Source organism: Geotrypetes seraphini, chromosome 11, assembly GCF_902459505.1.
Source record: "Geotrypetes seraphini chromosome 11, aGeoSer1.1, whole genome shotgun sequence".
In the NCBI taxonomy this organism is placed as follows: Eukaryota; Metazoa; Chordata; class Amphibia; order Gymnophiona; family Dermophiidae; genus Geotrypetes; species Geotrypetes seraphini.
The window spans coordinates 62,669,604-62,741,692 of NC_047094.1; positions in this window are offsets into that span (position 1 = coordinate 62,669,604).

Below are 72,089 nucleotides of genomic sequence, written 5' to 3' on the forward strand. Positions count from 1 at the left end.
AAGGATTTCCAAGTTTATGATTAAGCCCTGTAGGAGCTTTAGGAAACTAAGAGCTCCAGAAGATTTAAAGGACTTATTTGAATGTGTTTTTTTGTGTGTGTTTCTCTTTTGGAGAGAAAAGGACTGTAGCCAGCCCAGGTAGTGGGGGTTCGCCTCACGTAATTTAGTGGTGGAAATGTGGGCCTTTTTGGCAGTTTGTCACCACGTGAAGTGCACTGCCTGACCAGTATTCAAGCTGCTGGAATAGTCACAGCCGTAGCTCTGACTAGTGCTGCAACAGTCAAATTCAAAGACTGTTTGTGTTTTGAATGTTTTTTTTTTATGGAAATAAGTATGGGCTGAAACCAATAGCCTAAGTTTTGGAGAAAGACTTGAACTTTGGGACATTTTCACTTTGGAGCAGTTTGCTGTTTTGGTTTTTTTTCTTTTTACTGTTGTTTTGAAACTATTGGCAAACGCAGAAATCATCCTGACAAAACTTTAATGTTTATTGCAAGTGCAAGAATAAATCCTGAGTTTTTGTTTAAAACCTGTACTTACCTGGTGTGACAGTATTTCTCTTCCGCCCTTTTCCCTTGTGCAGCTCATCGCGGCTCAGAAGAGCACAATTTTCTTGTCCCAGCCGTTCAGGGCCCATTGTCCTGAGCCGGTTGATGACAATATTTAGAGAAAGAAATAATTAAATGAAATGATCATTAATATTTACATTCCTGAATAAATTATTAGTAAATTATTTCCTCTCAAAAATTTCCCTTTAAGTTAGATATCTCTCACCCTATAAATATCATGAACATTTAAACATGTTGGAATAATTTATAAACACAACCATAAACTAGCATTTATATAGCTTTTTCCCCCCCAAAAAAATACAAAGCATATATAACAAAAGAAAATAAACATGTGGAGGGGCATAATCGAAAGGGACATCTAAGTCCGTTTACGTCCATCTCGCAAGTCGTCCAAAGTTAAGAGCCTAAGACACATTTTCCAAAGATACGTCCAACTTTTTTTTACTTTCGAAAATAGTCTAATTATACGTCTGCCGATCTGTTCGTCCTAGCCACTAAATCATCTATCTTTATACCACATTTCTGTCCAACATTCCGTCCAAGTCCAAAACGCCTAGAACAAGCCCTGTTGGACGTGGGAGGGGTCTGCAAAGTGATGGACTGCACACCCAGACATGCCACCTAAATAGTAGGGTACCTTACAGGGCACCGCTGTGAACTTCACAAAAAGTGTGCCATGGCTTCTCCTCACTATAGCTCCCTTATAGGTGACGGTGAGCCCCCCAAACCACTTCCAGAATCCCCTAGACCCACTTAACTACTACCCCAATAGCCCATATGGCTGCAAGAGCCACTTATATGCCATTAAAAAGGGTTTTGGAGGTGTATAGGACAGTGTACATGTTTCAGTATCAATGCAGTGATTACAGGGGCTTATGGGCATAGGTCCTCCTCTCTATGGGTCCCCAACCCACCCCCAAGATGACTTAAGCTGCCTCTGGACTGGACGACTAGGCTTTCCTATGCCAGGCAGCCAGATGATGATGGTCTGGAGGCTGAAATTTAAAGTTGTGAATAACATTTAATGGGGGTGGGGGGTTGGTGATCACTGGGGTAGTGTGCGGGTGTCTGTGTTATGTGTTTGCAGTGCTTATCTGGTGACTTTAGGTGGGTTTTTGTGACTTAGACCATGTTTTACATGGTCTAAGTCACAACGTCCAAGTTCCGTCTAGGCTCTGTTGTTAAACTTTCGGTTATATATGCTGTACGATTAAGTCTAAGCCGGCCCATGTCTCACCCAACTCCTGCCCTCGACATGCCTCCCGAAATGCCCCGTTTAGCTTTGGACATTGAGCGGCACTATGAAGGCCTAGGTCATTTTTAAATACATCCAAAACCTGGTTTTATTATCGGTGCTTGGACGTTTTTGAGAAATGTTCATCCAAGTGCCGACGTAGGCCAGTTTTTGGACGTTTTTCTCTTTTGATTATGAGCCTCATATTGTCAAGGAAACATTCAATTTCCAAATTAATCAACATATACATTTCCTCCATTTAATCCTTCCAAACCTTTTGACGAATCTTCTTCTCCCACTAATTTCATCAATCTTTACAGTATCTTTAACCATTTCAGTTGGTATTTTCATCTGCTGACCAACTCTAAACTGCATTTCTGTACTCCCATTCACTGAACTTGTTTTCACATAAACAAACCCACACCGGCAATTAATATTCATGTATTAAGATCTCTTCTCTTCCTGGTTCCGTCCATTCATCACCTAATCTGTCAGTGTTGTCTGTCTAATAATTGAACAGTGAATTCAGTTTCCGTAACTGCAAACTTTACCAAAAGTCACATGCTGACTCCAAATGTAGATCAGACTGGATAATACAGTTGACATTTCCTTTAAGGAGGATCATTTCCAGCCTCAACATATTAGATAAGAATTAGAGAACATATATAAATGTTTTCCTCCCAATAACCAGCTCTCACTTTTCCATTGTCCCACGTTGAAATCTCTTCATTTAAAAAGTCCTTCTATTCTCCTCTCATAAACTGTCATCTGAATTAGTTATACTTGTCATATCCAACTGCCCTTCCAGGAAAGTTTATTTTGAAGAATATAAAAAGTCATCTTAACATAAAAATCATTGATATTCGAAATTAACTCCTTGTTTTTTAAATCATGAATTAAGTCATTTTATTCAATTCTTTTTCAATAAATTCCTCCAGTTTAACAGGATCTTGGTAGTGTTGTGTTTTGTTCATATAAGTAATTTTCATTACAGCTGGGTATATTAAACCGTATCTCACTCCTAATTCCCTTAGCTTCGGCCTCAATTGTAAAAACTGCTTTCTCACCAAGGCCATGTGTTTAGCAAAGTCAGGAAGAAATGTCAGATGAGAGTTTTTCCATTGTACCCACTTATGTTGTTTTGCCGTAGATACAATTTCTAATACCTGTTGAAACCGTAGCACTTTTATAATTATTGGTCCTGGACTTACCTTGGAAGCTTTGGAAGGAAGGTGGTGAGCCCTTTCAATTTCAAAAGGATTTTTAAACTTTAATGAAAGAACCTCCGGGATTAACTTCATTAAAAATTCAATCATATTTCCCCCTTCCAATCCCTCCGATAAACCAAGAATTCTAATATTATTTATACGGTTCCTATTTTCTTGATCCTCAATTGTCTGCATTAGCCGATTTATTTTGCTTTGATCCATTTTATATTGTAGTATTGTATTTTCAGCCTCTGACAAACGGTTTTCCATTTGATCCATTCATGCATTGCAGCCAACCATTTGTTGTTTTAATTCTGCCATTTCTACTTTTACTCCGCTAATCTGGTCTGTTACTCCTTTTATTAGCTCTTTAATTGTGTTCAAATCTTCACACACTTGTTCAATCAGTTCATTCGGATCTCTAGGCAGTGGAATTTTAGAAGGTGGAGTAATATCGTGTTTCACTCTTTTTGCTGAACTTGAGGCTTCTGAACGATTTTGTTTCCCTGAAGACATTTTTATCAGATAGAAACAGTAATCCACAAGTTTTCAAATAAGAACTTTCAGTATATTAATTTTAAATCAAATAATAAAGAAAACAAGCATATGCAGGGAAAGCAGTTGTATTTCACTTTTTAGTGTGTCAATCTCCCTCACGAGCTATGCTGCTCTAATTTAGCCTTCAATTATTTCACTCCACCGTTGGTTTTTTTTATCCACTCATTAGGCAGGCTAGATCATTTAATTAATTCCTCACACTCGCTTATTGTAAGTTTTCTAAGATTACCACTATGGTGCTATTTCCTTTTTCCTCTTCTGTCAATATCTTTCAGGAGAGATGTTAAGCCTTCCAACCGTTTTTGTAATTACTGTAATTGTGAAAATGTGAACACCAGTACCTCCAAAGCAATCCTGTGTATATATGCAGGCAGAGCAGCCTCATCTGACCACATTTGCTTCACAGCTTTCCATCCATTCTCTGCTAGAAAACAAATCACTTCTCCCTGGCTGAGTTTTAGGGACTGAAAAGGCAGCAAAGTGCTCAGCAAAAACTGTATACATGTGCTAAATTATTTCTCAATATAGAAACAATTAAGATTTTCCTGCCTATCTGATTTTTCACTGTCACTGCTGTATGCTTCCCAGTATACATCAGATGAAACTTTCTCTTTGTTCTCAGCTGTTATGTAAAACTGACAACTTATTTTGTCTTCTGCCCGATTCTTTTCTCACTGTCAGAATAATTAAAGCAGGCTGAAAATGTAATTCTTAGCATTCGGTACTTTATTACTTAAAACTCCCCAACAGCTGACTGCTACCTTTCACCTAAACTAGCAGCAAATGCCTCAGGGAATGTCAGCGATCTTTCTTCTCTTATCTTTAAATTCCCCTGTCTTAATGTTTCTCTCCAGCAATCGGTCTACCATTTAGTGATACCATTTATCTTGACTCCCACAGGATTTACCACCTTATTAACTTAGAATTGCAGCGCTATTTCACACTGATAATCCAGCTGATTTCTCTCCTGCTTCTTCAAACTGTCATAACAGCCGATTCCAACTGTCAGCAAGCCTGAAGAGTGACAAAATGTTCCCTTTTTTCCTTTCTTGTTCTTTTCCTTTAAGTCAACTTAGATCATCAAATCCTTCAAAGTCAGCACAGGACACTTGGAAACTTTATTAGACCTATTATTAGAAAAGTTTAGTTTTATGCCGGTAACAGGCACCAGAGAGAGGTAATCTGATCTCTCTGTTCAGCACTGCCCCCCACACTGAATTTACTAGGAAAATATAAGCAGATTGCTTTTTGCCAGGCTATTGCTTAAGCTGAATATTTCTGCGAGTATAATACTTTGGATTAGGAAAAACCTTCATTTAAGTCAGAATATAGGCATCTGGGAGAGGAGCTCAGCAGTTAAGCTTCCATCTTGTCCTGCAGCCAAACCACGCCCCCTACACAATATAATTTTATTAATAATACACAATGGTAACCACAAAATTAAAACTACACAAAGTACACTTTTTTCCCCTCCCCACCACTGCACAGCATTTCTTCCTCTCTCCTCCACTCCCATGTGCAACATCTTCCTCTCTCTCACTGTCCACCATATCTCTCTCTCATTCCCTCCCTTGCTGCAAAGGAAGGGGGGAAAGAGAGAGAGGGAGAGATCCACGGTGCCTCTCTCCCACTCCCTTTACTGCCACATCCAATATTTCTCCCTCTTATCCCCCGGATTGTGTGCAGCATCTTTCACCCCTGCCCACCAGCCCGATATCCAACATTTCTGCTTCTATCGCCCCTCTCCAGCTCCATGCCACATCTCTTCCTCCATTCCCTCCACCACCATGTCCAACATTCTTCCCTCTTGCATCAATTTCCATCTGCCCCACTGTTTCCTCTCCACCACCACATCCAACATTTCTCTCTCTTATCTTTGTCTACCTCCCTCCTCTCCCATCACCATGTCCAATAATTCTCCTTTCTTCATTTCCCCATGTACACCATCTCTTTCCCTCTCACTCACACCCATGCTTAACAGTTCTCCTTTTCTATTCCCTCCCCTGCCTCAGCATCTCTTTCCCATATCCTTCCATCCTATGTCCCAAGTTCATGCCCCTCCCTCCCTTCTGTGTCCCAGGTTAGAGCTCCCTCCCTCCTTTCCAGCCTGTGCCCCCTCTCTTGCTTCTGTGTTCTAACACGTCCCCTATCTCCATTCTATCCCAAATTAATGCCCCTCCCTCATTTGTCCAAGTTCCTGCTCCCTTCCTTGCTTCCTTCCTTGTCTCAATGTGCCCATCCCTCCAGTGTCCCAAAATGGCCCCTCCCTCCCTCCCTCCTGTGACCCAATGTGCCCCTCTTCGTTCCTCCCTTCTGTGTCCCAAGTTCATGCCCCCATCCAAGAGGGTGTACCTGTGTTCTGGCTGGCTCTAAAATATGCAAGTAGGTCTTCTCCTTTCCAACTGCACTTTTTATTCACAAAGCCAGAAGCAGGACCAGCAGAGTATGGCCAGAGGTCCTGGTGTACTGGCTGTGCGGCCTGATACCAAAAAGTGTGTAGCCATGCAACTTAAAGGGAACATTGCTTTATACCTTTTTCACTTTTTATCTAAACAATTTTCTTTCTCTACTATTACAATTACTATTATTTCTATAGCACTACCAGACATACGCAGTGCTGTACAAAAAAAGAGTCCCTGCTTGAAAGAGCTTACAATCTAAACAGACAAGACGTTGGATCTCCTTCTCTCATCCTCTATCTTTCACATTTCTCATCCCCCTATTCTCTTTTATCTGCTTCCCATTACCACATTTCTACCCTTTTATTTGCATTATTCTGCTCACTCATCTCCTTGACAACTCTCTCATATGGATCACTTCTAGTATCTTCCACCCTTGTAGCCCAGCATTTCCTTCCTTTCTTTCTCTCTCCCTCTAACAAGTCCAACATCTCTCCTTTCTGCCATTCCACTCCCTCCTCCCAAGTATGACATCTCTCACCTCTCCCGGCCCCCAGTCCATATCCCTTCTGCCTTTCCTTAGCCATCTTTTCCTTCTCTGCTTCCCCGAGTTGTCCATCTCTCCCTCCCCTTCTGTCCCCTCCCCTGAATCTCTTTCCCTTTCCTCATCTTGCCCCTCCACCAAATCTCTCTCTCCCCAATTTGCCCCCACCTCCATGTCTCCCTTCCCCCCACGCCTTCCCTCTTCCCCCCACACCTTCCCTCATGTCCATCTCTCCCTCTCATACTCCCTCTGTCCTTCTCCAACTTTATCTCTTATTGTCCCTCTTCTGCCTCCTCTGCCACTTCTCCCTGTCATAAGAACATAAGAATTGCTGCTGCTGGGTCAGACCAGTGGTCAGTCGTGTCCAGCAGTCCGCTCATGCGGCGGCCCTTAGGTCAAAGACCAGTGCCCTAACTTAGACTAATATAATAATAATAATAATATAACAACTTACATACCGCAGGACTGTGAAGTTCTATGCGGTTTACAATAATTAGAAGATGTTACAGTTTGAATGGATTTAGCAATGTTCTGCCGGTTAACATTGACTGAAAGATGCTACAAGTTGAGTGCAATTAGCAAAGTTAGAAACTATTGATTAACAACTCTAGGGATCAGTTATTGTGGGATGAGGTTAGTTGCCTAAGTACTTTAGGAACAGATATGTTTTTAGGCGTTTCCTAAATTCCCCATAAGTAGTAGACGTAAGCAATTGTTCTAGATCTTTACCCCATAATGCTGCCTGGTGTGAGAGGAGATGTTGATGATGTCTTTTGAATTTACATCCTTTAACCGGAGGGAGACAAAATTTGAGTTTGAACTTCTCTTATTTCTGTTGGCTGAGAAAGAGAAAAGGTCAGTTAATGTATTTAGGGGCTAGACCGAATAGTACCTTGTAACAGAAACAACCAAACTTGAACTTAACACATGCCTCCATTGGCAGCCAATGCAGAAGTCATACGTTCTGGTTCAGCAGGAACTTGTCTAACTTTGTCTTGAATCCCTAGAGGGTGTTTTCCCTATAACAGCCTCCGGAAGAGCGTTCCAGGTTTTACCACTGTCTGGTGAAGAAGAACTTTCTTATGTTTGTACAGAATCTATCCCCTTTTAATTTAGAGAATACTCTCTTGTTCTCTCTACCTTGGAGAGGGTGAACAACCTGTCTTTAGCTACTAAGTCTATTCCCTTCGTTATCTTGAATGTTTCGATCATGTCCCCTCTGTCTCCTCTTTTCAAGGGAGACGAGGCCCACTTTCTCTAATCTCTCACTGTACGGCAACTCCTCCAGCCCCTTAACCATTTTAGTCGCTCTTCTCTGGACCCTTTTGAGTAGTACTGTGTCTCTCATTTCATGTCGGCTTCCAGTATGTTGTGTATATCATCTTCAGTAAATACAGATGCACAAAATGTGTTCAGTTTGTCAGCGATGGCTTTGTCCTCCCTTTATTCCATGGTCCTCCCTTTATTCCTTGGTCATCCAATGGCCCCACCGCTTCTTTCGCGGGTCGTTTCACCTTAATATATCAAATGAACGGCTTGAAGTTTTTTGCCTCCTTGGCTATTTTTGCCTCGTAGCTTCTTTTGGCCCCTCTTACCACCTTATGGCACCTGCTTTAATGTTGTTTGTGCTTTTTCCAGTTTTTGTCCGTTTTTGACCTTTTCCATTCCTTAAACGAAGTTTTCTTGTCTCTGATCGCTTCCTTCACCACTACAGTGAGTCACACCAGTTCCTTGTTCCTTTTCCTCTTGGATCTCTTGTTGATACGCGGTATATATAGATTTTGCGCCTCAGTGACTGTGTCCTTAAAAAGGGACCATGCTTGCTCTAACATTTTTACAGTGCTTATCCTCTTCTTAATCTTCTTCCCCCCATGAGTCTCATCCCTTCATAATTCACTTTTCGGAAGTTCAGTGCCATGGCCGTCATTCTGGATTGATGTTTTGCCCCTGTGTCCAGGTTGAAGCGGATCATATAGTGATCACTGCTTCCCAGTGTCCCTTCTACTTCTACAGCTTGCATCGGTCCTCATAGTCCATTTAGAATTAAGTTCAGAATTGCATTTTCTCTCATATTTCCCTTGACAAGTTGTTCCAGGAAGCAATTGCCTACAGCATTCAGGAACATGGTCTCCCTACCACAGCCAGAGGTGCCTAGGTTCAAGTCTATCCCCAGATAATTGATGTCACTCATGATAGCTGCATTGACTCCCTTGCAGTTGCTTTTAATCTTGTCCGTCATTTCTCCATCAATTTCTTTGGACTGCCCTGGGGATCGGTAGTAGATGCTGATTTTCATTTCCATTCCATTTGTTCCTGGAATTTTGACACAGAGATTCTACCTTATTTTTTGTTTCTGGCATGTTCTCTCCAGTAGACTCATTCCCTCTTTGACATATAGGACAATACCTCCACCTTTTTGACCCACTCGGTCTCTGCGGTATAGCTTGTATCCCGGTAGCACAGTGTCCCAGACGTTTTCCTTGTTCCACCATGTTTCCGTGATGCCGATGATGTTGAGGTTATCTTTTTGTGCCATAGCTTCCAATTCCCCCATCTTATTCCTTAGGCTCCTTGCATACACTTGAGTTTGCGGCCTATTACTTTCTTGCATTTCCTTCCCTCTTGTGTCCCTTTCAATCTGTCAGGATTTCTATCTTGCCTATGATCCAGCGAGTCTTCCCTGCTATCTTACTGCACGGTATCCTCTGGGTATACCGGTTCCCAAACCATCGACTCTTGGCTGAATGTCGGCTTTCCCCTTCTTCTTAGTTTAAAAACTTCTCAATTTCTCTCTTCTACCCCCTCTGCTGTCCCCAAATCCATTTCTCCCTGTCCCTTACACATCTGACATCATTCCCTACCCCTTTTACTCCATTCCTCATATCTCTCCCTCCTTCCCTCATCTGAGTCCATCTCTCCCTTTCCCCAGTCCCATATGCTCCCTCACTACCAGTTTTCTATACCTAGCTACCAGCCAGCGTGCCAGCTAGTCAGCACTCTGCTCGCCCCTGATGGCATCTACTTCTGTCCCCTCCTCCCTCCCGCCCACCGCTTGCCTACCTTTATTATAAAAGCACTGCGCCACCCTGCTGCTGACCCCGGCGTCTTCTCTACATTGCAGCCCACCCTCTCTGACAATTTCCTGTTTCTGCTAGGGCTGGCCACAGTGGAGAGAACCTCCATGAAACAAGTAACATATAATGGTCACATCAATATCTCAATACCAAACAAATGACAGAGTCACTGCAAAAATACTTCGATTGGTTTTTAGTTAAGGTGTTTATCATTCACTCTTAATGAGGACCCGTTGGGGTATCAGACCACCCAACAAACAATATAGCTTGAAGGGAAAATTTCTTCATTTGCCCCACGGTACCTCCTCCTCCATACTTCTTATGTTTTAATGTTATTTTTATATTTTTCTAAGGTCTTTTCTTTCAATTGTATTTTTTCAATTGTATTCCTACTCATATATAAGTCTTCTCTATAGCAGTTAGCTTATCATTTCAAATGCTTTTAGCTTCTGAATGAAAGTTACTTAGCTTTCAGCCTTGATGTCATTCCCCTGAATGCCAACGCGTTTCGAATATCTTTGTCAAGACGACATGGGGAAGCTGGATATCCCTATGCCACTGTTAATCTTGCTTATAAAAGAGCTAAACATGCTCATAGAGAGTGGCTGCTGCAGGATACCAGTAGAGACGACAAGACATCTGATATGGTGGCCTTTGTTCAGGAGTTTTCCACCCTTGCCCACCGGGTTTCTCAAATTGTTAAACATTGGCACATCCCCAGGTTGGTGATTCCTTCCCTGGATGAGCAGCCTTTATGCTCGTACCGGAGAAGAAGAAATTTGGGTGAAATTTTAAATCACAATAAATTTCAGGAGAGAGTTTTGTTATCTAATGGAAATCACTTGCCCTGTGGACAGTGCCAATGGTGCAGTTACACCATCTCTGGGGAAGCCTGGACTCACCCTATCACGGGGGCTATTTTTAAGACCAAGCATAATACGACATGCAATTCGAACAACGTGATCTATGTGATTCAGTGTCCCTGTCCCAAGTTGTATGTGGGGAGAACTACCCGCCCCGTACGAGTCAGGCTGACTGAGCACAAATCTAGAGTCCATACTCACAGTGAATCTTCCCCGCTTGTTCGCCATTGGATACATCACGGGCACACTTTAAAAGATCTTAAGTGGCGAGTTATGGATCATATCGTGGGAGGGTGGCAACACCATCCGGAGGCTTAATCGCTGTGAACTCCGGTGGATGTTCATATTAGACACTATGTCCCCGAAAGGGCTGAATGAATCGTCGGATTGGTTAGCTCAAGCTGACCTTTAAAGTGAGGTGATGTTTCTTTAAAAAGTTCTTTGAGGCAGTATAATTGTTTCCTCGGGAAATGACGTCATATGGGAGGGATATTTAAATTTTCAGTCAGCCCGCCGCGGCTTGCTGTTTCTAGCCGGTTGGCGGTACGCTGTGTATGTCGATTAACTCAAATATAAGTAAGTACAGTATGTGTGATAAGAGGGGGGTGTTAGTATTTTATATATTAGTAGCAGTAGGAGTTCTGAACCTAATGGCTAATTTCTTGGTGTTTCAGCTTCCCCATGTCGTCTTGACAAAGATATTCGAAACGCTTTGGCGTTCAGGGGAATGACATCAAGGCTGAAAGCTAAGTAACTTTCATTCAGAAGCTAAAAGCATTTGAAATGATAAGCTAACTGCTATAGAGAAAACTTATATATGAGTAGGAATACAATTGAAAAAATACAATTGAAAGAAAAGACCTTAGAAAAATATAAAAATAATATTAAAACATAAGAAGTATGGAGGAGGAGGTACCATGGGGCAAATGAAGAAATTTTCCCTTCAAGCTATATTGTTTGTTGGGTGGTCTGATACCCCATCGGGTCCTCATTAAGAGTGAATGATAAACACCTTAACTAAAAACCAATCGAAGTATTTTTGCAGTGACTCTGTGATTTGTTTGGTATTGACACAGTGGAGAGAAGACATCGGGGCTAGAAGCAGGGTGGCACAGTGCTTTTCTAAGAAGTTAAATGTAGACACATGGCAGGCTGGTGAGCAGGAGGGAGAAGGAGTAGATACAGGCGAAGGGGCACGGCAGAGAGTGCTGACCAGCAGGCACTCTGGCCAGTAGCAAGGTGCTGTTCCCAGGCTCGCAAGTGTGTTTCCCTCCCCCCCCAACACACACACACAGGATAACCCATAGAATGGGCAACTTCGTTTTAAGCAGCGAGATGCTTGTTACCTGATGTTATATTCCTTTTTTGAGAAGTTTTAGTTGACTTTCTTTTTTGTTCGAAGTCTTGTAAGACCTATCAGAGTGGGAACATATTCTAGATATTCACATTGGTGGCGCTCAAGATTCCTAAGGAAGGCCTGTTGGCCGAAACATGTGCATGTTGAGTCATTGAGTCGTTGGATATATTTTTATGTCATTGGATGAATAAAGATTCCTATATTATCAGATGCATTGGAGGACACTTTCATTAGTGCACATCATTCTGATCTGGACAATTCCACTCAGCCTTTGGTGCAACTTTTGGGGAGGCCATGGCCCCTATGAACCCCCCCCCCCCCCTCATTCTGATGTCTATGTTTGTAGATTAATACCATTGAAGGATTTAAAGTCAGTACCATACCTCCTTTATCTCTTTTTTTTCTTGAATACTTGAATATGTCTATCCTAGAGGAAAGTATCAAAACAAAACTTAATAGATCAACAGCTGTATGTTCATTTATGATGTGCAGAAGGGGGGAAGTGATGCCAATGCTAGACAGACTTCTATGGTCTGCATCCCATATATGGCAAGATAGAGCAGGATGGGCTAGAGCAGGTTTTCATGAGAACTCCAGTAGCTGGGACGTAGGGCAGTCTTTCATATGAACTGAGCCCCAAAATTGACGAAGATGGATCAGAAGCAAGTATGCATATTGTAACCCCTAATGTGGTCCGATCAGCGCTCCAAGTGGTTACACGAAACAAATACACCACCGTGTGATCCGGCCTGGAGTCACCCTGCAGGACTGAACTGACACACTCAGAAACACCAAACATAAACCACACAAAAAGAAGTTTTAACTGAAGGTATTTCACTTTTACTGTTCCAAACATAAAAATCAGCAATGCATAAAACAAGAATGAAAAATGACAGAAGGAAAACTTCCAGCAAAGCAAAATACCAAAATGATGGCAAAATAAAACAGCTCAAAATAAAGTCCAAAACTTTCACTTGTTATTAACTCAGTCCAAACTGCCTCTGAGATTTAGCTCTCCTCAGAGCTTGCACTGCCTGTTCCCAAGCAGGATTATTCACAATATAAAAATAAAGTTCTTTGCACTTGTTCTCACACTTTACAGTCCTAAAAATAAAGCCTCCGGCAGCCAATATGCTACTGCTGGGCATAGGAGAGTGTCCTAGGTTTTGCACAGAAAAAGCACTAGTATTGGCTTTCACAATTTCCCTCCCTGGGTGTCAGCAAAACCTCTCTCCAAATGACACTCCCAGCTTTACATGAAAACCAAAAATTCTGAGCTCAAACAGCTCCCAAAATCAAATAATCCCAAAAGTCAAACAGTTTCTTGAAAAAAACCTCACTGTTTGCAGCTGGTAATTAAGCCAACTTCCATGGTCTCAGGTAAGTTTGCATCAGCTTCCACAAAGCTTTTTTTTTTTTTTTAATCTTTATTCATTTTTAAACTTGTAATAAGTGTGATAATATATCCATACAAATAACCATAAATATATCAATTAATAATCAACAATGATACATATAATATTCTCTTATCTCCCCCCTCCCCACCCTTATCTATCATATAATCAATACTTATACAACATGTAATAATAGAAATACCCTCCCACCCCATAATTGAACTTGTAAATTTAAGGGAAATAAGATTTTTCTAATCATTACAATACTTTGTTAATGGCTCCCAAATATCTTGAAATTTCCTGAAACAACCCTGTTGTATTGCAATAAGTCTCTCCATTTTATAAATATGACATAAGGAGTTCCACCAAAAATTATAATTTAATCTATTCCAATTTTTCCAATTGTATGTAATTTGTTGAATGGCAACCCCAGTCATTATAAGTAATAATTTGTTATTATTTGTAGATATCTGACTTTTTGCTCTCATTGCCATACCAAACAGCACAGTATCATATGATAATGCCACAGGGTTATCTAATAAACAGTTAATTTGGTCAAATTGATTTCCAAAAATTCATAATGAATGGACAATCTAATATAATAAAATGGTAAGCCGCACATGCGCACTTCCTAAGTGTGTGCCGGTTTTCCGTGAGCTGTAGCGACACATAGGAAGTGCGCATGCGCGGCTTACGATTCTTTGAAAGACGCGGCGGTGGCTACTCTCACGATCCCCGCCTGCGTCGGACTTCCGACGCAGGTGGGGATCATGAGAGGAGCCACCGCTGCGTCTTTCAACTAAAAAACAAAAAACAAGGCGGATGTCGGCCCGATGGCTGGAGTTCACCGCTGAGTCCGGTGAGGAGTGCTTCCCTCAACAGGAACCGTCGGGACTAATTCAAATACTCCCAGCAGGTCGGGAGGGAGCGGAGCAGGCTCGCACGCCTAGCGGGGACCGGACAGGAACTAGACTCCCTGCAGGAGCCAGCCTGATGGCTGGAGATCACCGGACTGGACAGGGGGAGCAGGTAAGGGGGTGCTGCAGTACAGGAGGAGCAGGGAAGAGGTGATTCTGGACAGGGGGGAGGTAACAGGAAGGGAGGCCTACTGCTGGATAGGGGAAGCAGGGAAGAGGTGCTGCTAGACGGGGGGGGGGGGGTAAAAGGAAGGGAGAAGGGCTCCTGCAAAGGAGAAGAGCTACTGCTGGATATGGGGAGCTGGAAATGGGGGTGATGCTGAACAGGGGGAGATAAAAGGAGAAGGGCTACTGCTATATAGGGGGAGCAGGGAATGGGTGGGGGTGCTGCTGGACAGGGAGGAGGTGAAAGTAAGGGAGAAGGGCTGCTAGCACCCGTTAATGTAACGGGCTAAACAACTAGTAGAATAATAAATGATCTAAAGTCCCTGCTTCGAGATGACAGTGCCAACATTCATTAGACTTAGAGCTATCCAAATTTTGTAAACGAGCAGGGGTCCATAAAGCTCTATATAACAGAAAAAAACAAGTTTGTCTCATGGATGCCGACACTGTACATCTCATCCTCCAAGACCAAATTCGTGGCCATTGAGACGCATTAATTTGATGCTTAATCTCAATGCTCCAAATGTCTCTCAGACCTGTATTTGTTTTTTCTTAATAAGTCCAGTTAATAATTTATACCACTGAGCGGCCTGGTGACCAAAGAAGTCTGTCTGAAAACATAGGAACTCCAGACTATATTGATTATTAAGGTTTTTCCAGTCAGGGAACCCTGCCTGAATGGCATGCTTCAGTTGCAACCATCTAAAACTTTCTGATTTAGTAAGGCCATATTTGTGATGCAACTGTGAAAATTCAAGCATTTTACCATTAGAAATAACATCCTCTAATACAGTGTTTTTCAACCGCTGTTCCGCGGCACACTAGTGTGCCGCGAGATGTTGCCTGGTGTGCCGTACGGTCAGGGCCGCCATCAGGTCAGTACCACCAGTCCTGCATTCAGGGGCCCCGGGCTCCCCCAGGGTCCTAGGCCACAGTCTAGGGAGAGGGGCGATCCGCCCCACGTGGACAGGAGAGAGCTGGACGGGGGACCCGCGGAGTTCAATACATCTCGAGCCGCGAGGCTCGTCTTCTGTTCCTGCCTGCCCTGCAGCTAACATATAGCCGATCGCAAGCGTTCCCCGATGTCAGCGCTGAAGTCGGAGGGAGGGCTTAAGCAAAGCCTGCCCTCCGACGTCAGCGCTGACGTCGGAGAATACTTCCGTTCGGCTATTTGTGTGCGGCAGGGCAGACAGGAAGCAGAAGACAAGCCTCGCGGCTTGAGCTTCGTTTTGCTGAGAAAGTTGCAAAGATGGGCTGGTAGGGAAAGAGATGCTGAGGTGGGGGAGGGAATGAGTGTTTGGACACAGAAGGCATGGACTTTGGAGAGGAAGGGAGGGAAAGAGATGGTTGTGTACACGGGGAATAGAAGAAAGGAGAATTTTTGGTCATAGGGAGGGAGTGAGGTACAGATAGTGGCATACCAGGGTGGGGGGGGGGGCGGTCTGCCCCACCCCGGGTTTACGTCCCAAGGGGGTGCACAGCTGGCCACCCTCCAGTGTTGTCCCTAGGCCGGCAAACTGCGGCTCTTTAGCCACTTGAGTGCCACCGCCGCCATCGGGAACAGGCCGGCGCCAAGTTCTCCTTGCTTTTCCCTGTGGGGCCGGCCAACTCTCGCCATTCGCGTCAATTCTGACGTCTGAGAGGACGTTCTGGGCCAGCCAATCGCTGCCTGGCTGGCCTAGAACGTCCTCTCCGACGTTAGAATTGATGACGGGTGGCGAGAGTTGGTCGGCCCCGCGGGGAAGAGAAGCAGGGAGAACTCGGTGCCGGCCTGTTCCTGATGGCGGCAGTGGCAGCGGCAACATTATAAAATACTTTCTTTGTGTTTATTTGATTCCTATTCAAGAGAATTACTTTATATATAGTCAATATAGGCACAGAGTTAAATTTTTTAACATTTTCTAATGGTGGTGTGCCTTGTGATTTTTTTCATGAAACAAGTGTGCCTTTGCCCAAAAAAGGTTGAAAAACACTGCTCTAATATATGTATTCCTGCTATCATCCAATGCTTCCAGACAAGTCTTTCTCCGCCAATTTGAATCTTGGAGTTCACCCAAATAGATTGATTTGTAGATTTGTGAATTGGAATATTTGTTAAATTACTTACGTACCGTAATGTTTTCCATGTATCAGATAATATGCTTTTCTCTTTACTATAACTAGGCATTTTGATACTGAGCACATGACAAAGGCGTAATGGAGACATGAGTTGCCATTCTAGCCATAACCAATCTGGAAGTTTTTCCATGAGCTCTGGGAGGACCCAATACATACCTTGGCGTAAAATATAGGCTTGATGATACCTATAAAAAATTGGGAAAGTTTACCCCTCCCTCTGAAATTGGTCTTTGTAAAGATACCAAGGCCACTCTAGGAGTTTTAGCCAGCCAAATAAATTTTATAAGAATACTATTTAACTTTTTATAAAAGGACCCCTGAAAATAAACCGGCAACATACCCAACTGATAACAAACCACAGGCAAGATCATCTTTATAGTTTGGATTCTCCCCCACCATGAAAGATGTAAAGGATTCCATTGCTCTCACAATTCTGTAACCTTCTGTATTAACAATTTTTCATTTATTTTTATTGTTTCCTCCAACGTATTTTTAATCCAAATGCCTAAATATTTTATTCCATCTTCCCTCCAAAGAAAGGGAAATGAGTCAAACAATCCTTTTGTACAAAGGACATTGAGTGGAAGAATTTCTGATTTACTCCAATTTATCTTGTAACCTGAAAATTTTCCAAATTTTTCAATCATTTTAAGTAAGCTAGGAATGGTTGTCTCAGGATTTCTCAAATAGAGCAATATATCTTCCGCGTAAGCCGAGACCTTATATTCCCGATCTTTATGAGGAATACCCTGAATCTTGTCTGCTTGCTGAATAGCCAATAACATGGGTTCCAATACAATATCAAAAAGCAGAGGAGACAAGGGACAACCTTGTCTAACTCCCCTCTGTAATCTAAAACCTTCTGAAAAATTATTATTAATATACAATTTAGCCACAGGGGAGCTATACAATGTTTGAACCATTTGTATAAATCTTGAACCAATTCCAAACCATTCCAACGCTTGATACATGAAGGTCCATTCAACATGATCAAAGGCCTTTTCTGCATCCAGGGATACAGAAAAAGCCGGATCATTTAAGGCTTTTGACAATTATTATTGGTGCATTCCAATAATAAAAGGGAGAGCTTTAGCTAAACGTATAGCCAAAGTTTTAGCCAAAAGTTTTCCATCAACATTAATTAAAGAAATAGGCCTGTAGTTTGAAACCAGTGTAGGATCTCTATTTGGCTTTGGCAAAACTATAGTTAATGATTCTGCTATGGTACCCATAATACAACCTTTAGTTAGTTGAGTTTGATATAAATTTAGCAGATATGGTAATATGGTAATTTGTAATGATTTATAGAATTCTACTGTAAAACCATCTCCACCTGGAGCGGATCCAACTCTAAGGGACTTCAATGCTGCTTGCAATTCTTTTATTGATATTGGCTTTTCTAAGCTTTCTTTTATATGCTCAGAAATTTTCATTCCTTTAATTAAATTTAAAAATTCCAATCCATTATCTAAATAAGGCTCAGAAGAATACAGGTCTTTGTAAAAATTTAACAATTGTTTTAAAATCGGACTAATTTGAGAATATGTATTCCCTTTTTCATCTTTTATCATCACTATTTTTGTTTTCCGTTTTTTTGCTTTTAGATAATTTGCCAATAATCTTCCCGCCTTATTTGAATTCCCATAATACAATGCGTGTTGAGAAAATAAATCTTTTCTTATCAATTTAGAAAAAATCTCATTATACTTCCCTTTAGCTTTCAAGAGATCCTGTAGTGTAGAATTTTATTAATTTTGATTCCAGTATCTTTATATCTTGCTCTAATTTTGAAAATTGATTTTTAATTTGTTTTTTAATAAATGCCAAATAAGAAATAATTTGACCTCTCATGGTTACCTTAAAAGCATCCCACGTTTCTATTGAGATATCTTCCGTATTATTAATTTGAAAATAATCATTTATTTTTAATTGAATTTCCTCTATAAAATTTGGTTCTACAAGCAATGTATTATCAAATCTCCATATTGATCTACTATCATCCTGATCAATAATTTTGATTTTAATCCACACTCCACCATATCAGACAAAATAATTGGATCTATGGAGGCTTGTGTAACTTGTTGAACTAATGCATTTGAAACAAATATGTAATCTATTCTTGAAAATGATTGGTGTACATGGGAGCAAAACGAAAATTCCCGATCATTAAAATGAAATATTCACCATATCTTTTAAATCACAATTTTGAACCAAATTATCTAATCCTAATGATTTTATAATTCTGCTAGGTTTTTTATCCATTAAAGGATCCATAACAGCATTAAAATCCCCTGCCACAACTAATTTAGAAGTAGCCAGTGGTAACAACAATGGTTGTAAAGGTTTAAAAAATTCACTCTGATTCGAATTAGGTGCATATAGATTGATTAACGCCATGGTAGTATTTCCCATGCTCATATCTACATGTATCCATCTTCCTGCAGGATCCGCAGCAATCATCTTAAACGTAGCACTACATTTGTTACTCACTAATATTGCTACACCTGCCTTTTTCTTAACAGCTGGGGCAAAAAAGCAATGTTTCACCCAACCCCCTGCTAGCTTTTTGCATTCTATAGCTGATAAGTGAGTCTCCTGGATGTAACATATATCTATATTCTATTGTTTTAGAAACAACAGGGTTTTCTTTTTTATTGGATGGTTGAGGCCATTAACATTTATTGAAAAAATTTTAAGCTCCATTAAAAAATTTATTTTTTGAAAACATAAACCATATTATATATATAATCTTATTATAATTTTCCTTAACCAATCTCGTTTCCCTTAAATTACTTTGTAGGATTCCCTCTGCTATATTTATTATATAAACCCATCCCCCCTCCCCATCCCCTCCCTTTCTCTTTTACAAAAACTTGAAGACATAAAATCAGACTAGCCTCCTTACCCCTCCCCTAAGCATCCTATTTCATTAAATCATTCCATTATTTTAAAAAAACTCAATCCATATAATTACTTCTACAAAGCTTTCTTGAATTTCCATCGGACATTCAGCTTCCAGCAAAGACAGTTCCTCAGCTTGTCCAGTCTCCTCCACTTCCATCGGTGTAGGCTTAGTGCACCTGCTTGACCTATGGAAAATCTCAGGGAGAGCAGGTTTGAACCTCCTCCCTAGCCAGCCTGCCTGTTCTCCACTGTGGGTTTTTGTATCTTAGGGACATGCCCTAAACTAGCTGTGTCAGCAGGACTAAATGTGGCTCTTGGGCTCCTCCAGTGGTGGCCTGGATACTGATTACCTAACTCATTTTCAGAAAGATCGGGCTCCCTCTGGTGGTTAATAGGCAAATTGCTAGTATCAGAAACAGAATGAACTTTGCCCGCTCCTTTCCTGGCTTTCCTTTGTACCTTGCCTTCAGAGCTAACTGGGACCTTGGCGGGAATAACGCCTGGATGGTCACAATATTTTATTAGTCGTATGAGTGCAGGTTTTGTATATTGCCTTGATAATGAATGTGACTGCTGGGCAGACTGGCTGGACCACTGTCTTTATGTACTGCCATTTACTATATTACTGTGTTACAACATGTGTAAGTCACTGAAGAAGCCCTGCAAGGGAAACGTTACTCCAGCATAGAGTAAACTGATGATTTCCTGCCTGTTGTCATGTGGAACTACCTTAGTCCAGTTTCACAGCTTCTAATATAATGCTTAGTGCTGTGCATATGAATATTTTTGTAGCCATGATCCCATGATTACACCCTTACCAGACCAGCCCAGAACTTGTGGGTTGTGTCCATCAGCCAACAGATGTGGAAACGAAGGTTCGAGAACAGTGGATTCTATCCTGTAAGGGCACCATGCTGCCTTAGATGATCAGCTCCCATGGGAGGTACTCATCGGATGCACCAAGCACTGTTCCCAGTGTGGGGAACATCACACAGCCATGGGAGACTGCTCTGTACATGTTGCAAGACTGTCTTCTTTATGAGACCATAGCACCAGTCCAACTTCTCTTTTGAGGGATGCTGACAATCAAGGTGAAATTAAAGATCAAGAGGTCCAATCCATGGTGATGCAGTATACAAATGCCAGTCTCACTTTGGAGGGCATCATCAAAAGAAACTGGCAAATTGTACAAACCCATCTGGTATTTGAAGCTAAGAGATTAAGAACAGCCTACAGGAGGGGGCATAATTTCAAAGATATTTTGAGTCCTTCTAATCCAATATCAGACAAGAAGACACCAATAACAACTGGCCACTTCAAATGTGGATACTGTAAATATTGTGAAAACACCATGCAAATCAAACAGTTTAGAAATCCGTTTGATGGAAAAGTATACATCTTAAAAAAAATTTAGTAACTGCAATACTTGCTTTGCAATATATGTGGAGTTATGTCCGTGCCCTAAATTATATATGGGTAAAACGAAATGCAGCTTCAAGATCAGGATGAATGAACATCGATCAAATCATAAATGTAAAAGGATGGAGGCACTCATGGTGCAACATTGTAATGATTTAAACCATCAATTTTCTGAAATCCCTTGGCCTGTTATAGATATCGAAAAAAGTAATAAGAGAGGGGGAGATGGAGACAAACTTTTGTTACAGAGGGAGCAAAGATGGATACACAAGTTACAATTGATTGAACCAAAAGGGTTAAACAATAACATCGAATGGAAAGCTTTTATCTAGAAAATTTTTTTTGTTCTCTCTATTGTCACAAGCCCGACTCCTGTTCCGGCCTTGTGCAAGTTAAGAGCTCCAGAAATTGCCTGATGAAAATGGTTAGAGCTGACCAGTATGTCCCTGCAGGGCAGGAAAAGGACCAGAAAGCTCAGACTGAGTTCAGGCAGGACTTAGTACATAGCCCTGGGAAAAACGGTTTGGTCACTTTAAATCCTCCATCTTTGAAACTGCTGACCAAACAGGTTAGAGGGCAGCCTCAACTGCAGAAAGCCCTTCTCCTGCATAGGGCTGGGTGTGGCACAGCAGCTCTTGAGCATTTAGAGAGCTGTCTGTCTCAAAGGAGGAGGCAGTCTGAGGAAGCTCTCATGTTGAAAGAGCCTCCACCTCTTCAAGAGCCAGCAGATGTGGAAATGCTGAACCCAGAGACAGAGGAAGCAGCCCAGATAAACCAGGAACCAGAGGAGATGAACTGGAGTGTTTTGCCAGAGTTTGTGCTTCCTGAAGAAATGGAAGTAAGCTAATTGGATTGTGTGCTTGTTTTTGAAAAGTTTTTTTCTGCATTTTTTTGGGTTTGGCTGTTTTGCTGCTGGAACAATTATTCAGCTGCTGAAATGTTTTGTAAAAGTGTCACTGCTGAAAAAGTGAATTGACTGCTGAAGAAGGAAAGTTGCTAGTAATTTATTTTGATTGTTTGCAAATTGTTTTTTTTGTTTTGTTTTTTTTTGCCAAGATGGCAGCTGCAAGCAGAGGTTTGGCTGCAGTTAGGCAGCACTAGCAATGTCCTTCCTGGAGCTTTTATAATCCTGAAGGTTGGGGCAGGATTGGTGGGTTTTTGTGGGTCTATTTTTGTATTTTGCTTCAGCAAGGTACTACTTTAGCAAATCCGCCAACCTTCTACTCTTTAATCCCTGCAAAGGAGAGAAGAGCTACAGCAGTGCAAAGATATAGTTTTGTATTTGGCCCAAAGACTACTTGTGACTGAACTTATGCTTTATTCTATTGAGGCCATTGTATTTTAGGACTTACCTGGGACATAAGCTGAATGCTTAGAAATTAACCAGACCAGGCTGGTGAGTACAGCATTATTGTTTTGTTTCGCTCATGATTGCTGTTATTTTTGGATTCTTTTTCCACATTTTGTGTTGCCAAGTTTTGATGAGAAATAAATTTGATTTTATTACTTTGACTACTTACCTGTGTGGTGCCATTCTGACTTTTATCCACAAGGTAAGCTCTCCACCACAGGTACTTTCTCCCTCTTGGAAGTGCATGCCAGGGCTAGCTAGTAGTTGTGTGCTGGTCCCTGCCTTGCCCTAAGGGAAAGCTACGCTACACTATGAAGAAGAGTCTCTTTACACTGTGAGGTAGTATCCTATTAATGTATTGGAACAATTGAATATCTTTTAGGGAAATCAATTTTAATTAAAAGGTGGTTAAATCAATAAATATGTTCAACAACATTAAGCATTGAAAGTACTTCTCCCCTTCAATAAGTAAAAAAACAGCAACCAGTAAAAAAATATTAATAAGATTTATTAAACATCTTTTTCTTATTAACTAAGCAGTTCCCAGTTTCAAATAAACATTTGGAAACCCAGGGGTTGGTATTCATGATCATACGCAGCAAGAACAGCTGACACAGCATCTGTAAGGAGCTCACGCAGCACTGTATTTATAAAGTTCTTTAACATCTAAAATGACATCATTCCAGCTGACTGGGTTGGTGCAGGGTTAGTTAAAATCTCAATCAGTAGGAAAGCCGATGTTCGATCAATATAGCATTACGTTGGTTGACGTTGGGTTCTTAACGTCAAGTCTATGCCGGATTTGATTGGCATTCAGTTCAAAATCAGACGCCATTTTGGCTCCCTCACACAGGTTGTTTGTGGTGTGAGGAGAGCATATTAGAAGTTTAATCTCTAAAGCCTAAAAAATTAAGTCTTTGACTTAAATTCTTTTTCATAATAACAGTTTGCACTTAGTGATTCAGTAAGTCTACTGTGATTGATGTCATGTATATGGCAGCATTAAATGTGGATAAGATAGCGGTTAGTTCCATTGCCAACTATAGGTCAATAAGTGTATCAAATAAGCTTAATCAGCTGGTTAAGAAATAGTTCCTTTAAAAATTTGAGTTTATTTAATCAGATTCAGTTATAGATAAATTCTTGATAAGAAGTTTTATTTCATGCAGTAGTTAACATTGCCAGTAGTTACCGTATTTGCCGGCGTATAAGACGACTTTTTAGTACCTTAAAATCCTCCCCAAAGTCGGGGGTCGTCTTATACGCCGGGTACAGTTTACATGCCCTTACTTGCGGGGCTGGATGTACTCAGTCGCGCGGCTCTTCTTCTCCCTACCTTCTCTGCTTGCAGCACAGAGCCGAACGGAAGTCTTCCCGACGTCAGCGCTGACGTCGGAGGGGAGGGAGGGCTTAAACAAAGCTTAAACAAAGCCCTCCCTCCCTCCGACGTCAGCGCTGACGTCGGGAAGACTTCCGTTCGGCTCTGCTGCAGGCATGGCAGGTAAGGAGAGAGAGAGTACCAAGAGAGAGGGGCGGCCGCCCCGCCCCGGTTGCAGCACAGCCGGCCAGGTCCCCTTACTTTTGTGGCACTTCCCCGACCGACCGATAACAGCCCGGGTCCGACAATCCTCCCTGCCCTGTAGCCGCGAATCTAAATTACCTTCTTACAGCAGCTGTAAGAAGGTAATTTAGATTCGCGGTTAAGGGCAGGGAAGTTTGTCGGACCCGGGCTGTTGTCGGTCGGTCGGGGAAGTGCCACAAAAGTAAGGGAACCTGGCTGGCTGTGCTGCACCCGGGGCGGTAGAGAAGGAGGGGGGGGGGAGAAGGACGCTGAAATGCCATGGTGAAGACAGGAGGGGGGGGGGAAGGACTCTGAAAGCACTTGAAGACAGAGGAGGGAGAAGAACGCTGAAAGCACATGGGGGAATACAAAGGGGTGGAGAAGGAAGAAGGGGTCGTCTTATACGGCGAGTATAACACAAAACTCTATTTTTTAACTAAAAGTTGGGGGGTCGTCTTATACGCCCAGTCGTCCTATACGCCGGCAAATACGGTAACATCGGTTAGTCTCAGTTAAGGTGCTAGTCTTAGACCACAGGGCCGCCGCGTGAGTGGACTGCTGGGCATGATGGACCACTGGTCTGACCCAGTAGCTGCAATTCTTATGTTTTTATTTAATAATTTGAAAGTAAGAGGTACAATATCACTATGGGGTATTCTTTTTTCCTTGGCTATTTTAATATCAGTTGATAGTTTAAAAGCTTAAAGTATTAAAATTTTGTAATTTAATAATTAAAAAAAAAATTTTTAAAAATAGGAAATACACAACAAATTTGGAAATGGGAAAAATGTTTGGATTTTCACTCAATTATTTATTAATGCAATTCATGTTTCCAACACAGGGCAGAGGTGATATCCAAAAGACTATTAGCCCCTGATGAATGCAGTGAAATGGCTGGGTAGCCATTGGGCTGAAAGATAAGTGTTCCTCTTAAATTTAGTAGCTCACCACATAAGATTAATTAAAAAGAAATTTTGCCTGTATTGAAAAACATATTCAAGATAAGACCGATGATGAATATCTAACCCCATCAAGGGCACGAAAAAGTCACATTAGTAGTGCCTTGGGTGTTTGAGATCTTGGGTCAATTTGAATTGTGTACACAGGTTGTTCATAAAAAGTATGACTTATTTATCTTATTATTTAAAAATTTATATACTGCATAAAAACTGTGCAGTTTACAAAATTACATGCATACATATTAAAAAATACTAAAACATGATGTTTCGACAGAAACTATATATATTAGTTGAACAATCTGATTTTCCTTTTTTGGCTTGGGTCTCTATCTGCTGATATTTGCTATGTTACTAAGGACTAGATTCTCTCAACTTCACATTAAAAATCGATGGGTTACTGTCACAGCCATTATTGTAGTGATTTAAAAAAAAAAGCAAGTCATTCTCAAAAAATGCTCATGAAAATGAAGTTGGTGGAAAGTAGCATAGGTTTACTAAATTTGCAAGTGCTGGTGATAGCGATGGGCAAATGCGCACAATAAATACATTAATAAAATAAATACATTGAGCCACCGAAGTCAAGCAACCCCCCCATCTGACATCGCCCTCTGGCAGTGAAAGAGATGCCAACTCCCTGTGCCTCCAACGACCGCTCCCCCTGCGCCCTCCCCTTACCTTGCTTACAATGGCTGGCTGGAGGGAGGCCTACTCCCTCCAGCCAGCAGGCCCGTCTCTTCAAAATGGCAGTACTTCCCCTCCCCATTGTACCCTGGGATATACTGAGGAGGCCTAAGGCTCTGATGGGATCAGGTTGTTTAAGGCCCCTCCTATGCATCTGGTGAGGGGCATAAGGCTCTGATTGGCCCAGATACCTAAGGCCCTTCCCATATATTCTCTGTAACAGGGGCATGGGGTCTCCATCATTCAAGGCTAACCTGAGTTGTAAAAAAACTTGTGTCAATATTTAGCCATTGCAATCAACATTATTTTTTTTTGTTGTTTAAATCTTTTTTGATTTTCAAACTTTGATCGTGCAATATAATTGGTAACTCATAAATACTGCATAGAATGCACTAATAACTATACAATTATTACATTAAATAATCATTTACTCCCATCCTCATCTTAATTATTAATACAATAATACATATGATGTGATTTCAATATTATAATTAAATAATTTAACTCAAAGTATATTCCCCTTCCCCCCACCTACCCACCCTCCCTGGATGTGTAAAGAAATCTAATGAAAAAGAAAGAAACATGACCCTTACTGTAATGCAACAAAAGTAGTCAATGGACTCCATACATCATTAAAGGACTTACTAGTCCCCAAAAGTTCCGCCATCATTCTTTCATACTTATACTTACACATTTACCCACCAAAAAGTGTAATTAATCCTGTCATGGTTCTTCCAATTATGTGTGATCAGTTAAACAGCTATTCCTGTCATGATCAGGAAAAGGCAACTTTTATACTTATCTAAAGTAGGCTTAGCATGTAGTAACGTACCACAAATTACAGCTTCATAGGTTAAGGGAACAGATGACTCAAGAATAAGATTTATTTGTCCCCAAATTGACTTCCAGAAATTAAGTTATCAATGGACAAAAATATAACAGATGATCCAAAGTCCCTATATTAATATGACAATGCCAGCATCTATTAGATTTAGAATTATCTATTTTTTGTAATCAAACTGGGGTCCAAAAATTCCTATGTAATAAAAATAACCATGTTTGTCTCACAGATGCTGACGCTGTACATTTCAACCTCCAAGTCCAAATTTGTGGCCAACGAGACACAAAAATATACTGTTTTATCTTGATGCTCCAAATATCTCTAAGACTATTTTTTGGCATCTTATTTAAAAAATCAGAAATCAATTTGTACCACTGGGCAGCCTGATGTCCTACTAGATCTGTCTGTAATAAGTTTTTAAGTTTTTCCATACAGGGAACCCACTCTGAATAGCCTGCTTCAACTGCAACCACCTATACTGTTGAGACTTTAGAATGCAAAATGATTGTTGCAGGTGTGAGAAATCAAGCAGTTTCTCATTAGATATAACATCATCCAATGTCTGAATACCTGCCTGCATCCAATTCTTCCAGGCGATCCCAGCACCGCCTACTTGAATCTTGGAGTTTAACCATAAGGACTGCAATATAGGAACATTTGTTAGTTTATCAATAAATTTAATTGTTTTCCATGTATCCAATAAAATTATGTTGTCCTTAGCATATCTAGTTAATCTGTAACTTAATACATGAGATAGTCGCATAGGGGACATCATTTTCCATTCTAGATATAGCCAGTCTGGAAGATGCTCCATGAGCTCAGGGAGGATCTAATACATACCCTGATGCATTATATAGGCTTGATAACACCTATAAAAATTGGGAAAAATTTACCCCACCCTCCACAATTGGTTTTTGTAAGATATTAGAGCAATTCTCACATTTTTCCCAAGCCAAATAAATTTTGTCAGAATACTATTTAATTTTATATAAAAGGACCCCGGAAAAAACACTGGCAACATACCCATTTGGTAACAAACCACAGGCAAAATCATCATCTTAACAGTTTGTACTTTCCTCCACCAAGACAGATGTAATGGATTCTAATGCTCACACATTTCTGTGACCTTCTGCAATAAAGATTTTTCATTTACATTCATTGTCTCTTCCAGCGTATTTTTTTATCCAAATACCTAGATATTTTATCCCTTCTCTCTTCTAAAGAAAGGGGAATGAATCAAATAAACCTTTTGTACAATGTACATTAAGCGGAAGCATCTCTGATTTACTCCAATTTATCATATATCCTGAAAATTTTCCAAATTTCTCAATCAACTCCAGTGTCCTTGGATGCAGAGAAGGCTTTTGATCGTGTAGAATGGACCTTCATGTATCAAGCAATGGATTGGTTTGGTATTGGTTCTGGATTTATTCAAATGATTCAAACTTTGTATAGCTCCCCTGCTGCTAGATTGTATATTAATAATAATTTTTTCAGAGTGTTTCTGTTTGCAGGGGGTGTTAAACAAGGATGTCCTTTGTCTCCTTTGCTTTTTGACATTGTACTGGAACCCTTGTTATTAGCTATTCAAAAGGCAGAGGAGATGCAGGGTATTCATTACGCAGGTCGGGAATACAAGGTCTCTGCTTATGCAGATGACATATTGCTTCATTTGAGGAATCCTGGAATCAACGTTATTTTTAAATGCTGACTGTGGCAGTAAAAAAAAAAAAAATCTGGATATTCAGTGCCAACTATTCAGACAGACGTTGGCTGTATATTGCATTGAGCTAAGTACCAAAGCTAACTACAAAGCACTTTATCCAAAGCCAAATACTAAGCACTTTATATTTATATGTTTATATATTTAAAAGAGGATATTTATTCTTGATTGAGAAACTAAACAGTTTGATAGAGAAGATATAAAAATGGATGGCCAATAATGAGGCACCACGTAATGCTTCCCGCAGTTTCAAAGTTAACATAGCGGAGGAGTGGTGGGGCTGAGGCTTCCAAGGAGAGTGAAATGATTGAGTTATCTGGATATTTCGAGTTTTGAATACATATGGACTATATACCAGATAAAGAAATTATACATTTATAAATATATCGCCAGAGATATTTATGCTTTAAGTGAAATTAGATATGGCACAAGATCCAGCACAATTTGAGGGATATACGGAGGAACACCTTAATAGGGTGTTACTAAGACCAGCCCTTTTGGATGATGAGGTAGTGTCCCCTGTGGAATCCTCGTGGCTCGAGTTGGAAAACATTATGAAGCGGGCGGTTAGGGCTGAACTGCACAATAGCACCTTGGTGCAATATTTAAAGAGAGCAATGATTCTGAGAGGATTGCGTATAATTAAAGAACCTAAAATGGTATCCTCGGATAAAACCTTTGGGGAAAAATGGACTGCAATATTAAATAGATGCTCCAGGGATTTAATGATCTTGTTGGTGGAGACCACAGAGGGCACTGAGAAAGAACTATGCAGTAAGGCAAGCATGATAGAGAATTAACTGCAACAACGGATTGATATGAATGAGTTTAATAGGAAATTACAGGAGGTGAAAAGTTCGATGAAAATATTCAGGGAAGATATAAAACAGATGAAGATTAAGAAGTGGAGAAGGGACGAGAGGGATTATCAGAATGATCGTGTTTATTCATGGCAACGTAAGAATTTGAATACCCCACAAAGGAAGCGAGTGGCTTTTGAGAGTACATCAGCTGAATAAGAAGGGACGAGTGAGGAGTCCACGGAGGATACAGGTGAAAAAGTGGGAGAGTCTACAGGCAAGGAGATACGAGGAAGAGGACGAACCAGACAGCAACGTGGAAGGGGTATTACAACTCAACAGCTGACGCCCAGGACTCGGATGGGCACGAATCATCAGTGATTAACCTCTCGTCCTTTCCCCTTACTATTCATCAAAGATCGATATTAGAGCTGGGTTTGGGCTTTGTGACCACCCAGTTCCCGAATTTTTTCAAATTGCATGTTGCCTTGCAGACATTTATCAGAAAAATGCAATTGAAAGTATTCTTCAACAGGGAAGTTGATCCTACTGCAGATGACCCTTCTCAACAACAAGTGAATGACATTAATAAATCTATGGATATATGCAAAATTAAATCTAATTGGATCCCCCCTGGTCCAATGGACCCGTTAATTTTCACTTTTCATGATATATTAACGAGAGAATTGGTGGGACTTCAGGAAAGATGGGATAATAGAGGCCCCTATAACACTACTAGATCTCAACAGAAAGGCTTACAGGATTTATTGAATAATAATGAGATTATTATAATGAAGGCAGATAAGAGGGGGCTACTGTTATTTTGAATAGGACAGAGTATGAAAAGGAAGCTACCAACCAGTTAGGTGACACACAAGCATATTTTAGATTAAAGGATGATCCCACAGGGCAACTTTCAAGGGATATATTGGAGTTTTTGAATAGACATCTTGAAATGGGAATGATAACACGGAGAGAATATACGTTTCTATTTGAGAAGTTTCCCAAGGTACCTAGGATTTATTTTGCTCCTAAAATTCATAAGACACTTAAAGGCCCACCGGGCTGGCCTATAGTTAATACTCGCCATTTCATCCTGGAGCCATTATCAAAGGTCGTGGATTATTTTCTAAGGGAGGAAGTACCTAAAATTAGATCATATATTAGGGATTCTTCCCATTTTTTAACTAAGCTTAACCAACTAGAAATTGACATGGAGGATAAATGGATGGTGACGTTGGACGTCACCTCCCTTTACACTCAAATTCCCCAAGGTGAAGCCTTACAGGTAATAGAGGAAATTTTGCGAGGTAGAGAACCCCCCCAGCGTGTATCTACAGAATTTCTAATGCAACTAGCCCGATGGATTATTGAAAATAATTATTTCCAATATCAACAACAGGTTTTTCAACAGATAAAAGGGGTCGCGATGGGGGCTACGTTAGCCCCCTCAGTGGCCGCTTTATTTATGGCCAGATTTGAGGGTAGATTTGTATATGACACTGGATGGCAGGCCCATATTATTTTTTGGGGCCGTTTTTTGGATGATATCTTTACGATTTGGGAAGGTTCTAGGGAACAATTGGATTTATTTTTTCAATATCTTAATTCTGTAGATCCCAATATAAAGTTTACTATCACATGCCATCAGACAAGGATCCAAATTTTGGACATTGCTATCAGTATAGAAGAGGGTAAGATTTGCACCTCCTTATATAGGAAACCGGTTACCAGGAACACGGTACTTCATTATGGTAGTTTTCATCCCTTTAAGTTGCGTTTTAATTTACCCATAGGTCAGTTTTTACGGATTCGTAGAGTATGTTCATCTTTGGAGGAGTATAAAATCCAGGCAGCATTTTTGTCAAATAGGTTAAGGGAAAGAGGATATCCAAAGAGGTCTATTAGACAGGCTTACCTGAGGTCAAGGTTTGCCCAGAGATAATTGCTCCTTACAGGATTGGAGATAATACAGGATACTAGTAATGAGAGGTTGACGTGTGTCCTGCCTTATTCTACAGTGGCTAAACATGTGGTAAATTTGTTGAGGAAACACTGGTATATTGTGGAAACTCATAAACCTCTCGCAGATTTCCCGAGAATAGCATATTCTAGGGGAATGACAATAGGTCAAAAATGTAATTTTCAAAAGTATGGTATTAGATCTAAAACTATAGGGGGACGGCATGAAGCCTGTGGAAAATGTCAATGGTACGCATGCACCATTAAAGGTGAATCATGGCAGGTAGGGACATTATTTTAAGATCTACAATAGATACAAATTGCAATACGGAAGATGTTATATATGCTATAGTATGCCCCTGTGACCTTGTATATATTGGCCACACAAATAGAAAGGTGCGGGTAAGATTAACCGAACATAAATCACGGATTATGAATGGGGTTAGTTTAGCCCCTCTAGTGGGACATTGGCTCACACATAAGCATACTATTGAGGAGATCTGATGGCGTGTTCTTGCTAAGGTTAGTGGGAGGGATGGAGGAAAAGATCAGGCAAAATTAAATGAAATTGAACAACATTATATTTTTACACTTGGTACGGTAGAGCCTAGGGGTTTAAACAGTGAAATCGAATGGGCAACTGTAATTGGATGAATGGAGAGCAAATGAGAGTCGGGGACACAGGGGGGGTGAACATTAGTAAGAGTTGGTGGGAGGATTTAAATCCGGGGAATAGACGCTGCCGCCATCTTTCTCATATACCAGCAACTGAGTCGGATGACAATAGCCATCTCGGTGAGCAAATTTGATAATATATAATAAGAAGTGGAGCTAAAGACAAGGGGGAAGAGAGGTGGACATGAGAGATTGTCCTTAACTTTTGTTCCCTTTATTTTTGCTTACTTAGGGGGACCCTTGACACAGCTCGTTTTTGGGCAAAACATGTCGGGTCTGACTCCCAGACGTTGGCTGTACATTGCATTGAGCTAAATGCCAAAGCTAAGTACAAAGCACTTTATCTAAAGCCAAATACTAAGCACTTTATATTTATATGTTTATATATTTAAAAGAGGATATTTATTCTTGATTGAGAAACTAAACAGTTTGATAGAGAAGATATAAAAATGGATGGCCAATGATGAGGCACCACGTAATGCTTCCCGCAGTTTCAAAGTTAACATAGCGGAGGAGTGGTGGGGCTGAGGCTTCCAAGGAGAGTGAAATGATTGAGTTATCTGGATATTTTGAGTTTTGAATACATATGGCCAAAGGGAGTAGGCAGGGAGTGCACTAGATGTGGTGTATTTAGATTTTGTCAAAGCCTTTGACAGTGTAAATAAATTGAGTGATGTTGGGATGTTTCCCAATGTGACAGGCTGGGTCAGTAAATGGTTAAGTGGAAGACAGCAGAGGGTAGTAGTCACTGAAGATTGCTCTGAGGAAAGGGATGTTACCTGTAGTATGCCTCAAGGTTCTGTTCTTGGGCCTGTTCTTTTTAACATTTTTATAAACAATATTGCTAAAGGGCTGTTAGGTAAGATTTGCTTCTTTGCGGATGATACCAAAATCTGCAATGGAGTAGACACCCCAGATGGTGTGAATAACATGAAGAAAGATCTAGCGAAGCTTGAAGAATAGTCTGAAATTTGGCAGCTAAAATTTAATGCTAAGAAATGCAAGGTCATGCATTTGGGCTGCAAAAACCCAAAGGAATCATACAGTTTAGGGCAGTGATGGCGAACCTTTTAGAGCCCAAGTGCCCAAACTGCAACTCAAAACCCACTTATTTATCGCAAAGTGCCAGCACGGCAATTTAACCTGAATACTGAGGTTTTAGTTTAGAAAAAACAACTCGTACATTAACATATTTTGTCTTAAAAGAAAAACACAATAAAAGAGCTTTCAATTATACAAACACAACATTTTTTTAAAAATGAAGCACCCAATACCTATACCTAAAATAGTTAACACGAAAGAAATGGATATTCCCTGAATCAACAATCTGTTTCCCTATGCTAGGCCACGCTGTGCGCTATGGTCCCCTCCAAACTAGCTCCTCTCCAACCCCACCATGGGAATCACCTTTTCCACAGACTCAACAGGCTGCTGTCTGCACCACACCCTCATGTTGCATGTGAGCCGCCCGGCTTACCCCAGACAGGGGAAGGGGGAAGCACTCCCATTGGGCTGCTGGGCAGAAGGGTGGGTGATGTGAGAAATGTCCTCAGGCGCGCATGGAAAAGGGGAGGGGAGCAGCCCGGCCCCACGTCCCTCTGGCTTTCTAATAACAAACTCTGGCGACCTTTGTGCTGGGGCAACAGTGCGCATGCCCACAGAGAGGGCTCTGAGTGCCACCTCTGGCATGCATGCCATAGGTTCGCCACCACTGGTTTAGGGGGTAAAGAACTAGGATTGCCAGACGTCTGGCTTTCCTAGACTTGTCCTCCTTTTGAAGACTTGTAAGGGGATCCGGATGGCTTTTCAAAACCTTGCACTTTGTCATGGTTTTGAAAATCTTTCGATGTCAGGACGGCATCCGCAAATGTGTAGATGCAACATGGTGATGTCACGCACTGTCATCGTGCGTCACCAGGCTGGGACGGTCCCAAGCAGTTATGGCCACGAGAGTCCAGAACACATGGAGCAGACCGAGCAGCTAATCAGTTCCCAAGTGGAGTGGTGGATCAAGTAACAAAAAAAAACACCTAGATTGATTCAAACTTAAAGTACTTTAGTCCTTCAGGAACTCCAATTTTCAGAGAAAACTCAAGATAACATACATGGTTCAAAAGGGAAACTTGGCTTTCAAAAATATATTCCAAAATGGCCTCCCTTGGGCCTGTGTCCCTTCAGGTCCACTCAAACGTCTTACACCAGGAAATGCTTGCAACCCTAGTACTATATTCAACTGGTTCAAAAATACTTTCCCACAGTTTCTATTCAAAATTATCACTGGCAGCATCAGACTGGATCTTGCCTCTGAGCTCTTCAGACAGCAGAGCTTAGGACAGAAGGGACTTTCTCCCACAGCGATCGTTGGTTGTGGTCCCTCCCCAACAGGACCCACAATCCAGTCAAAAAGAAACCAAAAAGGGAAAAATATCCAAAAAACACCCCCACTGCCAGGGCTGTGCAGTGCAAACTTCCACAGCCTAGAAAAATTCAGGTTTTTTTCAAAAGAAATTTGCAAAACCTTCACATGGCATTAAGGCTCTAAAGTAAACTTCCCCAACTTGAAGTTACTTGGACAGCCAGCCCCTTTACTTCTTTAGCAAAAAAGCAAACTGTTTCAACTTCTAAGTTTGCTATTTGGCAAAAGCCCAGCATAACTTCAGCTGAAACACAATCAGTTTCCATGTCACACAGGTCAGTTTCAGTATTTCCCACATTAAAGTCCATGACTTCTTCAGGTTCTAAATACTCTTCATTCACAGAAGTTTCACTCATGAAATCTTGCAACATTTCAGAATCAAAAGAATTAGATCTGACCTATGTGTTCTGTTGAGGTATGCTGCTTCGAGTCCTAGAAACTGGTCTTCCTTTGATACACTGTTTCCTCTCCAGCTTGGGTTGGTTCAGTGGCTGCCTCCCTTCTGATTACTGCTGCTGGCCCTTATAAGCCTCAGGATAATGAGCTGCCAGTGTTGCTTGTTCCTGGCTAAAATGGAGACTAGAAGGTTCTTGGTGTTGCCTTGAACTGGGTCCCCCATGAATGTTATGAGTTGCCTTGTAAACATTCCCCCTAGGAACACTATTCCCAGCACTACTAGTTCCACCTGCACATTGTTTCCCCTTTCTTAATTCAGGTGAAAACAAATAGGTATTTTCCTGCTCACAACTAAACCTTCCATGCCTGGCTCTAGATCTGGATTAAAGTGTTGGTAGCGTTCTTCCACTTTGGGACAGTATTTTCCCTTGCCTAGCCCTGGGCACAGGCGTTTTCTTACCACCCATCTCAGTCATAGGGTCTACTCCAGACATGGGCAAATCCAGTCATCGAGGGCCGGAATCCAATCAGGTTTTCAGATTTCCCCAATGAATATTCATGAGATCTATTTGCATGCACTGCTTTCAATGCATATTTATTGGGGAAATCCTGAAAACCCAATTGGATTCCGGCCCTTGAGGACCGGAGTTGCTCATGTCTGGTCTACCCTGTGACAGCGCACACAAGCTATGCCTTTGCATTGCATCCACGCATGTGTGGATGCCATTCTGACGCACAAACAGGTTAATGGGGTAGGGCTGGAGCAGAATGGGGTGGGATGCGGGCGGAACTGGGTGGGCATGGAAAATCTGGTAACCCTATGAAGAACTTATGTGCACAACAGAAGAGCGGGACTTGGGTGTGATTGTATGTGATGATCTTAAGGTGGCCAAACAGGTTGAAAAGGTGATGGTGAAAGCTAGAAGATGCTAGGGTTTATAGAAAGAGGTATGGCCAGTAGGAAAAAGGAGGTATTGATGCCCCTGTATAAGACTCTGAAGAGACCTCATTTAGAATATTGTATACAATTCTGGAGACCGCACCTTCAAAAAGATATAAAAAGGATGGAGTCATTCCTGAGGAAGACTACTAAAATGGTGTGCGGTCTTCATCATAAGGAGTATGGGGATAGACTTAAAGATCTCAATATATATACATTAGAGGAAAGTTGGGAGAAGGGAGATATGATAGAGATGTTTAAATACCTATGTGGCATAAATGCGCATGAGTCGAGTCTCTTTCAATTGAAAGAAAGCTCTGGAATGAGAGGGCATAGGATGAAGTTAAGAGATAATAGGCTCCGGAGTAATGTAAGGAAATACTTTTTTTACAGAAAGGGTGGTAGGTGTGTGGGGTAGTCTCCCAGAAGAAGTGGTGGAGACAGAGACTGTGTCTGAATTCAAGAAAGTGTTAGTTTAGGCATGTCGGATCTCTTAGAAAGAGAAAGAGATAATGGTTACTGCGAATGGGCAGACTAGACAGGCCATTTGGCCTTTATCTGCCATCATGTTTTTATGTTTCTACTTGCAGGGAAGTTGGAAAGAATGCAAAAGTATTTTATTCACATTAACACAATTCCACCTCTGATGGGGAATAAAACCAATGCAAATGAGCAGTACTCATTTCCATGGCAGTAGATATTAAAAAGAAAAGAGGACATTTTTCTAGCTTTGGATCCTTTAAGCCTGGTATATAATCAGCTGGTTTCAGAGCAGAGAAGAGGGGAACCATTACTTACCTGTATCAAATTATAGATGATGATACTCTGCCAATTTACTCTCAGCTGCGTTCTGATTATGGGTGGTTTCATTTAGACATTTTTTTCATATCTACAGTTAAAATATTAAGTATCCTCACTGAACTCCAATTTTTTATGTTCAAAAATTTATGAGACTCAGTCAGAGGTATTTTGGCTCGAGGCTCAGTTAATAGAACCTTTAAAATATTTTAGACTTCGTTGTTGGAATTTTCTCCTCTCATAGATTATGATAAAGTGACCTATGTTTGGAATATTGAATTACAAATACATTTGCAAGGAACTCATATTAAGTGGTTTTTTTTTTTTTGCAATCATTGCATAAATTATTACCTGGGGGCTGGTCTCAGCGTGGCTGCACTTTTCAAGGCTGTATTATTTGTATATGGACTATACACGTGGGTGTTTACCCATGGATGAATAAGAAGAGTAATATTCGAAAAAGCAGACAGGTGGGGAAGAAAGTGCTATTTAATTTATCCACGAGTTGTTCTTCATCAGACACAGAGGAGAAACAAAGTTCTAAAGAGTCTGATAAAGTTAGGCCAGCTGACTTCCAGCCTATACTATTGGAATCTTTTTTACGTTTACCAGCACAACAACCAGGGGAAGTGGTGGAAGTAGAAGATCCGGTTGTCAAACCCAAGATCAACAGGACCAAGAAATTGGCCTGCAAATAAACACAGGAGTGTTTAATTTGTCATCGCGAATGCTCACTTATAGTGAGGAGGATCTCTTGGCCAAAGCCTGTCGTTTGTGCCATCAAATAAATATGATGCGTTTCAAATTCAAGCTTCCCTTCATAGGTTTTTTCGTGTGCTGAGACTGAAAACCTTATTTTCTGAAAAGTCACCGTCACCTGCAGAAACTGTGGATTTACCCAGGGTTTTGAAAATTAAATCGAAGTGGATGCCCCTTGGAGCTCCAGACCCCTCCATGGTTGCTTTTGAAAAACTGGTTTTGAATTACATTTCCTTGTTGGAGTCTTCACAGATGAAGAGTAGATCTAATTTGTCTATTCATCAATTCAGCATTCTTCGTTCATTGCAGCAGGACTCCTCTATCATTATCCTCCGTGCTGATAAAGGCGGTGGAATAATGATACAGGATTATAATAAATATTGGGATGAAGCTATGCATCAGTTACGAAATTTAGAGTTTTACAAAGAAATACCCCAGGATCCCACTAAAGAAATTAAGGGTTTGGTTGATGGTGTGTTGAATAAGGCAAGGGATAAGGCATTGATATCTGGTAGAGAATATAAATGTTTATGTGTAGATTTTCCTGAAGTACCTTGCATTTACTTTACCCCTAAAATTCACAAGTCCCTCACTAGCCCTCCGGGCCGCCCTATTGTGGCTGGCATTGGGTCTGTGTTGGAACCATTATCTAAGTACGTAGATAGTTTTATACAAGAACAAGTGTTTATGGCTAGATCTTATATATGTGATTCTTCTCACTTTCTTCAGTGCTTAAAATAATGCGAGGGTAAAGAATGTAGGTTTTTGGTTACAGCTGATATTACTGTTTGTATACGAATATTCCGCAGCAGGTGGCCTTAGCCATTATCAAATGAACAGTGAGTGATCTTGATATTTCGGTGTGCAAAAAAGAATTGGTGGGGGAATTAGCTGAATTTATTATTAGGCATAATTATTTTAAGTTTGAAAATAAATACTTTATACAAACTAAAGGGGTGGCGATGGGGGCCACTGTGGCCCCTTCGGTTGCGTGCCTCTATATGTCTCAGTATGAGGAACATATGTATAGATCGCAATGGTTCAGTAGAGTGGGCTTATGGAGAAGGTTTATTGATAAAATAACACTAGAACCAAGACTTCTCAGAGTAAATATCCAAAGGAGAATTAAGATGAAGTTCAGATACAATAAAGTAAATGCCTTTATACATACACTCAGATATGTGTAATCCGACCAAAAGCCGTGGCTCCTATAGCCGAACCCACCGTCCCTCTGTATGACTATAACACCGTCCCTGTGTATGACTATAATGTGTATGAATATAGCATTATAGTCATACACCATCACTGTGTATGACTATAATGCTAATAATATTGGAGTGCTTAGAAGTGACTTTTTCAACTTCATGTAAAAAATTTTTCGTCTACATCACCTAGCAACTATTTCTTTGGCATTTGAAACTACCAACACCTCTTTTGGGTTCCTTGAAAAAGACCCCCAAAACATGGTCCATGTCGGGACCTATTAATACCCTTTAAGTTAAGTAGGAATTGTTTTTCCTTTTATTGCCACTGAAAAATACTTTTATTATTTAAGAAGCACCCCAATATTATTAGCATTATAGTCATATACAGTGATGGGACGGTGGGTTCGGCTATAGGAGCCACGGCTCTTGGTCGGATTACACATATCTGAGTGTATGTATAAATGCATTTACTTTATTGTATCTGAACTTCATCTTACTTCTTTGGATATTTACTTTGAGAAGTCTTGGTTCTAGTGTTATTTTGTCATTGAGTTTGACCTCTCAGCCCTGCATTCTTTCAGACCGTTTTCCTCACCACCTACCATTTTTGACTTAGAAGGTTTATTGATGACATCTTTTTTGTCTGGAATGGGGAGCGTGATGAATTAGAAGTGTTTCTTGAAGAACTTAACCAAGTAGATTTTAATATTCAGTTAACGTTCACGGTAAGCCGTGATATTATATCCTTTTTTGGATATACAAGTTATGAAATCAAGTACAAATTCGGTGGTGAAATATGAGACTACTTTGTTCAGGAATCCCTCATATCGCAACACGCTCCTTCATAACAGCAGTTTTCACCCTAAACCTCTGCGGGATAGCATCCTGGTGGGGCAATTTTTGAGATTGCGGAAGGTTTGCTCTGGCGACTCTGATTTTCACCAGCAGGCTACGCGAATGAGGTTGTGAAACAAGCTTGGAAAAGAGCCCGCAACTGTCAGAGAAAATGGTTATTCCATTCTCAGGAACGTAGGGACGAAAGGGCCATGGTTTGCGTGTTACCATTTTTTTGCCAAAGTTCTCAGGTTAAGCAGATAATCCTTAGGCACTGGTCAGTGTTGCAGATACATGATGGTATGAAAGAAGCCCCTCGGTTTGCTTTCACACGTAGTTGCAATTTGGCTGAGATTCTTAAACACAGGGACCCCATGGGTGTTGCTAGGTCCCCATGGGTGTTGTGGACGATGCGTGTATTGCCCGCATGTTCTGGACACTGACCAGTTGTGTATTACAAGATCTGGAGGTAAAAGATTTCATTTATACACTGGGAAAAACTGCCTTTCCCGGGGAGTAGTATATTGTATAATGTGCCCCTGTGGGATGTACTATATTGGTCATACTAGGCGAGTGGTCAAAGTGCGGATAGCAGAGCATTTGAGCAACATTCGCTGTAAACGGAAGTCAGCTCCCCTAGTTAGTTATTGGCTAGAAATGCAACACACGATTGAAGATGTTAGATATACAGTGCTGCTTCATGCTAATAAAGATACAGGGAATGTGTCCCAGTATCTGTTATATCGAGAACATAGATTTATATTTCAGTGGCATACTTTGGCCCCAGTAGGGTTAAACAGTGAAATTGACTGGTTTCAGATTTAGCTGTCAGATGTGCGAACTCTGATGGAGTGACGTCATTCAGGACGTTTGCAATGGGGAGTATATTTAGGGGGCATGGCCTGCTTGTGAGTTTTGCGACGCCAGAACGTTCTGTGGGCTGGACATAAGAAGTTGCTTTCCTGGTAAGCCGGCATTAAGATTTGATAAAAGTAGAATTTGTAGTAGAATTGGATTTACTATGTAAGAGCTGTGCGTTTGGTGAACTTTGAGTGGTATGATGAGTTGGGTGAGTGATTTGGTTTATTTTGTTTTATAGTTTTCCTCCTGATGAAGCCAACCGGTGAAACCTGGGTTGGGGGGTCGGTGAAATTGTATCTGGTTCAGTTAAGGTGATTAAGGAGCAGCTGTAACGACTACACCACCACCATACTAAGATAAGTTGTCTTGTTTTGTTCCTTTTTTTGGAGCTGTTGATATAGTGGGAGAGACTGTGAACATACAATGATGGTCTCTATACACAGCTTCTCCGTGACTTTTCACTGGGATATAGTTGTGGGTCTGAGTGTTCACCATTAAGCACATTTGATTATAATGTGTAGTCTATTTTTATATAGAGAGATTTGTAGATTGTGGACAGGTGATTAATATAAGTTGTGTATTATTTGTTCCCCAGATGAGCCAAACATTTGTGAAACAAGGTCGCTTGTTGGGAAGATTGAGGAAGACACGACAGTGTTGGAGCTCAAGTCGTCTTTTGTCAGCTAAGTCCTTGAACATGCCTCTGGGTGACTTTGCCCTTTTCTAAACCTGAGCTGTTTTGTGAGGGAGATTTTTTGCCAGTGAAAGTATCCAAAGCAGTTTTGATTTGTACCTTTTAGTTCTCCACTGCTACATTAGTCTGAGGCTTTTTCTCCCTCTTTTTGGGTACATGCTGGGTTTGAAGAGGGGGCTACCTCGGTGCCACAATCACCCAACATTGTGACTCATTATATGAACATATTATATGTTGTGCGTCCTCGTATAATTTGTTAGGCAGATTGATCGGCTTTAGAGCGATAAATCCCTGGAACCAGATGGCATCCATCTGAGGGTCATCAAGGAACTGAAAGGGACCATAGCTGAACTGCTTCAACTAATAGCCAATCTGTCGATCAAATCAGGCAAGATTCCGGAAGACTGGAAGGTGGCGAATGTTATGCCGATCTTCAAGAAAGGTTCGAGGGGAGATCCAGGAAACTACAGACCGATGAGTCTGACCTCTTTACTGGGAAAGATGGTAGAGTCACTGATAAAGGACCACATCATTGATCACCTTGACGGACACGAGCTGATGAGGACCAGTCAGTAAAGTTTTAGCAAAGGCAGATCGTGTATGATGAACTTGCACTTCTTTGAGGGAGTAAACAGGCAGATAAACAAGGGCAATCCGGCCAACATTGTATATCTGGATTTTCAGAAGGTGTTTGACAAGGTTCCACATGAACGACTACTTTGAAAAATTGCAAGCCATGGAATCGAGGGTGAAATACTCACGTGGATTAAAAACTGGCTGGAACATAGGAAACAGAGAGTGGGGATAAATGGACAATACTTGGACTGGAAGAACGTCACCAGTGGGGTGCCGCAGGGCTCGGTGCTTGGACCCGTGCTCTTCAACATCTTTATAAACAATCTGGACATTGTGAGAGGAGGAGGAAGATGGAAAGAAGAAGAATCATGGAAAGTTCTGGTATAGAAAATCCTTGTAAGTCCTGGTATAAAACAGGTGAAGTAGGATAAGAAGAAACTAGAGCTCACAGAAACACCCCCCCCCCCCCCCTTCTCTCTCTCCCTGCAACTGATATCTATTTCTGCAACTGATAAAAACAGTAGATTAACTGTGAAAATATATTTCACACCATTTACCAGAGGCATACAAGGATGGGGAAATACCCTGTTTTTAAGTTAAGTTAGCTACTGTGTCAGTGAAACTTGAAACAACAGGTCCTAATGCTGAGGTTTGGCACCAGGGCCGCACCCAACCGGATATCATGCAAAGATAAACACAGCCCATGGTCAGAAGATAGAATTCTCAAGAATTATCATCTAATAACATATGCCAGAAATGTGTTAGGACACCACAGCCGGGGGGGTGGTTTGATGCTCGGAATTGCTTATATGGTATAGGGAAGGGGCATTTACGGGAAAAGGTTAGGTCTTACGGTAAACAGAGCAAACGTATAACATGACGCAAATAAACAAGCCAATAAATGAATCTAGTTAGGTAGTGATGCATAGGAAAATAGCCAATAAAGATGTATCATGTGATTTAGGCCACCAAGAAATGTATAAAATCAGGCCTGTAGGAGGAAGTAAGCAGAACAGACATCAGTGGATCCTCAGGCCTGAAGATCACCTTCTGTTACTTTATATGCTGAATGCTTTATTTCTGTAAGCTGTTATTGACTGGCTAAATAAATACATACTTATTGAAATCAGTATATAGAGTGTGAGGTCTCCTTTGAGGTAGGCCTAGACAGTGGCCTACTTCAGTGGTGACCCTCGACTGTGTAGAGGGGATAAAGACACGCGCCTTAAGCGACCTCACTGGATTGCAGGCCTATTCTCTGCTTATCAGATTGCCTCTCCATTACTTTTGGTCAAAAGTTCGCTTCTGGGTTTTACGTTTTACCTATGCATTGTCTGTACCTAAACTTCATTCTTTTCTTGCAGATTTGCTGGCTTGTCCTTCGTATCTTACTCGCCCTTTCATACCGTTTCTTTCCTTTCTAGCTTAAAAACCAGCAATGGAACATGGTCGGCCCTAAACACCGGTTTCTCCTTCCTTACTAATCTTGTTTGTCTTTCCTCTCATAGGCCCAGTGGCGTCAACTTTGGATGATCCCGGACCCTGGAGCAGGATTCTACATTGATTTGCCCGGGACCGGGCTCTTATCCTCAGTTATCCTACTGGTCCTGCACAGACTGGCCGGAAACGTAGTCAGGATAAAGTTCAGGAATAAGGGATAAGTTCACGACTGGCGGGAAACATAGTCAGGATATAGTTCAGGAGTCAGGATATATTCAGGGCTGGCGGGAAGCGTAGTCAGCATATATAAACGAAGTCGGCATAACATAATAACTGGCGGATAGCGCAGCCAGAATAGAACCAAGAAGAGTGACTAGGAAAACATAGATATAGTTCAACGCAGCCGTATTGTCACCTATTAACACTTCCCTTTTATATACCTTCTTGTTTACTCTCCTTTAATTTTTCTTTTTGGTGCAGACTCTGATTCGATTGCTGGTTGAATTCTTTCCTCTACTCGGCCAATGCCCGGCCTTCCATTCTTCCATACTATTCTCCTTAGGTTCATTACAGATCATGTTAGCTTTGCTCAGAGACATGAAGATCCCAGTTGCCAATACGAACAACTCGGTTGTCGTGTTTGTTGCCGTTTGCCCTCTTGTCCTGATCCACAAGATTGTACAGCCTTTGGTGCCTGTACTATCAATGCAGCCCATAAGAATGTTTTGGACGGCTTTGTCCGTCCTTGGCCCTCCATCTATAAGCAGCCTACGATAGATGTCACTGTCCGCACAAATCCCTTACCCCCTGCAACCGCCATTACACCTCAGGCTCCACCTGCTGAAACTGCCGTACTCCCTACGACCGTCCTTACACCTCCGACTCCAACTGCTGAATCCCTGCCAGCCCGCAAAGTCCCTCAAGGGGGCCCCTTAGGAGCCCCCCCTTGATATACAATACCCTTCGGTCTAGTGACCCTTTACAGGCCAGCGAACTTCGGCGGGAGCGCTCTATAGGAACATCGCCCCCTTCCCAAACACCTACCATAGACCTTCATGCCCCCGCAGCCACACCTGAGGTTCACGGTGCTGTGGCTACACCCCAGGCATCCCTGATCCTCCCAGGCTCCCCTGTTCTTACCCGCTTAAGCACACAGCCCATTAAAAAGGCATGCTATACCGATCTGACAGAAGCTTCTGAAACATGGTACAAATCTCCTCCTACCGAGCAGTCTGTCCCCACCAACATCCTGACCCCCCAAACCTCACCATCCATGTCTGACAGTATGTCAGCCACTCCCCAGCACGCCTCGCCCTCCATTTCTACTCCTCAACCTCCTACCCTCACTCCACACCCCCTCCACTCTCCTTCTGTACCATCTCTTACTCCACCTTCCTCCACTCCTCGCCCTACAACTCCCTTTACTCCCGACTGGAAGCTTGCATCCTGTCCCGCCCCTGTTGACTGTGCCCTTAATGCTGGCTGCAGTGGCCGAGCTTTTCATATCAGCTACGTCCAGCGTCATAAGGCTTCCAACTGTCAGTGTCAGTATTGCCGGGTGTGCTTAGGCCTTCCCTCCTGCCCAAACCCCCAAGACTATACTACCTATGGAACCTGTATTCATCTTCACCCACATATTAGCCTTTCCACTGGGCGCTCACGACCTTTTCCAGCCCCCCTCCGACCGCTGCTGTTTTCTGAATATGTTCCTCCCGTCCCCCTCGGACCACTGACTTCTGACCTAGCAGGAACATACTACAAATCTTGCCTTACCCCAAAACAGATAATCGCTCAGCAGGAGCACTCTACTCATTATGTCCACCCATGGCTTGACAATCTTGCTGGTTGGACAGAGTCCTGTGCTCCCCAACTTAACCCCTTTCCCCGAGAGGGCTCCTTTGAAACAAAACATATGAATACAGCCTATTTATGCATTCGCCAGGGCTTCCCGGATTCAGGTTGGGATTTACAATACATGAAAGATGGTCTCAAAATCTGGGAAAAATATGAGCGGAAATTTTATGGCCAACCAGCTGAATCCCCTACCAATGCCACTCCATGGCTGCACTTGTTACCCATTACTACAAATTCCACTCCTACAAATTCCACTCCTGCTACTTCTCCTACTTCTTCTACTCCTCCTACTTCATCTACTTCTCCTACTTCTCCTACCCCCACACTGCAGGCCCCCCTCATTACTAAACAAACACATGCAGGCTCCACTAAAACTGAATATGATGCTTGGAGCTTTGCCGATAAACTTTCTATCAAAGCCCAACTTCCTCCTCTGTTGGCGGGTGCGTCCCCGTGGATTTCTAAATTTGAGCAAATTACCTCCCAATGGGAACTTGCCTTGGGGGACGTCCGCTCCCTGTTAGTTGAATGTGTTTACAAGGTGACTACAGATATTTTTGCAGACGCAGGCATTGCTAATTATACCATTGATGTTAAAAATTTTGACGGGGACCGTTTTAATAATTATAGGTCCTCTATCTGGAAAGCCCTTCGCGCTCACTATCCCGATGAGAAGGATATGTCTCAGCTTACCTCAATGCAGTATAGGGCTGGCTCTGACATATATGCTTTCATTCGGGATTTTGAGGACAAATGGGAACTACAAATTGGGGATCTTTGTTCTAAGGAAAAGATTAAAGGCCTAGCCTTTCAAACATTGCGTGGCACTATGCCTAAGGCCATACAAACCAAACTGGACGGTGTTGTGGGTATGGCCGGTAAGCCCTGGTCTGAAATCATTACACATATTATTCATTACTCCCAACTTTTAGCCGATGCAGAAACCAAAGAGCAGAAAGAATTACTCCAATTACAAAAAAAGGCTTTAACGTCCCAGATTCAGTCCCAGTCTCAACCTGTGCCCACACCTGCACCTTGTCGCACCCCCGGTACCGAGTAGTCAGAATGGCTACCGGGAGGTGTGCAAAACACAGTCCCTGGCGTGCCTTCACGGGTTGAAGGCCCTGCTGGTGTTAATATGAGGAGCAAAAATAAAGTTCAGCACAGCCTGGTTCTCCTCAAAATAATAAGTCTTTAATGCCTAACCCAGCTTCCTTCAGCCAGGTGGCTAATGCTTCAAAGGTAAAGGCAAAAACAAAAGAAACAAATGCAAACAGGACTTAGTCCTACATAAGACTGCACTCAGCCTTTCCTCAGGTAAGTATTACAGTCCTTATTCAGCTTGTTCACAAAAGAAAAGAACAACTGCAAAAACAGGAGTGGATCAACTAGCACAGTCTTTGTAGCAGTCAATCATAAACGTTCATTGCCTTCAATAAAGCACACTGTAGTTGCCTAGCTTCAATCAGGCCTCTTCAACCAGCTTCAATTAACTGGTGGAGATGGGGAATTGCTGAATCCACAATTAAACGCTGCCAATACTGGCCCCACAATCCCAGCCCAAGGATCTTCTGTGGATTCTCCCCTCAATTCCCACTAACATTCAGTGGCACAGTTCTCCAAACAGAGGAAAGAAAAACAAAACATACTTCCTCTGAAATATTGCACAGTCCCTCAGTAGTGAGCTTGGTAATGCTCACTCTCCCAGCACAAGTCTCAGCATTCAAAAAACAAAACACAGTCAGCAATCCAAAAAGCCAAAATCAAATTTAGCTTAGTTCCATGGGCGCTTCCTCAGGTTCCAGGTAAGTGTCCATAGGTTCCTCAGACTGAGAGCAGACCGGCTGGTTCATCAAGGGGACAGCTTCCAAGTCTTCCATCTCGATCTCATTTGTTGGCCAATAGTCTCCTTCCACTGCTGGATCCAGACTGACTCTTCCAAGCTTGCTCTGCTGGCTTTGACCAGACCTGAGAAAGCCACGCCCTAACCTGAGTGGGGGATGGGCTGGCTTTTGCTGAGTCTTCTGCTGCTGCTCAATTAGCTTCAGCAGCTGAGTGCTAGCCTGATTAAGAGCCTGCCTACTAGGGTGCATTTTGCTAGGGGCTGCTTTAGACTTAGGGAAGTTACTAACCTCATCCTGCTTCCCCTCCCCCCAGGGCTCCTGCTCTTGGGCACTTTCATAAGGGCTAGAGTTTTGCTGTCTGCTGCTGGAAGGGCTGCCACATTGATCAGCTCTCCTAAAGCTTAGGGGTTTTTGTCTTTTGCCTGGTACAAACCTAACTTCAGTGCCGGGTTTGTGACAACCTTCACAGCCTCCTACCCCAACGGCACCCGATGCAGTCTCTCAGATGAAGCAGGCTGTCCGCCTTGCTCAGCAAGAGGCCATTCAGCTTGCTCACATTCAATGGGCTCACCCTATTTCCCCCTGGCAGCCCCAGCCTGCTCCCGTTTCTGCCCCTCGGGGTATGCGCGGCGTAGGGCGTAGCGGTTTCTCCCAACCTCGAGATCGATCCCAGGTCCAGTGTTGGACCTGCAATAAACATGGCCATAGCTATTCTGAGTGTTGCGCCCCCTTCACACGGGGCGTAAGGGGAGGGGCCCGTGGCCGATGTCGGCCTACTCCCTCTACTACTGCTTCTAATTCCGCCTCTCCTCACCCTTTCTCTTTTCCCTACCCTTATGCTCCCCCGCAACCATGGCAAAACCTCACCGAGCCTTTTGTTCCTGAACCCTCACCTGACTCCCTATGACTAGCCCACTATGTTCACATTTCTGTTTCCAACCACACTGAGCCTATCAAGCTGGTACAAATCGGTGACCAAACCAACATCCCCTTTATTGTTGACACCGGTGCCACATTAACCTCCATAAACTTCATCCCTCCCCACTATCCTGTTTCCACCCGGACTGTCCCAACAATTGGTATTGAGGGGGCAGCCCAGCAGCATCACATCATTCCTGATGTGTTATTGATCATTGATGGCCAAGTTGTACTGTCTGATATTCTGTATGTTTCCTCCTGTCCTGTAAACCTCCTGGGCCGTGATGTGCTTTCAAAAATCAAGGCCATCATCACCTTCGTAGGTTTTCATCACTCTGCACCCACATTTGATCCTGCTACCCGATATGGTTGCATTACAAGTGTGTCTGGGGTCAAGCTTATCCTTAAAGACCCTACCACCGGTCCTACCATTCCTCAATACCCCTTAAAGCCGGATGCTTTACAAGGTATCCGCGCTTTAATTCAGGAACTCTTGGACAATGATATCATCGAGCCCACTGAATCCCCCTGGAACACTCCCCTTTTTCCCATTCGCAAAGCGGATGGAAAATCCTGGCGCCTGGTACACGATCTGCGTGGTTTAAATCGCCTCTTACAACAAGAATTCCCAGTAGTCCTGAAAGGTCACTTGGACACACAATGTCAGAGGCGTGAAGAAAGTACAAGTTTTATTCACAGCATGCATGCTGGACCCCTGAGCTCCAAGATGGCTCAGAAGTGCCGAAACCAGGAAGTTACAGAGATATTTATTCATTTTTCTGGCTATACAACTGAATTCTAGAAAAAGCTTTTCACGTGTTACTTTTCTTAACACTCATTGGTTCTAAGCTCACACTAGCAGGTCACTAGCAGGACATTTATCTAACTCTTGCAGTTAAATGTACAGAAGGGCAGGGTACATCATGGCTCAAACTCTTATCTATTCAGCTTACAATGTGGTAAGGTAGGGACATACATTTTAGGCAGATGAAGTAAATAGATTATACACTTTCTTCAGCTATGTAGACCAGAGCAATATTTTAAACAACAGTTAACCATTTCATGACCCTACATTCCCCCCTTTCAGGCTGGTGTACCTAAGGAGCCAAGCCTGACAAAATAAAGTTAGGGGTCAGGAAAGTTGGGGTTCCCAGTGGGTAAGGGACGATACTGGGAGAGGGCCAATGCAGCAGTGGAACGTTTGACAGCAGAGTCCATAGTTCAGTGGAGCAGCTTTATGGCTATGGGGACCACACAGGGCAGGCAGCAAAGGAGCAGAGAAGACAGGGCGGCAACCAGCAAGATGATCTTCAATGCTGAACCAGAGGGCAACTAGGAGCTGAAGGTACCAGAGATCCAGTCTGCAGTAAGATCACGTCAGGTCTGGTCAGGAACATGAGCCAGTTTGGTGATACGATCCACAACGTCCTCGATCATTTTACTCAAGTTCAAGGCAGCAGTTGGAGAGGTTGAATTTACCACAGGCACAGCAGCTAGTAAATAGTCCAAAGCTAGACGATTCTGATAAATAGCAGTGCGCATTTTAGCATTCGCTCTGCCAATGGTACTCAAAGCTCAGGAGGTCTCATTGGTTATCAGTTTGAATATAGCTTGTAGACAAATAATGCAGTTCAGCATATAGATTGGGGTCCGATAGCCCCAGGTGTCATCCTCGGTCCATGTGGCAGGTCCATAAGCAGCAATGATCCGTTCTGCAGGCCATTCATCACCCCATTCACCTATTTTAAGGGAATTGGTGGAAGTAGACCGCTTTTGGCGACCTCTAGTGTTGAATACAGGGGCTCCCAGGTGTTCACCATTGGGAAGAAGCTGGGACGAATCATGCAAAGCACACATGTACCAGTCTAGTTAGCAGGCAATCAAGAGTAGGCAAACAGATCACAGAGCCAATATCAAATATCAGGAGCTGACTATCATTCATAGGAAGTTTCATTAAGCAGTGTCTGAAGGGCTGAAGACAGTGGGAAGCAACAATGGAGGTTCACAAGGTCCATCGTGAAGGTCGTGGACCTGACGTAAAAGTGAGGGTCTGTGAAGTCAGGTTTAACATGTCCAGCTGCTTTGCTTCCCATAGCCACTGTTCTCCCATACCAGTCCCTCCTTATACAAAACAATTGCTAACATTAAGAGTCTGACCTATAGTTTCAGCAAACTGTATAAACAGATTTCTAGTGATTACAGGATATTAGTATCTACTTTCATAATTTCATAAAACTGGGGAAACACCAAAGAGTGATGGACAGGAGCACATGAGCGGGATACAATTCGGACATATACATCAGTACCTGGGTCTCACCTTTTACCATCAATATACAATGCCATGCAGTCTCTGGCCTTCTGGACTTGGACATTGGCATTCCAGTTATATGGGTCAGTGATAGTGAAAACCATGGGATTACAGTAGCCTGTAGTACACAAGGGGCCAGAGTTAGGACCTATAGTAAGGGAAGCAGACGGGGTATTAGGGGGATATTTGTGTGGGTTATTGTAGGTGGCCCACAAGACACTTTCTCATAAAAGACAGGCTCCACCATTAGTGAAGGTTTCCTCATAAGGGCAGTTCTTAAAGGCATCAGGTTATAATAACACAGTTAATCTAGGGAGCCACACAAAACTGTATTAGGGGTAGTACCATGACCTTGAGAAACATCAAATAGCACACATGTATCACAATACAAAGACACCGGGCGAGTGGGGTCTACAATAAGAGTCTAGTTGATAAGTGGACCCTCAACATTATAAATGCAGATTTCCGCCCACTTTTAAACTTCATCACCAGTAGGTTGGAAACAGAAAATACCCTCAAATGTTTGACACTTTCTGTACTTAACTCCTTCATGCAAACAAACATCAGGCAAAGGGCTGCACATGTTAAGTACAAAATACAGAAGAAAGAAACATAAGTGAGGGCAACACAAATATCATATATATATATATATATATATATATATATATACTAACATAGGAAACTCATTTTTCTTTCAGGCACAACTTAGAAAACTTCAAACAGTTATACTCAAGACACTTGCTAAAGGCAGTGGTGAACCACAGGCAGTCAATTAAACTCAAGCACTTATAAAGAATTATATTCAGAACACCTGCTAAGTACAGTGGTAAATATTCAGAACTTTTGAGGTCTTAGAAAGCTTCAGCTGAAGATCCGTGTTGTAGTGGAACCAAGTTTCATGTCCGGACACCTTGACAACTGTAATAGAAGAAATTAGGACAGTAAAAGGACCTATCCACCTAGTTTTCAGGGGGTCTGACTTTCAAGTTTTAGCCATACTGTATTTCCAGGGACATACTCATGAACTTGTGTAGCTATCGATAGTGGGGCCCTTTCCAGGACCCATTTGTGGAGCTCTTAAAGGGCTTTAGCTAAAGACTGGACCTGACTCTGGAAGATATCTGATCCCAGAGTAGCAAAGGAACCAGGATCTGGGTTCACAATGGGTGGTTGCCGGCCGAACATGAGCTCAAATGGGGCTTAGATGGGATGCATCTAATCTGAAAAAGAACAGAAGGCAGCAGGACAGGCCAGGACAGATTAGTTTCTTCAATTCATTTTGTGAGAAGGGTCTTAAGAGTTCTGTTTATTCTTTCGACCTGACCAGAGCTCTCAGGATAGTAAGCAGCATATAATTTCTATTCAATTTGGAGGGCCTGAGCAATTTGTTGGACAACATTGGCAATGAAAGCAGGGCCATTGTCACTGCTTATAGAAACAGGGAGACCAAAGCACGGAATTATTCAGGTGTTTGGTTACATCCCTGGCGCGTTCAGTGCAAGTAAGGAAGGCTTTGACCCATCTAGTCAGGGTGTCTGTGAAGACTAGGAAGTGACTGAGGGAACGGGAAATGGGCATGTGGGTAAAATCTACAGACAAAACCTGCATCGGATATGTTCCAATAGGTTGGTATCCAAGAGGTGGCAGTCATCTGATTGGGAATTTTATTCTAGAACCGACAACACACTGTCGGACCATGTTCCGGACTAGCTGATCAAGGTGATTGATAAAGAAATGTCTCTTGAGAGTCATTTTCATAGCTGGTTCTCCAGAGTGCCAGATCATGGCATCTTTTGACAATCGTGAGGGCCAGGTGTTGAGGAATGAATATGAGGGTACCCACTGTGCTTGCATTTGAAGTATCAGTGTGTGGGTCTGGATTAGCACTTGAATTGGCGCATTTTGTATCCACCCCCCTTTCAGGACAGACTGGCCCAAAATAATGCATGCCAAAGTCTGTTCCTGAGAAGCGTACTGGGGTGTAAGGGAATCCAGAAAAGGAATGATTGTATACAGAGGGGCCGAAAGAGGGGGCAGAGACTGGCAGCTCGGGCTGTGCGGTCGGCAAGGGCATTGCCACGAGAGACAAGGTCCGTCACGCGTCTGTAAGCATGGAAGTGCATAACAGAAACATGTGAGGGTAGTTGTACGGCCTCAAGAAGGTCAAGAATGAGGGGAGCATGATGGATCAGGCGGCCGGAGGCTGTAATGAAACCTCGATATTTCCAGATGGCCCTATGGGAATGCAAGTTAAGGAAAGCATATTTGGAGTCAGTGTATATATTGCAAGACTGAGAGGCAGAGTGGCGCAGGGCAGAAGTGAGGGCATACAGCTCAGCTTCTTGGGCAGAAGGGCCAGAAGGCAGGGGCCTGAGTCAGAAGTTTTTGGAGGCAGCGAAAAGACCGCTCCTGAAGTTGGGTCCAGACAAAAGGGGCTGAGTCAGCGCCTTTGGTGGAATCATACAGAGGACGAGCAATAGTAGAGAAATCAGGGATCCAGATGGGACAGTATCCTGCAATACTGAGAAAGGTGCTCAGAGCCTTGCAGTTATCAGGGACAGGGAGACTACAGACAGCCTGGACACGGGTGTAGGAAGGGACCTGGATTTGAAAGCCAAGGTAGGTGACATGAGGAAGGCATACTTGAAATCAATGTAAATATGGCCACAGGAAAATTTAAAAGGCAGACTCACTATCTGAAAGACTCAGATAAATAATAATAATAACAGTTTATATACTGCAATACCGTGAAGAGCTATGTGGTTTACAAAAGATTAGAGAAGGTACAAAATAATTGAACCTAAGATGTCTACTAAAACATAAGAATTGTTCTCAATCCCTATTCTATATCAGGTTCCTACCCCAAAGAGCTGACTTGTAAAAATTAAGTAAAATGCAGTTCTGGATCCACCCACTAAGCAGGGTAGTCTGACACAAGCCTCTCTAAAGCAGCAGTCCCTTCACTATCAGCTGACTGGCAAAAATATTTACTTCAATACAAAAGCATTCCTAAAAATTACATTCTTACCTAAACTTACATGATTTATATACAGAAATACAAAACAAAGATTGGAATATACAGTAAGACTTTGGATTGCAAATAACTTGGTTTGCAAGTGTTCTATAAGAAAAGCAATGATTAAATTTTAACTTGCTATACCAGCAACGTCTTGCAATACACGTACATACAGTATAGAAGCATCACATTTTCACAACTGAGCCAATGGTTCCTCTCTATATGACGCTGCAGGAATGCAGTGACTGTTCCAAACGAGCAAGGGCTTGCAATACAAGTATGTATATTTTTGTACACTAGTGCCCTGGAATACAAGCATACTTCTGGAACAAATGCTCCCAAACCAAGGTTTTACTGTACTCACAAGTTTAAATATTGTTCATTTTTATTTTTTTTTACAATCAACATGGGTCTCAGTAGAGACTTACTCCCCCTTCCTACAGAATTTCACAAAGGAGAGAGAGTTGCTTAAAGATCAAAGAGATCAAATTACAGATGTAGTCCTTTTCAGAACTTTTAAATTTAGACAAATAACTACTAAATTTAGACAAAGAACTTCTTTTTAGCATGGAATATAAGTTCCAGAAATCATATTTTTCATTTACATACATTTCTAAATATATATAAACATTTTATAACATAGCCAAAAACTTTAAATCTAAAACTACTTATCTGTTTCAGGAGAAACCGCATTTGAAGTGCTAAACACTTCATGGCCCTTATCAGCACAAAAGGAAAAGTACTCTCCTCTCATGCTGTGAACAACTGACAGTTTAAACTTCACTAATACATTTGGACAGACAGAACTCATAAAAAAACACGGGATACTGCAGGACTTGGGAATCAGATGAAAGGAAGAATTTGGCAAGGTCTGAAGCAAGGACGGTGAAGGGTTTTCCAATTGGAATGCAAAATAGGCTGACTGGAAGAGGAACCGACAGCAAACAAATGCATAAAAACTTGACGGGTTATGTCCTCTTCCAGGGAGCCAGAGGGGGCCAGCCCACACCAAATATCGGCCATTCTAACTGGCACAGACAAATAAGGGTTGATTTGTTAAGTATAATCAAAGACAAATTCCTTTTTTAAAATTAGCTAACATATCAAGGGATCCCCACAGGTAGACAGACATCCCCCCATTGTGCAATGGAGGACAAAAACACTTCCCTGAATTCCTGGCCTCGCCCATCTCTGGACTAGGGAAACGTAGTACTAACAGGTCCACACTCGCTTCGTCCTCAAGGACGTCTCAGACACTCTCAAACACACAAAACACAACAGATTTCAGTTCAGTTACTCAACCAGAAAATAACAGTTCCTAGAATCCTTCCCCACAACTTTTCAGCGACAGATCACGTGGCTTACTAGGCAGGAGACGAGAGACAGGATAAGGACGATCAATCCCCACTTACCAGATAGTGGCCACTCCAGGACAGAATTAAACTGATACAGATTCTTGTACTTTAAACTGAGACTAGATAAGTCAGTTGAACGGTCCAACGTCCTGAGGTCTGCCAACCCCCCAAAAGGAAGGCAGCCGGCTAAGCAGACACATCAGCCGTAGGACCAGAAACAAGTGACCAATCGAGTAACCAGTGGTCAAGAGACCTTCAAGTCCCTGTTCGGAAGCCAAATGAAAGGTCACTTGGACACACAATGTCAGAGGCGTGAAGAAAGTACAAGTTTTATTCACAGCATGCATGCTGGACCCCTGAGCTCCAAGATGGCTCAGAAGTGCCGAAACCAGGAAGTTACAGAGATATTTATTCATTTTTCTGGCTATACAACTGAATTCTAGAAAAAGCTTTTCACGTGTTACTTTTCTTAACACTCATTGGTTCTAAGCTCACACTAGCAGGTCACTAGCAGGACATTTATCTAACTCTTGCAGTTAAATGTACAGAAGGGCAGGGTACATCATGGCTCAAACTCTTATCTATTCAGCTTACAATGTGGTAAGGTAGGGACATACATTTTAGGCAGATGAAGTAAATAGATTATACACTTTCTTCAGCTATGTAGACCAGAGCAATATTTTAAACAACAGTTAACCATTTCATGACCCTACAGTCCCTAATCCTGTCACGTTACTTACCTCTTCCACCCTACATGCTTGGTTCTCTGTCATTGACCTCAAGAATGCTTTTTATTCTATCCTCTTACATCCTGATTCTCGGCCTCTTACTGCATTCACAGTAGGCACTGACCGTTACATGTGGCAGCACCTTCCCCAGGGCCTCCATGAAAGTCCTGGTATCTTTTCTCGTGTCATCGCCCATGACCTACAGGGGTTCTGCAACACTTTGCCCCCTGATTCCCAAGCCTCCCTTTTTGCTTATGTGGATGATCTTCTCTTGTCCACGGACACTGAATCTCTTTGCCAATGGCTCACTGATGATCTCCTGTATTATCTACTTTCAAAAGGGTACGCCATTAACTCTGACAAATTGCAATATTGTCAACAGGAAGTCACCTTTTTGGGCCACACCATACGTGCTGACAGCAAATTTCTCTGCCCTACTTGACTCAACGAAATCGATACACTTTCCATACCCCACACTGTACATGATCTCCGTGCCCTACTGGGACTACTTAACTACTGCCGGGACTATATTCCCTGCTTAAGCACCCGTGTTCTGTCTCTTCACGCACATTTAAAAGGGAATCCAGAGGGGAAACATGCCATTCATCTCACCCCCTCGGATGTAGATATTATCAAATCCCTACAAGCTGATCTCAAATTAGCCCCTCAGTTCATGTTACCCCTCCAAACGCTCCCGGTGGAGTTGTATGTCATTAACCACCCAGAGGGGTGGGCTGCCGTGGCCTGTCAAGACAATAACACAATTTGTTACCTGTCAGGCTCTTTCACACCAGTTGAAGCATGCTTCAACCACTGTGAACAGGGGGTAGTCGCAGCCGTTAGCGCCGTTCTCAAAATTTACCAGTTTCTACCATACGCCTGCATTACTTTACATTCTACTCATGCACTGTCAAAAATTCTATCCCTTCCCACCATCACTTTCACTACACGGAGACTGGCTACTTACCTAGCGGTTCTCCTCACAGGGAATATTGATATTCACCCCGTCTCTAAGGATAATGTCCTGAAGGATAAAGTGCTGCCATTCCTTGCTTTCTTTGGTCCCGAAGCCACGGCATTACATGGCTGCCCCAAGAACTGCCTATTAACTCAGTCGTCAAACCATACAAAGATGGTTTTCACATTTTTGTTGATGGTTTGCAAACAAGCGCAGGCATGGCTTTTGCCTGGTTTGTTTATAATATTAAAGATCAAATTTGGGAAAGCGGTTGGAGCATCATGCCCACATCCCTTACAGCACAAGCGGCAGAGCTGGCGGTTCTATTACACGCCCTTGAAACTTATCCTGACCAAAATCTGACAATCTATTCTGACTCTATCTATGCTATTAAATGTATTACAGAAAATCATGACAAATGGCAGGTTAGAGGGTTCATTGATAGCACAGGTAAACCACTACAACACATCGCTCTTCTGGAGCGTCTTATGACAGCCATACAGAACAGGCACACCCCTGCAGCAATTGTTAAAATAAAAGCCCACGACAACACAGATAGGTCCTTCCCTCAAAAGGCACATCAGCATGTGGATCTTTTGGCTAAAGAAGCCACCACATATTCACATTCCGCTCCTTTGTATATAAGCACAAGGGCCCGCCCTACTGAGCTAGCAGCCTCCTTTGCCGAAGGAGCCACGTTAGAAGAATTACAACAATGGCAGGAAATGGGGTGTAAACAGATAAAAGGCGTCTGGAGAACACAAGATATGAGAACATGTATATCCACAGCTTCTTTATGGCTGTATGCCCAAGATTACCATGTGAAAACACATGCTCCTTTCTCATATCTTAGTGCCCGACTCAAAACGTTAGTTTGGCACCCCAAATTAGATGCCATCTTGAAAGAAATAATCCGGTCATGTCCAACTTGAATTAAAACGAATCCTAGAGGCACTCCCACCCCCCTAGGGGTTATACCCATTCCAGAAGGGCCATGTAGGAAGTGGCACATTGACTACACAGATATGATATTTGAAAACCAAGGGAAAAGGTACCTCTTGGTATGTATTTGCCCTTTTTCACAGTGGATCGAAGCTTAGCCATGTGCCTCCGAAACTGGGAAAGACGCAGCTCAGAAAATTTGTACCGAAATTGTAAGTAGACATGGTGTACCGGAAGCCATTATTTCAGACAATGGAAGTCACTTCCGAAACGACCTCCTAAAAGAACTATGTGGCTCGTTGGGCATTGAACAAAAATTTGTTACTGTTTATAGACCACAAGCTAATGGACTGGTCGAAAAGGCCAATGATCTCATTAAAGTGGCCTTAAAGAAACTAATGCCTTTAGAGTCCAAAATTTGGCTGAAATATATGCCGGCAGCACTCTATGCAGTCCGGAATCAGACCCTACAATTTAAGGATCTTGTAACCAGTCCATTCTAGTTGTGCACTGGAAGGTTACCATATTTTCCGCCTTTCCAACAGCCTGGCCAGAGAGCCTTGCCCCAAGTCATATCTGATTATGTGTTTTCTTTGCAGACAGCACTACAATTACTGGACGACAAAAGACAATCCTCAACAAGGGCCCCAACGCCGTGGGTCTACAAATACCACAAGGGACAGCAGGTATACAAACACAACTACCAAAAACAGAACTGGAAGCAGCTGGCCTTCCACGGACCGTATACTATCGAGGAAGCATACCCATTCGCAGTCAAGCTGCAAGGACAAGTTACATTGGTGCACCATAAAGACCTCAAGCCGGCTCCTACTGAAGAGACAACCTCGACTGAAACTCAACGCAAATAAGTAATCCAGCTTATGAGCTGGTGGACTAGATTACTGTCTTCTGACTTTATTTGTTTCTTATATATATTCAGTATCTCTTGGTTGTTAGGATATGTTATATTAGTATTGTGTTCCAAAAAGTGTAGAACAGCCATAGACTTTGGGTTTCATGTGCACTTTCTTAAATGATAACACACATACCCCCTTACCTTTCATGAGCACCCACAACGAGATATGTGTTAGCATAGTTAAAACCTTAGCAAATTCATTCGCCGCCCTTATTCTGTTTTTCGCTTTGTGGGGCTTCCTTTCTGCACTCCAAGCCCTCGTCTGGTTTTGGGGGTACCAACTTCCCAGGTGGATCTGTTGTATAGGCCGTTGTTTTCCCCCATTATCCCAATCCCGTCCTCCTTCTCCCGATTCCCTAACCGTGTGACCCAGAAATCTAAAATGGGAGCTCCGTGTAGCCTCCTTCCCGATCCCCATCCAAGTAAATTCTCTCGCCCCCGCTTTATGGGGCATAAATTAAATAGCCTAATACAAAGATTGATTATCTTTTTCTGACTATGCACAGTTGTTCTTACGTCCCCTCCAGGTGAATCCAGGCCTAGGACATCTCCCCCTCTGCAGGCTTGCACCCCCTGTGTGCATCAGACACGAATGGGCACCCACATTACTAATACGCTGATTTACTACAAGCAGTTTACCTGTAATACTACCATCACAGAGTGTGTATATAAAGACTATACATACCATAAGTGCGCAGCTAACAGGGGGGGGGGGAGACAATATCTCCACTCATATTTGTTTCGATCCTCAAGCCCGACCCTCTTATCAGTTGTATTTACGTTCCTGTGACAACCATAGACGCACTGGAGGGTTTCGCTGCTGGAATACAAAGAGCAGCACCTCCACAAAAATCACTTCTCTTAACACACCTATGGGTTTTTCCTTTGATGTTTGTACAGTCATTAATTACCAGAAGTTTTCGCAGCATAACTGTGATAAGCGCAACCCCTTCAAATATTTCCCCCTTAGGAAATATATCTGTCCACAACGAGACTGGTACACTTATGATAAAGATGGGTACTATTGGTGTAGTACCTGGTCCCTGGTGATAGCCAACACCCAAAATCCTGCTTTTGGGGGGGATCCGTTAGTAAAAATAACACAAAGTTCCACAGCCCCCTCAAGACAATGCGTTCGCCACAACAATTGTTCCTTAATCTATTTTCATATACAGAAACCTAAGGCTTTCCTGACCCCTCAGCGATATCAGATAGCTATTGAGGTCGGAGGAACTGCCCCCTATGGGTTTATGGAAATAGGCATTAGACTTACTCAACCAGTCTCCTTCCACAAGACCCATCATATTGAGGAAATAGAACATTCAGTTGAGTACGGCACCTCCGCGAACAACCTTTTTCTCACCTTAGCTGAAACTATAGCAAGCAGTTTAAATATCACTGATTGTTATGTTTGCGGTGGTACCCATATGGGGGAACACTGGCCATGGGAAGCACAGGAAATTGACCTTACTGAGACATCTTCATTTATGGTGAACCTCACTAGGCCTCCCCCGGTAACAATAGGCTCCCCTTGGGTTTTGAAAGCCCTCTTTGTACCCCGTTATTGCCTTGTAAGACCCCCAACCTCCCAAACCTCAGGGGCTTTCCAGGCAGGATGGTCCGCCTGCACCCATACCTACTCTTGGAATCATTCCCGGTGGGTCGCCTGGCCCCCTGACACCCGACCCTTCAAGGACACCTTCTTTCAGCTATTACACCATTCCCGGTATTCTAAGCTTCAGAAAGGCCCCTCTGAACTAGTTAATTGGCCAGCCCCAGATGGTCTCTATTGGATATGTGAGAATAAAGCTTATGCTTGGCTACCCAAAAATTGGGAAGGATCATGTGCCTTAGGTATAATCCACCCCAGTTTCTTTCTACTTCCGCTTGAACATGGAGACCGTTTAAGGTTCCAAGTATACCAATCCCTCAGCCGATCCAAGCGGGCTGTAGATGTTAGTAAGAACTTGCAAATTGGTACCTGGACAGATAAGGAATGGCCCCCTGCTCGTATTATCAGTTACTATGGGCCTGCTACTTGGGCAGCTGATGGCATGTGGGGATATCGTAACCCTATTTATATTCTGAATAGACTTATTCGACTCCAGGCGGTTGTCGAAACCATTACTAATGCTACCTCACTTGCCCTAAACCTTTTGGCTGCCCATGATGATCAACTCAGAAATGCCATTTACCAAAATCGTTTAGCTTTGGACTATTTACTGGCTGCCAAAGGTGGTGTGTGTGGTAAATTTAATTTGTCTAATTGCTGTTTGCACATTGATGAAGTAGGCCAGGTCGTGAAAGATATAACTGATAGTATGAAAGAAGTCGCACATGTCCCGGTACAGACTTGGTGTGGAGTTGCATCTGATTGGTTCACCTCCTGGTTTCCTAACATTGGTGCCTTGCGTCCTATTTTGATCTCCTTAGGTATCCTGTGTCTCATTTTCTTACTCGTACCCTGTTGTGTCCCCTGTTGTATCAGTCTTGTAGGCAGTACTACGGCACAGGTGTCTCGACAAATGCTGGCCACACATATATATTGTCCTCTCAACCCCCAAACGGCCGATGCCGAATACCAGACAATGAGACCCATACACAACCTTTTTAATAATAGTAACCTGGCTGATATTGACGCCCCTTCCTATGACCCAACAGCACTTGATGTTCTTTCCCAAGAGCTGTTACCACCACCACCACCACCTATCCCCACTACATCAGTAATTTATGCTGATGTTTCTAACACATCAGTATAACCTTAATAGTATATGTCATTTATTTAGATCTTAAATGCCCATTTGATTTCTGCTTCGCACAATATCTTAATCATTGACTGCTTATTTTAGTATTGTAAGTAATAAGTGCGTTGTGACATGTTATGCTGCTCTGTCCTCGGTAGTATAGTAAGGGTGGGCACTTGTCCCTTTCATTTTTACCATATACAATTCCTAGCACGTAGCCCTGGGCCTATGCTGTACAGTTACTGACACAATCTAACCCTTCGCCAAGTGTCCGGATGTCAAAGCCACCTGGAGGGGCTTAGAAGAGAGGATGAGAGGAGGAGGAAGATGGAAAGAAGAAGAATCATGGAAAGTTCTGGTATGGAAAATCCTTGTAAGTCCTGGTATAAAACAGGTGAAGTAGGATAAGAAGAAACCAGAGCTCACAGAAACACCCCTCTCCTCTCTCTCTCCCTGCAACTGATATCTATTTCTTCAACTGATAAAAACAGTAGATTAACTGTGAAAAGATATTTCACACCATTTACCAGAAGGCATACAAGGATGGGGAAATACCCTGTTTTTAAGTTAAGTTAGCTACTGTGTCAGTGAAACTTGAAAGAAACAACAGGTCCTAATGCTGAGGTTTGGCACCAGGGCCGCACCCAACCGGATATCATGCAAAGATGAACACAGCCCATGGTCAGAAGATAGAATTCTCAAGAATTATCATCTAATAACATATGCCAGAAATGTGTTAGGACACCACAGCAGGGGGTGGGGTTTGATGCTCGGAATTGCTTATATGGTATAGGGAAGGGGCATTTACGGGAAAAGGTTAGGTCTTACGGTAAACAGAGCAAACGTATAACATGACGCAAATAAACAAGCCAATAAATGAATCTAGTTAGGTAGTGGTACATAGGAAAATAGCCAATAAAGATGTATCATGCGATTTAGGCCAATGTGGTGTTGGCCACCAAGAAATGTATAAAATCAGGCCTGTAGGAGGAAGTAAGCAGAACAGACATCAGTGGATCCTCAGGCCTGAAGATCACCTTCTGTTACTTTATATGCTGAATGCTTTATTTCTGTAAGCTGTTATTGACTGGCTAAATAAATACATACTTATTGAAATCAGTATATAGAGTGTGAGGTCTCCTTTGAGGTAGGCCTAGACAGCGGCCTACTTCAATTGGTACGACGAGTGAGGTGATTAAATTTGCGGACGATACAAAGTTATTCAGAGTAGTGAAGACACAGGGGGATTGCGAAGATCTGCAATGGGATATAATCAGGCTCAAGGAATGGGCATCAACATGGCAGATGAGGTTCAACGTGGATAAGTGTAAAGTGATGCATGTCGGTAACAAAAATCTTATGCACGAATACAGGATATCTGGGGCTGTACTAGGAGAGACCTCCCAGGAAAGAGACTTGGGAGTTCTGATCGACAAGTTGATGAAGCTGTCCAAGCAATGTATGGCAGCGGCGAAAAGGGCGAACAGAATGCTAGGAATGATAAAGAAGGGGATCACGAACAGATCGAAGAAGATTATCATGCTGCTGTACCGGACTATGTGCACCCTCACCTGGAGTACTGTGTCCAGCACTGGTCGCCGTGCATGAAGAAGGACACGGTACTACTCGAAAAGATCCATAGAAGAGCAACTAAGATGGTTAAGGGGCTGGAGGAGTTGCCATACAGCGAAAGATTAGAGAAACTGGCTTTTTCTCCCTCGAACAGAGGAGATTGAGAGGGGACATGATCGAAACATTCAAGGTACTGAAGGGAATAGAGTAGATAAGGACAGGTTGTTCACCCTCTCCAAGGTAGGGAGAACGAGAGGGCACTCTCTAAAATTGAAAGGGGATAAATTCCTTATGAACATAAGGAAGTACTTCACCCAGAGAGTGGTAGAAACTGGAATGCTCTTCTGGAGTCTGTCATAGGGGAGAACATCCTCCAGGGATTGAAGACAAAGTTAGACAAGTTCCTGCTGGACCAGAATGTATGCAGGTAGTGCTTGTCTCAGTTAGGGAAAATCTTATGTTCTTATGGTGTTTGACCAGAGGACTGCCGCATAAGCGGACTGCTGGGCACAATGGACCACTGGTCTGACCTAGCAGAAGCAATTCTTATGTTAACAAATTAATAAATTATTACCTGACATTTCTTATTTTGAAATGGGGTATAAATTTCTTTGTTGCTTATATATGGCGCCTTGGAGAGCTTATAGAGCAACTATCATATCTATGGGTTCATGTCTGAAATGTAATCACCCCAAAGTGACATTATCCCATATATTTTGGGTATGCCCTTTGATTCACAGTTTTAGGTCAGAGGATTTTTCTAAAGTAAGTAATATGTGGCAATTAAAATGGCATTGTAATAGTTATAATCTATTTTGGATTTTTGATATTCAACATCCAATACCTAATGGTTATAAAGTTTTTTGAAAAGAATGATTCTTATGGGTTTGAAAGCTATTCTTTATTTATGGATAAAATCTTCAGGTCTGACTTATGGTCAATGGAGAGCTTATATAATACATCTTGTGTTCATGGAGGCTATGTCTGTTTCTGATTGGGATATGAACCAGGATAAATTATTTCTCATGATTTGGCAACCTTTTTTAAATACAATGAAACCCACTGCTCAAAGTCGTGTTTTATTAGGTAGACCTTAATTTTCTTTATGCAGTCTTGGGAAAGGGAATGGGAGAGGATACTTAGTGGGAGAGGATAATTAGTTGAGTAGTCTTTTTTTTATTATAATTGCAACTGGCATATAATCCATTTTATTACTCTTGTATTTATATTTATCTATTATATGTATATATATTGTACATTGTCTTATTTTATTCAATAAAAATGATTTAAAGTTAAATTACTCTTTGGGTAGCAGGCAGTGCAATGAAGCCAGCCTCCTGCCATCAGCCTGCCCCAACAGTGTTCTTTCTTCAGCACTTTGCAGCGACCTGCTTACAGGGGAAAAGGAAGTGCTGCAGGAATAACACTTCCGGGGTCTGGCTGACTGCAGAAGGCTGGCTTCGTTTCGCTGAACTATTCTAATTGGCCTTGCATTGTTGATGGAGAGTTCAATAGAGTAGCTGATCCCACTATAGACAGGTCCACTTCTAGACCCTCAGAATCTGTAGATGTAACTAAGGGAATTCTATACTTTTTGGCCCGGATTCTATAAATGGCGTCCTGATTGTAGGTGGCCAACTGCTGCCTAACCAGCCATTTGGGATACATGTTTTGTAAAAAAACAGATCCCCAGGCAGGCCACCTATATTGGAAGCACCTCTGGGAGCCTAGGGAGGTGTGCAAGCCCGCTCGCCTAAGGCTAGATGTGGGCATGGCTTGACCCACAAGTAGCCTTAGGTGGAACTAGGCAGCCGTGTTGAAGAGGCCTGGTTTGGTGCACACGGCTCAGAAGCGTTAGCAGGGCGTGACAGAGACCTTCCTAGTCCTGATCGGAGGGTCTTATATACATGCAAACACATTTAAAACTTTGAAAAAGTCAGGATAATAAACAAAAGACCAGGAAACCGATATATATAGCCTAGGAAAAGGGGAATTCACTATTTGTGTGAGGTGTTAGGTGGGGCAGAATCATAGAGGAAATTGGGTATGATATACATAATACATGCATAGAGGTATTAAGAACGCCATCTTGTATTAATGACTCCATTTTGGTTTTAGTGATTTTCTGTCTGTCTTTGTTCTCTCTGCGTTTCCCACCTTGAGCCTCGTGGCTCTAATACCAGACCTCTCAGTCTGGCTTGTGAAAGATATAGGGTTTCACATTTGTGAATATGACTAGTTATATGTATCTTATGAATGCAATATACCATGTTGGGTGTGTGATGGGATCCCATGAGTGATTATGTGTGTGATATGTGGTATGAATGATATGTGAGAGAATGATTTGTACTTAATTTTAAATGTTTTATATATATATATATATATATATATCTATCTATCTATCTATCTAATATAATAAAATGCTAGGCCGCGCATGCACAATCTAAAGTCGTGTTCCCTGATCCGTCGCGGACATGAGAGTGCGCATGCGCGCTTAGTACGTCACCACAGCCTCCCTGCTCTCCATCTCACGCCGCTGCAGGCCCCACACTTGCAACTCGCCTTCGTTCAGGAGCCGCCAAAGAAGAGCGGCAGCCTTCCTTTCCTGCCTCTCCAACGGTGCGGCTCAGCGCTCGCGCAATCCCGGCTTCCCCACCTGGGGAAGCCGCGAGGCTGCGGCGGCCTTCCTCACCTGGCTCTCACGGTGCGGCTGAGCAATGGTGGCCGGCGATCCCTGTAAAGACTCCCCACCCTCAACTAAAAATATGAAGTTACACAGCTGGGAGGAAGCCGCGAGGCTGAGGCAGCCTTCCTCACCCGGCTCTCACGGTAAGCGCCGCCACTGCTCCTCTCTCCAACCGCACCAGGCAGGGATCGAGAGAGGAGCTGCGGCTGCGGCTTTCAACTAAAACATGAAATTACACGAGTGCGAATGCACTAGGGAGAACGAAGGAAACCTCACTGGCCCGCGAGGAAGAAGGGGGAGCAGCGGAGAGGGGGGGCCAACCAAATTGTGGCTACCGCTACTGGGAAGCAAGTTAACCTGCCAACCAACACACACAAACACACACAGAAAACAAACAAACACACATACAGCAGGCAAAGAGACAAATACCAAAACAAACACAGACAGAGAGACCACAGGGAAGTGTGTGTGTGGGGGGGGGAAGGAAAATGCTGCACAGGGTGGGAGGGAAATGCTACAGCACAGGGAAATGGAGGGGGAAGGAATGCTGATGTAGCTACTGCACAGGGAAGTGGAGGGGGGAGAGAAATGCTGCTGCATAGGGGGCAGGGAGAGAGACAGATAGTGGAAGGGAGGGAAACAGAAAGAAAAGAAGAAGGAGACTGGGGCAAGGAGAGAGACAGAAATAAAGAAAGACAGTGGCAGAAAGAGACAGAAATAAAGAAAGACAGACAAATATATATTTCTAGCACCCGTTAATGTAAGGGAGAAGGGCTGGACAGTCAAGGAAAGAGACACAGAAAGAAAGTCAGAGTAGGAGGAAGAGAGATAGAAAGAAAGAAAGATAGACAGAAAGCAGCCAAGGATAGAAAATGAAAAAAATAAACACAAACACACACATCTATTCTAGCACCCGTTAATGTAACGGGCCTAAAGACTAGTATATATATATAATATGCAAGAAACTTTAAGGAGAAATCCTGAGAACAATATCTGGAAATAGTTAGAGCCAGAAACACTGTATCAGTCTTTGAGAGCAGAACAGGAAAGGTCAGCTAGTTTGACCTCCAGCATAGGAGGGAGAGGGAGTAGGTCTCTTCTCCTTCTGTGCTGACAGGGACACAAATTTATCAGCAGATACTGAAGAGAAATGCAGGCTGACTTTAACAAACAAGCAGTTTTGGATCTAAAATTTTCTTTGGGTATGTTATATTTTATGCATATTGTGACAGGGAAGCTCCTGTCATAGTGAAAACTACTGCTAAAACTCCCCAGAATGCAGCACAGGGCTCTGTAAAACCTGGCATGGAGCCAGGACAGCTGGCTCAGCCAAAAGAATGCAAGCCCAGGCAGGTTCCAGCACAGCTGAAGAGCCAATTAAGGAAGGCTCTGAAAACCACTAATTTCCCCTATCACTCCTTTCCCAAGGTCAGGGAGAAACCTGAGACCAATTTAGAGAGGGGTGGAGTCAGACCCAGGAGATTGCCTTATAGGCAAAGTCAGTTTACAGACAGGGGAGAGCAGGAGGAAGAGAGAGAATGAGGACACAGCTGTCTCTGATGAGAGCAGCCAAACTACTCCAGGAGTTTCCAGGTCACAGAGGGTGCCTAAACCCCAGCATGAGCGTATGGCAGGAAGCCAGCACCTAAGGAAAGGTGGTACAGCACTTGGGAGGTACAGTGACTGGCAGCTTAAACCCCAGAGAGAAGAGCTGGGAAAGTATCCCCAGGGAAAGGCTGCAGGTATTTTGGCAGACTTGCAGAGAGGGGGATGGGAAGCACAACCTGAGAGAAGTGAGGAAACTTTAAGCCAAAGTTCTCATGAGGGTGAATGGGAAATGTGCAGTGTCCTGAGTAGTAATATGAGCAAGGAAAACATGGACCTGGGGGAATACAATATGTGAGAGTCCTCAGCTAAGCTCCTGAAGAACGTTCTCCCATTGTTTATGTGTTTCACCCGAAAGCCAGAGCAGTGCTGGCAAAGCTAATGAGATGATAACAACGTGGTAAGCAAATAAAGAGTGCTGAGAAGGGAAAAGGCTTGACGCAAGCCGTGCTCAGCTAGGAAAGCCAGAAGGTGTTAAAGGTCCAGAGAGATCAATAAATCCCAGTGGGGATACGAGCCAAGGAAGGCATTGAACTGATAATATTTTGATGTTATAATAATTTTTGCTGTTGATAAGGAGGTGCAATCCAGCTCCTCAGTAAAACACCTGGACTGTAATATCATAGTGTGCAGGAGGCACCTAAAGGACTGTAACCAACCAAGGTGAATGTTTTCTTTTTGCTTCTGTTTTCTTTTCTTTATACTTTGGGACTGTAATAAACCTGGTACTATTTTCCAAGGAATCCGGTATCCGGGTCTTCCTTTCACTACCATATAAAAGGCGTACTAAAATTCTTACTTGTGGTCCGGGCCGTAGTTTCCCACCTACTCGGAGACGGGCCCTGCCACAATATTCAGAAAGCAATGTAAACAAAAATATGATTTGTGAAACTTTTTTGATGTCAAAAGGAAGTTCTTTGTTCAAACCTAAGGACAGCCTCTATTAGCCGATTGGCTGACAAGTATGATGTCAGACTGGACAGAAAATATATATTGGTGAATAACAAATTATAAGTTGGGATTCTTTGTCAGAAATACCAGCGTTTGGCGTCTGTAAAGACCCCCGATGACGCAAATAATCTTTTGATGGTTGTTATGGAAATTAATACATTTTTTTATACATTTTACGTGATGTGCCATTATTCTGTACACACCTAAGAGCAAGCCAAGCTACTCAGTACGCATCTTCATATGCCCGCTGTAGACACGTATAATGCAAGCAGCCATAGCTGCTGAGCTTATCGCGGCAAGGGATCTCCCTGCCACAATAGGTTTAGCAGCTGCAACCGCCCGTCCCACCTATATATCACCGGCAGGAGGGATGCCCAGTTTCTCCTGCCGGAACCCCCCACCCCTGAACATTGCACAACAGTAGGGATGCCCAGTCCCCCCCTGTCGACATCCCCCAAAAGTTCACCTGCACCCCTACCAGGCACCCCCCTAATCCTACCTGGACACCCCCACCCCCAACAGGACCCTCCCGGGCCCCTCTTAATCTGGAATCGTTGGCTGGATGAACGGCTTCTGTCTCCGGCCTGCCGGCAGGCCTGCCTCCGTTGCTATGGCAGGCCTGCCCCTTCCCCAAACATCATGTAATATACCAGGGAGGTGCCTAAAGAGGGGCCTTAGGCACCTGGGCCAACCATAATCTTAGGCCCATCTCCAAGTGCATTCTGGGATTCACTAGGAATGGCCTAAGATTCCAATTGGCCTGATCCCTTAGGCCCCACCCCACCCCATGACTTCTCCCATATGCAATAAATATGCCCAAGAAGTCAATTCCTTTTCTCATACCTTCTGGTGCTACCCCAAGATTAAATCTTTTTGGGATCAAATCTTGTGCTATTTAGGCAGATTATGGGACACCCCTGTGTTATCTTCTTTCCCTGGGGATCTTGTTTGGCAAGGCTGCTTCTTGTGGAGTTTTTGGGAAGGGGAAGAATCTGCTATTTCAGAAAGCTTGTATGGTGGCCACAAGTTTGTAATGCAGTTTTGGTTGCAGGATTCTCCATCGAGATTCTGACAATGGCAGAACCAATTTCATCATTTGCTTCTCTTTGAAGCTCAAGAGACTCGTCTGTCTTCATAGCGTAAAAGAACCTTTCTACAACTCTGGGACCCATATCTTCATTATTTATTGCACAGAACCAGAAATTTGATATTGAATGACTTGATACTTTGGACTTGGTGATGTGGGGTTATTTTCAATTTGGGGATGAACTGGTTTGGGGAAGTGGGTACCTTTATGGGCTAATTTAAGGACATGTCTTTCTACACAGTTTCCGGAATGCTGCTTTACAAGAAGTGGGGCCTTAAGTCACTGGGCTCCCTTTACTTTGTCGAACTTGTTGGACTTTGAATTCTGTTATTTCTATTGTCAGGCATGTTCCTTCAATAAAACAGATTGACCATGAATTATTTTCTCATGTTATCAGTGTCCGATTTTTAAATTAAATGTTTTCCCTCCAGTGATTATGTCAAATCTGATCATGTTATTTTACTCTTCACACCAAGGTCTGTGCTGCTGTATTAGATCTAGAATAGCTCCCCAACAAGAGAACAGTAGAAAGATATTGTGATACAGCTTCAGAGGTATTTATTTATTTATTTATTTATTTATTTAGATTTATATCCCGTTCTCCCAGTAGCTCAGAACGGTCTACAAGTAAACATACACAGTAGAAGTAGTTAGGCAAATAAATGTGCAATAGGTTTAGATGCTTGGACATACAAGATTGTGCAGTATTTATCAGGCTACAGACAATTTTTCAGAGTACAGACAATTTATCAGAGTACAGACTAAGAGAGGACTATACTGAAATTTAGGAGAAGTTAAATAGGGGAGAGAAGAGAGAGGTGGGGTTTAAGGGGGGGTGTAGACTGAGGGAGACCTTTAGTTGAAGAGGAGGGTCTTTACCATTTTACGGAATGTCAATAAAGAGTTCTGTTGCCTGAGTTGGGGGGGGAGTTTATTCCAGAGATGTGGGATGAAGTGGCTGTAGGATCGTTTGCGGGCAGTTTCTGAGAGGAGGGACCTTCCAGGGGGAATGCATAGGCGTATTTCCGATTTTGAGCGGAGGGTGCGAGTGGGGGTGTAGATGGGAAGCTTAGATTTTATGTAGGAGGGGGTGGTGGCATAAATTCTCTTGTGGGCTACTACTAGGGCCTTGAAAGCACAGCGCTGGCTAATTGGGAGCCAGTGTTCAGCGCGGAGTGCTGGGGAGACGGGATCATGGTAGTTGAGGTTGTGTAGGAGGCGGATAGCTGCATTTTGGACACGTTGGAGGCGTTTGAGATTATTTTTGGTTAGTCCATTAAATAGGGAGTTACAGTAATCCATTCTGGAGAGGACATATGCGTAGAGGAGTTGGGCGAGGTCAGGTGTGGAGATGTAGGGTTTGATCCTTTTCAGTTGGCGGAGGTAGTAGAAGGAGGTGGAGATTACTTGGGATATGTGGGCAGATAGGGATAGGTGTCCATCTAAGGTTACTCCTAGGCTGCGTACCTGATCTGTTGCCGTTAGTAGAGTGGAGTCCCATGCTAGGGTAGGACGTGTGAATTTGGTGCTTTTTTTCCTGATCCATAAGAGTTCTGTTTTAGTGGCGTTTAGTTGAAGTTTGTTGTTTGACATCCAAGGTAGTGACATCTAACATGGTTCACAGTTGTGCCATTTAAACCAGATCTCTATAAAACTAAAATATGCAAGAGAGGTGGCTTCCTCTGGGAAAATAATACTGTATATGTTCGGGTTCTGCAATTTTCATTTCAAAATAGGATGTAGGTAGGGTTGCCAGATTTTCCATTCAGAAAATCCAGACCCCCTAGCCCCGCCCCCAGGCACACCCAGTTCCACCCATCCCCGCCCATTAATACCCAACCCTGCCCCCAATTCCACCTTAGCCCACCCCCCTGCTGCCTGCACTTGTCGAGCAGGACATCCGCACATATGCAGATGCCCTCCTGCCTGACACTGATTTCTTCAAAGCTTTTCAAAACCCAGACAAGGGCAGAGTTTTGAAAAGCCGTCCGGACCCCCAAACATGTCCTCAAAAGGAGGACATGTCCAGGGAAATCTGGATGTCTGGTAACCATAGATGTGGGGAAGGGCACAATTTCATGTCTTTGCCCAGGACCTGATCTGGGCTAGCTACAACTCTGGGAACTGCAGCATCCCTAGCTTATGAGCCACCATATACCTAGAGGCCCAAGACTGGTTACTGGTGCCCTAGGTCCAGATCTTGATCCCATATTTGACCACAAGGCAGGAACCTAACAAAATCTTCACACTCTAAATAAGATCTATAGTGCTTGATTTCTTTTAATACTGAAAACATTTCAATTTGATACGAATCTTAAAGGTCCATTTTAGATATGTCATTGAGATGAGAATTGTGATATCTAGGTCTGGATACACTGAGTTCCCTCTGAAGTTTACAAAAGACTCTGTCAAATATGGAACCTTCTGTAAAATCCCTACATGAACATAGGCAAATACCTGTGTACGTAGTGGCAAATATAGGAGCAGTGGCACTTTCATAAATATCCAGGTTCACAAAAAAGAACATAGATTTGAAGGGCTAACAGAAGTAATCAGTATTAGTTGCATGAGTAGATGCAAGTTTTGCAGTTTACACTCTAGTTCCTGGCACATACACCATCCAGCATAGACACCTTCCCTTAGCACAACATATATTTCCATTCTGTGCTTCTTTGACAAGAATATACATATTCATTGCACCCTGAACCTCTATCCCTCAACAGCATCAACCGTATTACTCCACCCATACCTCCCTGACAGAGAATACATACATCCCCCACCTGCTATATCCCTCACCAACATTTTACCCAGCAGCAATCCACTAATCCCCCTACCCATGTACTCCATGATAAGACCACACACATCATTCAAAATCTGTACTACTGCAATAATAATCGCATATCCCTTTACCCCAAATTATCTGTCCCAACACCAACCATAAATCCCCTTCCCCCAGTCATCTTTAACTCTTACCAGGTGTTTTCCTGGTGTCTAGTGGGCCCAGATGTTTCTGCTGTCAGCATTCAAGCTCAAATTGACAGTTTAGACTCTCTAGTGGGAGTGCTGCAAAATTACCGTTAGGAGGGTTCAGAGGCATCATATTGAGCCTGGGTACTAACAGAATAGAACCATCTGATGAATATTCCTGCCTCCTACTAGATAACAAGGAAAGCTCCAGTAAAGGTGGGGGAGTTTATGGTTAGTTTTGGGGGTATACAGAAGGATAAGTGGTTGATGTTGCGAACATGGCAAGATGTATGAATTGTTGGATTATGAAGGGATGTATTGAGTGTTTTCAGGGGAAGTAGAGATTTGAGGACAGTGGTCTAAAAGGAGTGCTGGGGGATGAAAGATAATCAAAATTTGCAGTTCTTCCTTTGTTTTGATCCCAGGTCTAAATTGGTAGCTGTTGGGAAAGGTGCAAAACCAAAAATGGAATTTTTTTTCCCCCGTATACATGTATTTCCACTGTAGGATAGGTAACACATGTGTAGATGTTTAGCCTGCTTAAACCATGTTCCTTTGGAATCTCTGTGTAATACGGATATCCATGTGTAAATAATGCCTTTCTGAAATCCCTATTTACATGTGCTTGTGATCCATATGGATAGATGCCTCTGTTTATATGTGACAATGATTCTAAAATAGCATCCTTAATGTAAGAACTTTATAAACCAGATAACAAAATGTTTATTTTTTATATTTTTTATTCACCTGAACTAAATAAAATAGCTGCAGATCACCATTTTAAATTGCAGAGGTCAGATATAATATTGCTGGAGCATCTCAAAATTCTAGTAGTATGTCATAACTTTTCTGGTGGACCATCCATGTTAGTTGAGCAAGAATAGATGGAGAGGGAGGGGATGGTGGTGGGGGTGATAGAGCCGGTGGTGCTGATGGAGGAGGGTGGGGGGGTGAGGGAGAGGGAGGAGGAGGAGGAGGAGGAGGGGGAGGAGGAGGAGGAGGAAGAGGATGGGGGGGTGAGGGAGAGGGAGGAGGAGGAGGAGGGGGAGGAGGAGGAGGAGGAGGAGGAGGAGGTGAGGGAGGAGGAAGAGGTAAGGGAGGGTATGTGGGAAGAGGAGAAGGAGGTGGAGGTGAGGGAGGAGGTAGGGGTTCGGGTGAGGCTTTCATCTTCACTGGTAACTTCTGATCTGTCAGTATCTGTTAGAAAGGAAAGATGCGGCTGTTAACGCCCCAGTCTTTAATAAGATATAGACAGTATTTTCTAATTTAGGAAATTATAGCTTCTAGAAAGCAAGTTATAAACCATAGCCAGTGCAACTGGTCTCCCGTGATTATTTGACAAGTGACATAAAATCTAGCCCATGCCTTGAAGTTTCACAATCCCACAGGAGGGGAGGGAGTGCAAAGTCCCAGGGGAAATGTCTAGGCACAGGTTTATAACTC